Genomic DNA, 69,266 nt, shown 5'->3' on the forward strand with positions numbered 1-69,266 from the left:
TGGACGTGTGATGTTTACAAATGATAACAATTGACAAAAATCTGTCAAATAATATACGAAAACAGGTCAGCAACCTGTTGCAGATTCACAAAAGGAAAAATGAAGTCATAAAATAGGGGTCGACAGAATAGTTGTGGATGTGTGTTTTAGCAATAGGAATGTTTTGTCATATCTCCCACACACAGGAGTAGATCAGCCTTCATCAGGAGTTTACCCATTCAAGGCCAAACATTGTGAACAGATTGGGACAAATGCTATTATGCTCAGTGACACTGTACATAAATATATTTCTCATATCCATGAGTGAAAATGTCTAATATCAATAATATACTTTGTGGTTAGGTTTAATTTAATCAATTTAGGAAGTCATCTTGCTACAAAAACTGAAAGTTTTATATAAAGTATTTATTCAAAATGCATTCAGAACACACAAAAATATTATTTTAGAAAGTGTTATTAACTATATTACTTAAGCTACACGATATGTTCAATCTAATTAATAACTAATAATTTAATAATTTGTATCAAAATCTTGTGGGCACGAGATGTTGACAAATGTAACAGGATCCTTTCAAAAGCAGTGCTATCTTTTGCAATATTAGGCAAGAGAAGAACATGGTTTAACCTTGTGCAATCCTTTGGTTCATTGTGACCCTTCACTCACCGTCCTGTTGCAACCACTTTACCTAATATTAAAATAAAGTGAAGCATTTTCTTTTAACCGTCGCGCTGTCTCAGACCCCGCACAGCGCGAAGGTTAAAAGATAATGATTCACTTTGTTTTTGTATTGGGTAAAGTTGCCCGAAGGGAGCACAAGGGCTAAGACACAGAAATCACACCCTGACCACAGCCTGGCTTTCCAGAGTGTTGGACCTGGAGGTGTACCTGGAAGTGTCTGTTCTGGTTACTGTCGACTCCTCGCCAATGACTTGGAATAAGCCGCGCAGGGAGCGGTTCATGCTCTGCTTGAAGCCCCTGCCCAGGCACACGTACAGCAGTGGGTTCAGGCAGCTGTTGAGATACGCCAAGCACAGTGCCACGGAATGTAGCACGTGCACGTTGGCGCTGTGCGGTGACGTTCGGGGCGTGGCCAGTATCACAAAGTCCATCAGGTGCAGTGGGAGCCAACAGAGGAAGAAGCTGAGCACCACGGCGGCGATGACCTTCAGTGTGCGCCGGCTGCGTGCGCTCGTGGCTCTCGACGAGCCTGAACGCGCCCTGCTGTACACCACCCAGTGGCACCCTACGATGACCAGGAACGGCAGGAGGAACGCCGTCAGGAAGCGGAAGGACATGACGACCCAGCCGCTGGTCAAGCCATACACCTCCACGCACAGGGCCTTCGACTTGCTTAATTCCCTCAGTTTCACATAAACAAGTTGGGGGGTGGTGGCTAGTAGAGCCAGCAACCAGACTGCCGCACACACCCAGATAGCCTGGCGAGGCCTCCTCCAATTCTGACACCACACTGGCCGGGATACCATCAGCCAGCGGTCGACACTGATAAGCACCAGGAGTAGCACACTACAGTACAAGACCAGGTAGATGAAGCTCTTGAGCAGGGTGCAGGCTGTGGCACCATAAGGCCAGTTCTGGTCCAGGGCGATGGGCACCATAAGCAGGGGTAGAGACAGGCAGCAAAGCAGGTCAGCTAGGGCCAGGTTGAGGAACCAGAGAGAAGTGACGGTGCGCGGCATTTTGAAGCCCGTCACCCACACCACCAAGGCATTGCCAGGGACACCCAGAAGGCAGACCAGACCAAAGAAGACGAGCAATGCCACATGGCGCACTTCGAGAGCAGAGTTCAAGATTTCGGGGACGGGTATTTTATCGGAGAAGTTGAGTTGTTTGCGTTCCTCATCCGTGAAAAAAGAATCAAAGTCAATTCCTTCAAACATGTCTAGATCTAAACTCATGGCTGAAAAGGTATGGATAGAAGATAAATATTATTATTATCATTATGGTCTTTTTTTATAATATATGAACGTTTAGCACACACATGCTAGTTAATGAATCAATCAAAGCATTCAACAACATTTCATGTGCAATGCGCTTTGTCAAAGTTCTTTACAGTCATTGAGATTGCAGGTCATCAAACAGCACTTGTATCAAGCAGACTTCAGAATCATACAAACCCACAAGCATAGGGAGTCAAAATCCACAATCATAGAGAGGCACAATTCATTTCTTCTTAAATGTTCTTGCATCTACTAGTTATGAAATGTGTCCAATTACTGAATCAAATTTCTTAATTTAAACTGTCAAGAATAGATCCCATTCATAATAGACTAAAAGACGTGGTCTATTATTGTACTGTGTATTTTCGATGTTTACCTTACCTTTAATTCACTCTTGACTGATGTTGATGCGACAGTTCAGAAGGCTACAGGGGAACTGTTCCAAAAGTAGTTTTCTTCTCTTATACATTTAGCAAGATCACATCACACAACACTTCCTCAGAACGTGACTCATGTCCAGAAGACCAATTAGGTTTTGTATTTTTTTTCCATTCTAAGAAGAAGTTTACACTCCGTATTTTGTGTACAAACTTCCCAAGTTTAATACTCTTTGATTATTGTTGGATTGGAACAAAAACAATGCTTTGTATTTGCCACTCATATGCACAAGTAAATTACAGGGCAAACCTGTTGGTAGCATTTGTTTCTAAACATCATAGTAACATTATAAATAGCTAACCTGTGGATGAAATATCCCTTTAAATTAATAGTTATTCCAGCTAATCTTTGTAAAGTTGAGGTCTGTGCTGTATTTCCGACAGTAGATGCAGTGTAGGAATGATAATAATTGACATAAATCAGTCAACAGAATCAATAGAATGTAAGCAAGATCAGAGCAACAGTTTCAGATTGAGTTGTTGTGCTTGTAAAAGTGAGTAAATGCAAACGTCACTCAGAGCTTTAACATTATTTCACAATTACACAATGTGTGCATGTGTGAATATGAGAATTTCCTTTTTTTCCAAGCACTTACACCAGTGCTATTAAATATGTACAAATACTTGACAGATATTTCTATGTATGCTAAAGTAAGACATATCAATTATCCTTTGCATAGAATACTAACACCACTCTTCAACTCCACATGGCTACAATCTGGTTTATGTGTTACACAAACATCTGTTAGTCCATTACGTCCAGGGATCTGTTGCCCATTGATCTCTTGTATCCTGGTGCAAAGTTTCCACAAGATAACAGCAGGGGTTCGATACTAGGAGGGGCCTAGTGGCCTAATGCAGGTGCACTGTCAGGTGGTAGAGTAGGGGTGTCGTCTGTATATGCATCGGATTGAAGATCTGTCAGAAATATGAAAGGATATGTCACAAATTTAGCACAATCGATCACTAAAGTGAAGTCAATTTTCTTGTAATGCAAGTGAACTTTAGATTAACTGTGAAAGAGTACGAACACACAAGCAGATTCACGCACACATAGCACCTACCTATGAGGGACATGTTTTGCTGGTTGTTGAAAATAATGGAGGTCTCCTCTTCCTCCTCTTCCTCCCCCCAGTCAGCAATGTTGGCCGGGGGGATGCACTGCTCCAGGAACAGGTCCTCGTCCTCCTCAAAGTCCATTTCTACCGGAGGCCAGCGTAGCTCGCCGCTCTCCACCTCGCTGACGTCGACAGGATCCACCACGATGGAGGGCAGGCGCTCCTTCTCGTGGTCGTAGTGCAGGCAGTGGAGAGAGCCCTCAGGCCCCAGGACCACCTCCACTGGGTCCGGGAAGATCTGGGGGAAAGGAGACGAGAGGCCTGTGTGGGTGGGTTAGAGGTGAGGGGTGTGGGAGAGGTGCATGTCGGTGCGTCAAGGATGAGGGGTGTGAGAGGTGCATGTTTAGAGGTGTGTGTGGGGGTGTTAGAGGTGAGGGGTGTGTGAGAGGTGTGTGAGAGGTGTGTGAGAGGTGTGTGAGAGGCGAGGGGTGCGTTGGGATGGGGTTGGGTGAGAGGAAGTGAGATATCATGGTGATAGGATAGACTGATAGACATCTTACCTGAAAAGGTATCCTGTCCACTTTATTCTGCAATGAAGTGTCCTCCATATTCGAATCCTGGCCAATCATTTCCCTGAAAAGCGAGAGATGTATTCAGCATAAACATAAAGGATAATGTAATTAACACATTACATAAGGAGATAAGCTCATTCCAATTTAGCACATTTAAATGGCTGTGCTTTAATCTTTTTAATGTATTTATTAAATATAATTTGATGATACACAGACACACACAGAGATTCTAAGGACCCACCATGTATGAAGAAGAACTAATCATTTCAAGTATGTATAGTGACTTTCCTTATCCCTGCCTTTGAACTTCTAATTTGAGGGTTCAAATTTCTCACAACTCTCTGAATCTGTGCCACGCTGACCAGCAGGGGTGGGGAGGACAGCCAGTCTAGACGAACACACAGCTGTCAGGGACAGATGTTCACATCCTCTATACCTCCCTTCCCACCTCTCCTCCTGCTGCCTCCCTCATCCCTCTCAGCTACATCCACCACTCTGGTGTACACACCTGTTCCAGGAAGAACCCTCAACCCTTGTCTGTCTGCTTGGAGTGTCCACACACACACAAACACATATGCAGACTCACTCCGGGGTGAGCTCCCGGATTAGAATGGCAGTCAGAGAGGGTTTGATCATTTCAAACTGGATTAAATCCTTTGCCATCCTCATATTTCATTATGTGATTGACTTGCAGTGGGGGCTATGGCATTTATAATCCAAAAAAAGGGTTATGCCTTGAGATGATAAGCCACCCTGCTTATCCAAACAGTTACTTTTCCAAAGTGACATCTGCCGCACATTGCGAGACTCCGACTTCTCGTCATTCCAAGTTAAGATTGAGTGCTGGATGCTACCCAAAACCTTTTGGAATATGATCACGTGCTATTGTGAAACTTCCTCTCTGCATTCGTGCTTGACTTAGTCGTTTCCTTTAATTTAATCAGTTTAGGTTAACCAGAAAGGCTGAAAACGGATTTAAAAAGGGACTAAAGGTCAAAACGGAATCCTCTCTTAACCCTCTGCTAGGCTCCTTGCGTCTGGGGAATACAAGACACTCCTCATAAATGTCATATGCAGCTCTTGTAAACAGGTTATGTTGTGACAATCCTTTAATAGTTAAGGTAACAGACAGTGAAAGAGATATCTCATCTCTTATTATATGACTGTTTGTCAATTCTTGGTTATCATACAAGAAAGGGGCTTGGTTGTTTTATGAAAAGGGTTATGTGCCATTGGTGATGTTGTTTTGACCCAATTCATATTACGTTGACACAAATACAGCCCATGGTTTAAGCTGTTTGCGTGTCACCTGTGACCAAAAAAGTTTGAGCTCCTGTGATGTCGGTTCACTGGCTTAGCCCACATGTAATCCCTCTCAACCTCCTGCACGTTCCACACAACCTGGAAGCACCATTAAAGGGCTAACACAGTGACAGGCTGCAGTGAGTTCATGCTGACATCGGGAGGATTGGTGACATGAAACTGGGCCACGTGACAAGGTGTTAGTTGCCAGAGTTAACAGGGCATAGACCTTATCTGACAACAATTTCCTAAACTGTTCCAGTTGAGACACTTAGGGCTTTCACCATCCACAACCCCATACCCACACATATCCTGCTTTTACATCAGTCACGTTACCTCTCCATACTCTTAAATCAATCCACACATTTACTTTTCTAAACATGCATTGTTTACATGATGCTAAAAGGGTCTTACCTGTCTGTGGTTAAGCTGATGTCATTGTTTACATGATGCTAAAAGGGTCTTACCTGTCTGTGGTTAAGCTGATGTCATCATCCTGGCAGAACTCCACGCAGGCCAAAGAGGGCAGTGCCACTGTGGGTGGAGGAGGCAGCGCGGGTGCAGCTGGAGGGATGCAGCTACCACAGCACTCACCCTCCGCCTCCACCTCAGAGGGGCAGTTGGTCTCCAGGACGACGCCTTGGGGTGAGGGGGGGGTGGGGGGTACGTAGTCCAGAGTCTGGGGTTCCGGGTCTCCTGGGAAGTCAGAAGAGAACTCTGGTACTTGTGGTCAGTGAGAATCTCCCGTCTTCCTGTGGGTCTTAACCAAGAAGCTGGCTAAAAAACATGGAACGTGTGTCCACTGACCAGTCTCAAGCTTCTCCAGCTGTCTACTGGACTACCATCTACGCTTTCTTTCTCCCTCTCTGTTTCTCTCCCTCCCTCTCCCTCTCTCTCTCTCCCTCTCTCTCTCTCCCCCCCCCCCCCCCCCTCTCTCCCTCTCAGTGGAGATTTGGAGTGGAGCAGGATAGGATTAGCGTCCCTTTCGATTACGGAGACCAGCTGGGTGACGTCAGTAGTGCTTGACTGTCGCTCCGCCAAGTGGGCACACAGATTGGCATCACGGGAATATGAAGCACCAAACGTGGTGTGTGGTCAGTGGTTTGGTGTGGCCCAAAATTGGTTTCAAGAGCTGTCGGCGCTGCTGATATGGCTGCTTATATAAGTAACAACATGGAACTACATTTTTCCTCCATGGGATGAGATTTTGCCTCCATTTCATTTGAACACGTTTTATTGGCATGAATGTCTAATTCATTCCCTGTGCTTTACTGACATGAATGTTCAAGTTATACAGTGTTTCAAAGCTTTCCTTCTCTCTCTCTCTCTCTCTCTCTCTCTCTCTCTCTCTCTCTCTCTCTCTCTCTCTCTCTCTCTCTCTCTCTCTCTTCCTCTCTCTCCCTCTCTATCCCTCTCTCTCTCTCTCTCTCCTTTATGCGGATTTGGACAATGCTGGGAATTAGCCCGGGGATCAAGGGCTCAGGGATGGGCTGGGCTGGGCTGGGGATATAAATAGCTGCAACAGACCGGCCCTGTCCACACAGTCAGCATCAGTCACAACGCTGTATTCCCCACACTGGGCCATTAACGTAGATTTCACTGGGGAAGGAATGTAACATCTCACGTTTAAACATTTTGCAATTGTTCAGGTTCACTTTTTCAATGACCTACATGGTTCGTGGGGACGCAATGCCTGCTGAGTCGACTATGCACACCAGTGAGTGATGAGCTAGCCCTGGACATTTCTAAATGATCACAACTCTTGCCAAATTGCTGTGATGTTGAAACTACAGAACCACTACTTCTGCATTGTTACGTCCAAAAAACATTCTTGTGTTGATTGTGTAACATGATGACTACCCTGGTTTTGTATGAGACTGAAAACCAGTGTATAGATAAAGGCACGTGTGAACTCGATATAACCATAGCTATGCCACCCTGAGACACAATTCATAACTTAAACTTGAACATGAATGTCTTTAGTATGCATGAACAAACCAATATATCAGACGTCTTCTGCTTTCTCCAGATCACTGAAACTATGTATTAGTTGCCTTTGCAAAGTATCTAAACCTGAAAAACCAGCTATGCCTGTCTTTCTCTGTCTTTCTCTCCTCACATAAGAATATCAGGACTATTCACAGCATGCACACTCATCTGCATGAGCTCCACAGGTAAAAGACCTGACGTGATCTCCTACTTCTTTTTCAACGATCAATTTCACCTGATTTGTCATCACTTCCAGTAAAGGGAGGCTCAGTGTGTACTGGTTTGGTCTATTCCAGAGGTCTGCCAAGTGCTAGCTGTGGTTTCAGAAGTCATGGATTGTGAGCCTGGTCGGGGAGACAGCGGAAGCGTCTGCAAGCCAAGTAATAACCCCCACACCAGTATTGACTTTATTGTTTACATTGAAATGGACGTAGTCACACGTTTTACCACTCAAAAATACAAACTTCAATAGTTATCCATGGTAGTGCAGTCCATGCAAGGCTGTGGTCTTTTTTGCTTTCACTGCATTTCTGTTCCAAAAAAAGTATACAATTTTCCCATGGAACACTAACTCTTCATGTCTTTGAAAAAGTTATTATATTGTTATGTATGTGGTTTGCTTATCAGAATTATATTTATTACAAAACTGGAGTATTGTTGCACAGACATAGCCTGGCTGCCAGCCCAACTTCTCCCCGCCCACAAAAGAATTTGGTCGGGAAGTTGGGTCTGGAGGGTCTCGTATTGTAGCCTGGCTGCCAGCCCAACTTCTCCCCGCCCAAAAAGAAAGGGAAGTTGGGTCTGGAGGGTCTCGTATTGGGGACCAACTACAGAAAACCAGAATCTGGGCGAACCAATGAAATTGTCAGGGCGGGCTTTATACGATGATGGACAGATGATCAACAGTAACGTAATCACCTACGACACAAAAGAGCGCTTAAGTTGAATTCGTTTTGAACAAACATGGCTACCGCTGGAGATCTGGGATGTTATGATTCTGCCATCGAGTCTGTTTTAGAAGACATCGACAGCGCATTACTTTTGAAAGAGGAACAGAGAGACGCAATCAAGGCATTTGTCGATGGAAAATATGTTTTTGCCGTCCTTCCTACGGGATTCGCTAAAAGTTTCATTTATCAGCTGGCCCCGATGGTTGCGAAGAAGATGGGACACAATGAAACCCAGTGGCCATTGTGGTTTCTCCTTTTCTTTTGTGGAGTTGTAATCCTCAACGGAGAACTTGTTCGTATCTGCATTGCCCTTTATTGTTTCGCTCTAAAAGGTTGACCGTGTGAACAAGAACTCCCCCTACCCTTAAATGAATTCTACAACACCGGCAAAAATCGTTTGTATTCATTCTTCAAGCATACTTCAAGTCTGCTTGCAGTTTAGTCAGTAAAGATTAAGCTGCCTCTCAGTTTAGTTCTGTTGACCATAGATATATATTTATCTATGCTGTTGACAACAACTATGCGGCGCTTAACATACGTCACATACTCTGTTGCTCTGATTGGTTGTAGATCTATCCAATTGAGCGAAGAGGCATTTGTTTTCCAGGCTGTTTGAAACACGCCTCGTAGTCAAAGCCCAACGGAGAGTTCTCAGACTCATATTCTGACTAGAATTATGAGTATGACAACGTCAGGCTACTCGTATTGGGAACAACTACATAAAACCAGGATCTGGACGGACCAATGAAATTGCCAGGGCGGGCTTTATACGGTGATGGACAGATCATCAACGGTAACGTAATCAACAACGTCACGAAAGAGCCCTTGGGTTGAATTCGTTTTCAACAAACAACATATTACGTTGCTCTGATTGGTTGTAGGTCTATCCAATTGAGCGAAGAGGCATTTGTTTTACGAGTTCGGTTGAAACAAGCCCGTAGTCACAGCCCAACGGAGAGTTCAGACTCATATTTTGACTAGAATTATGAGTATGACAACGTCAGGCTAGCACAGACACTAAGCTGGACAGAACGTGCATACTGAATGGAACAGTCCTGTCAGAACACAACATCTGCTGTCAGCTATGTGTAATGTTTACCACCTGAATAACGCCAATCTTTCAATTATTTTTTACATCAGAACCTACTCCAACCAAACCTAAACCTGAAGAGGACATTACTGATATAACCAGTCAAAGTACTTTCAAGCTTCATCTTTAACCAAAGTCTATAAAATACGAATTGACATTACACAAAAATGTAAAGAAATGGGACCCAATTATATTAATTTTTATTGTTGACATTTCTTTCTGTAAATGTTTCCACTACAGACACAGTCGTTGCGTTTACAGCCAAACTACAAGTCCACCACAGCTATCCAAAGCACGAGGGGGTCCTGAGGTTTACTGATGTACTAATCAACAAAGGAGGAGGTTACAGTCCTGACACTGGCATCTTCACCTGCCCTCAGCCTGGCTTCTACCACTTCACTGCTCACATGTCTACTTACGGCAAGGCTCAGTGTGGCATCTTTAAAAATGAAAAGAGTGTTGTGTCTATGTACCACAGCACCCTCCCCAACAAGCTCAGCCAGATGGCTAGTATCAGCAGTGTGATCCAGCTCCTTCCAGGAGACAAGGTTTGGGTCAACCTGTGGGTACCCTGTAGGAATGACATACAGTGCCCTCCAAAAGTATTGGAACAGTGAGGCGAATTCCTTTATTTTTGCTGTAGACTGAAAACATTTGGGCTTGACATCAAATAATGAACGTGAGACCAGAGATCAACGTTTCAGCTTTTATTTCCAGGTATTTACATCAGGATCTGATGCACAACTAAGAAAATATCACATTTTGTTTGAATCCACCCATTTGTCATGTGATCAAAAGTATTGGAACAGATATACTTAAAACATATTTAAGTGAATAAGACTTAATATTTAGTTGCAAATCCTTTGCTTTCAATAACTGCAGCAAGTCTGTGACCCATTGACGTCACCAAACTTTTGCATTCTTCCTTTTTGATGCTTTCCCAGGCTTTCACTGCAGCCTCTTTCAGTTGTTGTTTGTTTTGTGGGGTTCCTCCCTTCAGTCTCCTCTTAAGCAGGTAAAATGCATGCTCTATAGGGTTTAAGTCTGGAGATTGACTTGGCCAGTCTAATACCTTCCATTTCTTGCCCCTGATGAACTCCTTTGTTGTTTTGGCAGTGTGTTTTGGGTCGTTATCTTGCTGCATGATGAAGGCTCTGCCAATCAGTTTGGTTGCATCTTTCCTTAAATTGGCAGACAAAATGTTTCTGTAGACTTCCGAGTTCATTTTGCTGCTGCCATCATGTGTTACATCCTCAATGAAGATTAATGAGCCCGTCCTAGAAGAAGCCATGCAAGCCCAAGCCATGACATTACCTCCACCGTGTTTCACAGATGAGCTTGTGTGTTTGGGATCATGAGCAGTTCCTTTCTTTCTCCAAACTTTAGCCTTTCCATCACTTTGGTAAAAGTTAATCTTTGTCTCATCAGTCCATAAAACTTTGTCCCAGAATTTTTGAGGTTCATCTCTGTACTTTTTGGCAAATTCCAGCCTGGCCTTCCTATTCTTCTTGCTGATGAGTGGTTTGCATCTTCTGGTGTAGCCCTTGTACTTTTGTTCATGAAGTCTTCTGCGAACAGTAGATAGTGATACCTTCACTCCTGCCATCTGGAGGTTGTTGCTGATCTCACTAACAGTTGTTTTAGGGTCTTTCTTTACAGCTCTCACAATGTTTCTGTCATCAACTGCTGATGTTTTCCTTGGTCTACCTGTTCGACGTCTGTTACTTAGTACACCAGTAGTTTTCTTCTTCTTCAGGACATTCCAAATGGTTGTACTGGCTATGGCCAATGTTTCTGCAATGGCTCTGATTGATTTTCCATCTTCTCTAAGACTCACAATTGCTTGTTTTTCACCCAAAGACAACGCTCTGGTTTTCATGTTGTTTTCACCTCTGAATACAGTCTGCATAGACAAAACCTATCTTACCCAATCTGAACCTGAGTGTAGACATTCAGTGGTATTTATTGATTGAATAATGTATGTAATAGGACACACCTGGGCAACAAAACACACCTGTCAGTCACATGTTCCAATACTTTTGCTCACGTGACAAATGGGTGGGTTCGAACAAAAAGGTGATATTTTCTAATTTGTGCATCAGATCCTGATGTAAATACCTGGAAATAAAAGCTGAAACGTTGATCTCTGGTTTCACATTCATCGTTTGATGTCAAGCCCAAATGTTTTCAGTCTACAGCAAAAATAAAGGAATTGGCCTCACTGTTCCAATACTTTTGGAGGGCACTGTATTTGCAAGTGTTGACAATGACACTGTTTTTGTTGGATTCCGTTTAGGTTAGTCCACCTTTGTTCGTTGTGCAGTGTCTGATCAGATATTATACCATCCACACACTGTGTACATCACCATGTGGTTACTGTCAATAAATTGTTCTGAATTTCTCGCATTTGATGTCTTTTTGTATGGCAATAGCAAGACTAGTACGGTGTGTGAATTTGCTGGGTCTTGAAAAGGGTGCTTTTCAGTCCTCCACAACTAGAGGCGCAGTGCTGCAAACTTGTCTCTCGTTGCTTTGTTGCGCATGCGTACATTGTATGTTTTTTTACCGGGATTTTGCAAGGAGTGACAACGACATCAGAAGCCAACTTGAAGTAACTAGTTGATGTGTGATCAGCCCTTTCGTCTATTTCTGTATATTTCACATGGATATAGAGGGTGGCACACACGAACCAGGATTCGTTGGAATCCGGTTTTGTCAGGAATGGTAAGAACACATGGCCAGGAAGTGATTGAATGATCATGTGTGGTGCTCTCTGATGGGCTAGCAAATATAGGGAGTTTTATTGTCTTGTCTGAGCTAGCTTGTTAGCCTGACTCTGGAATGATTAAGTCTTAATGTAAGCCATGTGTTGACTAGCTCGTCTGACTTCAACCCTTCTTCTCAATTAAAGCCTGGTTTGCGTGGCTTACTTGCTAGACTGTGGGCTGCATCACATCTAGATTGCCACGGCACATGTATCTACTGTTAGCTAACCACCATCTAACAATGGCTTCAACCAAATATTGTGGCATCTTTTTCAGTAACAACATGTTGTATCCCAAAGAAGACAAGGAAAATCGTATCCTACTGTACGCAGTAAGTCACCACCGTCACGTCATCCCTTAAAAGTAGTTATGTTATAAATGTACACTACATATCAGTATCAATGTATCCCATATTGTGTTTTTGTTTGTTCTGTAGCCTAGCTTGCTTCATTAACTGATTCCGTGTTTGTACATCTCAATGGTCAGTGCAGAAATTGTGACTACCAACAAGAGGCAGACAACAGCTGTATCTATGTCAACAAGATCACACACGAAGTTGAGTAAGTACATTAACCCCATATGGTTAATTCTGCTTAAGGTCACCAGATCCCCAAAAGCAAATGTGGGAAAAAGAGTCTGCTTATGTGGGACACGTTACCAATGATGATGGGTAGGTTATATTCTGCCCCTTAGCTCATGCCATCTATGCTTTGCCCTCTGGTTGATTCAGTAACACACAATAGACTACGCCAGTTCAAGGACTAAGCAAATATATTTGATTTAAATGAAACTTTCAAGAAAAGCAATTAGATAGTTAACGTTCATATGAAGGAGCTTTCCAATGCATTGAAAATATTTATACACATTTGTCTATCCTTCAATTAGTTTTTGTTGTTGCTGCATTTCTGCATAGCTGCAATGTTCCCCGTTGGTTGTAGCGTAAGCAGCAAAGACCACATGTGACAGGTCCACCTGCACTTGACTGTGCACAGTTTGATTGACATCAAACACAGCCCAGTGATGACAGCCTAAGATGCTTTCTTCACAGCCATTGGACGAAAGCCTGGTTTTAGAATAGCGTCTGTCCTGCAGTGGTTTGACAATCAAAATGCGGGACGTCGTCTCAATATGTGGGACGCAGGATAAGGGATCAAAATGCTGTGCAGTTCCCGCATAAAGCGGGACGCCTGGTCACCCTAATTCTGGTCTATATTAGGCATGTGGATGACTGTCCTGGTTAGGTAGCTGATCTCTCTCTCTCCTGCTCTCTCTCTCTTTCTCTCTGTAGTGAGCTGACACAAATCATTGCAGATGTATCCCAGGATCCAACACTACCACGGACAGAAGATCACCCATGTCCAAAGTAAGTATTTTTCATAATACACACACACTTGATCCTTTGGTTTGAATACATTGCCAGCAACAGTTAAGAAAAGAAAAAAAAAAGCGCTCATGCAAAGAATACAACTACAACCTTACTGATGTCCTTCACTCTGTTGTCATCAGGTGCGGCCACAAGGAGGCAGTGTTCTTCCAGTCCCACAGTATGAAGGCTGAGGTATATTGTTAAGGATTCTTTAAGTTACTGTAGTTTAAACTGGCTACTGAAATGATAGTGATTGACGAATTGTTTATGAGTGTAATGGATGATCCTTTACCCTACAGGATGCCATGAGGCTGTACTACGTATGCACTGCCCCTCACTGTGGACATCGCTGGACAGAGTGAGGAAGAGGTTGACGACTGCCTCCGCAGGTCCTGTTGTCTGTCAAGTCAGCTTCACCTTCTTACAAGGGTTTTGAAATGTCACTGTTTAAAACCAGATACTGGGAAACTGTGAGGGTCAAGCTTTTTTACTTTGCCCATGGAGTCTGTTCAAACTATGAAAAACGTGTGGTTTGTACGTAAATTAAAGTTAAGGGGAAAGTAAGAAGAAAGACATTATGGAGAAATGGCTACAGTAGGAACTGTATGGATATTGTGTTTATATTGAAGTAGTCTTAGTACTTTTTACTGATATGTACCACCTATTTTTGTTTTTGAAATTTAAAATATTAAAAGAACAAATGTGTTCTCCACAAAAAGCAAAACATTGTTGGTCTGCACTCATTGCCTTGAAACAATCCTGTGAGATCCAGAAGTTTGGTATTTTTCGCCTAGTTATGATGGTTTATTTTTCACATAAATCAAAAACACAATCTGCTACGATATAATTTATATTTACTTGGTTACATTTATAAAAAGATGTGGAATATGAGGAACAAAAAATGGACAAGTTCCTGTTTGTATTTCCAGAGTAGTTTATACTGTGAAATCGACCAGCACAACTGCATCCTGGTCCTCATACTTGCGGGCTGTGCCACGATTGTATCAAGGTTTAGGTTAACAAGGCAAGTCTGTTTTCTCTGGTATTTCCTCATTTCAGGCCTATACCACAGCTACTGGCTAGTAGTAGATTTACAGAGTAGGCTATACTAGTACAGCGCATTGTGCAATGTCTTAATTTAAGGTGACAGACTTTGGTTTGATTTAAAAACAGTTCCGACCAAAGTAGGCGCGGAAGAGGGAATATCCACGATTTCCAACTCCACGAGGTGCTGCTACACCAACCGGAGTTATTAGTCACCTGTCTGTGTGACACGGAAACAAGGCGTGACTCTCAGTAACCTGTCATGGATTTACAAATAAATGGTCTGACTAACCTGAAGTGACGGCTGATGAAACTATAGTGACCGAAGCGGTGGAAGGCAACTTCGGTCGTAATTGAAACATGGGTAGGATTTGGTTTCTAAAGTATAACGAAGATATCGTTAAAGAATGCTGCGTGTTCAGTTTGTGAATGACTACGCGAAGGCGTAGCTTAGATAAACGTCTCTCTTATCACAGACAAAAGATAGCCACATCTAAATAATACCATTGCCTAGTCTATTTATCAAGGGCAGGTTTAAAATGTTTTTATTAGTTTCCGTATACTTCTTTTGGATTTTCAGAATAACATTATAATTAAACTTAGACGTAAACGTTTATTTTACAGTCATGGTTGTGAAGCAAGTGTAGCAAATAACCGAGGTGAAGTTAGTTTCATATTCGACATTCGACATTCGTCTCACATTCGGAAGACGCTACTTTGCAGCGCCGAGTTAGGGACCGGGTGAAAATTACCCATACAATTTTGAAAAATGATGACATTTATAATATTTGTATGACTATAAAACCTCAAACAAACAGCAGAGCATTCCAACAATGTCTGGCCTACTTCCAAACCCTTTACTTTTTTAATAAAACATTTAAAAAAATGATAGAAAATCGCTAATCTCTGAAAATAGCATGAAATCATTGATAATCTCAATAACTTTTTCAAACTTGGGTCAAAAAATCTCGAATATACACCAGATTATTCTAATAGTGTCTGGCCTACTTCCACACCCTTTACTTTTTCAATAAAACATTTAAAAAAATGATAGAAAATCGCTAATCTCTGAAAATAGCATGAAATCCTTGCTAATCTCAATATATTTTCCAAATTTGGGTCAAAAAATCTCAAATACACACCAGATTATTCTAATAGTGTCTGGCCTACTTCCACACCCTTTACTTTTTCAATAATGTTTTAAAAAAAATGATAGAAAATTGCTAATCTCTGAAAATAGCATGAAATTGTTGATAATCTCAATATCTTTTCCAGACTTGGGTCAAAAAATCTCTAATATACACCAGATTATTATAATAGTGTCTGTCCTACTTCCACACCCTTTACTTTTTCAATAAAACATTTTAAAAAATGATAGAAAATAAATCGCTAATCTCTGAAAATAGCATGAAATCTTCACTAATCTCAATCAATAACTTTTATGGAACCCCATATATATTATGATTACAGCCTTTGCTTATTTTCATTGCCTGTTTCTTTTTTATCTTAAGCGTGCATTTAAACACAGTGGCACAAGTTGTGGCAATGAGTTTTGCCAAACAAAGAACCAGATCTCTGACAATAAATGACAACACAACACCAGGCTTAGGTCTCAATCATGTCTCTCTCAGCTCTGAAAGCCGGAGGACCATCTTTTATAGGGCACAAGAATGTAAACATAGATTGTGACAGTCAGACAGTATTGACGTTACGACAGACTCAGAGAAAGAGATTCACTGCTCCGAACACCATGACAACTCTCAGACTAGAGAGTTCATATGGAGCTCTAATTGTAGTCATGACAAGGAACGTTTAGCCAGAACTTTCTCCTGACCCCGAACATCTATTAATCCTGACACATAGACACAATCTACTCTTATTAATAGCAAGTTTACATGAGAACTTACTAACTAGTATCCAATGACTAGTTCTATTGATAAGTGAATAATGTAAGCACATAGGAAATCCCAATTTCTTCATAACTCTTCTTTCATTGGCTCCCTTGCATAGACCTTGCGCGCGTGTGTGTGAGTGTTTGCGTCATCAACCCTAGTTGACCATATACAGTGCCCTCCAAAAGTATTGGAACAGTGAGGCCAATTCCTTTATTTTTGCTGTAGACTGAAAACATTTGGGCTTGACATCAAACGATGAATGTGAAACCAGAGATCAACGTTTCAGCTTTTATTTCCAGGTATTTACATCAGGATCTGATGCACAAATTAGAAAATATCACCTTTTTGTTCGAACCCACCCATTTGTCCCGTGAGCAAAAGTATTGGAACATATGACTGACAGGTGTGTTTTGTTGCCCAGGTGTGTCCTATTACATACATTATTCAATCAATAAATACCACTGAATGTCTACACTCAGGTTCAGATTGGGTAAGATAGGTTTTGTCTATGCAGACTGTATTCAGAGGTGAAAACAACATGAAAACCGGAGCGCTGTCTTTGGGTGAAAAACAAGCAATTGTGAGTCTTAGAGAAGATGGAAAATCAATCAGAGCCATTGCAGAAACATTGGCCATAGCCAGTACAACCATTTGGAATGTCCTGAAGAAGAAGAAAACTACTGGTGTACTAAGTAACAGACGTCGAACAGGTAGACCAAGGAAAACATCAGCAGTTGATGACAGAAACATTGTGAGAGCTGTAAAGAAAGACCCTAAAACAACTGTTAGTGAGATCAGCAACAACCTCCAGATGGCAGGAGTGAAGGTATCACTATCTACTGTTCGCAGAAGACTTCATGAACAAAAGTACAAGGGCTACACCAGAAGATGCAAACCACTCATTAGCAAGAAGAATAGGAAGGCCAGGCTGGAATTTGCCAAAAAGTACAGAGATGAACCTCAAAAATTCTGGGACAAAGTTTTATGGACTGATGAGACAAAGATTAACTTTTACCAAAGTGATGGAAAGGCTAAAGTTTGGAGAAAGAAAGGAACTGCTCATGATCCCAAACACACAAGCTCATCTGTGAAACACGGTGGAGGTAATGTCATGGCTTGGGCTTGCATGGCTTCTTCTAGGACGGGCTCATTAATCTTCATTGAGGATGTAACACATGATGGCAGCAGCAAAATGAACTCGGAAGTCTACAGAAACATTTTGTCTGCCAATTTAAGGAAAGATGCAACCAAACTGATTGGCAGAGCCTTCATCATGCAGCAAGATAACGACCCAAAACACACTGCCAAAACAACAAAGGAGTTCATCAGGGGCAAGAAATGGAAGGTATTAGACTGGCCAAGTCAATCTCCAGACTTAAACCCTATAGAGCATGCATTTTACCTGCTTAAGAGGAGACTGAAGGGAGGAACCCCACAAAACAAACAACAACTGAAAGAGGCTGCAGTGAAAGCCTGGGAAAGCATCAAAAAGGAAGAATGCAAAAGTTTGGTGACGTCAATGGGTCACAGACTTGCTGCAGTTATTGAAAGCAAAGGATTTGCAACTAAATATTAAGTCTTATTCACTTAAATATGTTTCTATATCTGTTCCAATACTTTTGCTCACATGACAAATGGGTGGATTCAAACAAAATGTGATATTTTCTTAGTTGTGCATCAGATCCTGATGTAAATACCTGGAAATAAAAGCTGAAACGTTGATCTCTGGTCTCACGTTCATTATTTGATGTCAAGCCCAAATGTTTTCAGTCTACAGCAAAAATAAAGGAATTCGCCTCACTGTTCCAATACTTTTGGAGGGCACTGTAGGTGTCAAGCAAATGGTCACCAGAGTTTGCGTCTCCATCTATTCCAGGTTTGGGAGTAGGCCTCTCTTTCCACACAAGGAATGCTGAACACAGTATCATTTTATACAGACTAAAAAAAGATACATCTTCAATTTTTCTGACAGGCAGACACTCAAAGTGATGGGGTGTGTCAAGGGGTTACATCAGAGTAATCTTACACATACCTCTCTCTCTAATTCGCGCTCTCTGTCTGTCTGTCTGTCTGTCTCTCTCTCTCTCTCTCTCTTGTGCCACTGTGTTTAAATGCACGCTTAAGATAAAAAAGAAACAGGCAATGAAAATAAGCAAAGGCTGTAATCATAATATATATGGGGTTCCATAAAAGTTATTGATTGAGATTAGTGAAGATTTCATGCTATTTTCAGAGATTAGCGATTTATTTTCTATCATTTTTTAAAATGTTTTATTGAAAAAGTAAAGGGTGTGGAAGTAGGACAGACACTATTATAATAATCTGGCGTATATTAGAGATTTTTTGACCCAAGTCTGGAAAAGATATTGAGATTATCAACGATTTCATGCTATTTTCAGAGATTAGCAATTTTCTATCATTTTTTTTAAAACATTATTGAAAAAGTAAAGGGTGTGGAAGTAGGCCAGACACTATTAGAATAATCTGGTGTGTATTTGAGATTTTTTGACCCAAATTTGGAAAATATATTGAGATTAGCAAGGATTTCATGCTATTTTCAGCGATTAGCGATTTTCTATCATTTTTTTAAATGTTTTATTGAAAACGTAAAGGGTGTGGAAGCAGGCCAGACACTATTAGAATAATCTGGTGTGTATTTGAGATTTTTTGACCCAAGTTTGGAAAAGATATTGAGATTATCAATGATTTCATGCTATTTTCAGAGATTAGCGATTTTCTATCATTTTTTTAAATGTTTTATTGAAAAAGTAAAGGGTGTGGAAGTAGGCCAGACACTATTAGAATAATCTGGTGTGTATTTGAGATTTTTTGACCCAAGTTTGGAAAAGATATTGAGATTAGCAAGGATTTCATGCTATTTTCAGAGATTAGCAATTTTCTATCATTTTTTTAAATGTTTTATTAAAAAAGTAAAGGGTGTGGAAGTAGGCCAGACACTATTAGAATAATCTGGTGTATATTCGAGATTTGTTGACCCAAGTTTGGAAAAGGTATTGAGATTAGCAAGGATTTCATGCTATTTTCAGAGATTAGCGATTTTCTATCATTTTTTTAAATGTTTTATTGAAAAAGTAAAGGGTGTGGAAGTAGGCCAGACACTATTAGAATAATATGGTGTGTATTTGAGATTTTTTGACCCAAGTTTGGAAAAAATATTGAGATTAGCAAGGATTTCATGCTATTTTCAGAGATTAGCGATTTTCTATCATTTTTTTAAATATTTTATTGAAAAAGTAAAGGGTGTGGAAGTAGGCCAGACACTATTAGAATAATATGGTGTATATTCGAGATTTTTTGACCCAAGTTTGAAAAAGTTATTGAGATTATCAATGATGTCATGCTATTTTCAGAGATTAGCGATTTTCTATCATTCTTTTAAATGTTTTATTGAAAAAGTAAAGGGTGTGGAAGTAGGCCAGACACTATTAGAATAATATGGTGTGTATTTGAGATTTTTTGACCCAAGTTTGGAAAAGATATTGAGATTAGCAAGGATTTCATGCTATTTTCAGAGATTAGCGATTTTCTATCATTTTTTTTAATGTTTTATTGAAAAAGTAAAGGGTGTGGAAGTAGGCCAGACACTATTAGAATAATATGGTGTATATTCGAGATTTTTTGACCCAAGTTTGAAAAAGTTATTGAGATTATCAATGATTTCATGCTATTTTCAGAGATTAGCGATTTTCTATCATTCTTTTAAATGTTTTATTGAAAAAGTAAAGGGTGTGGAAGTAGGCCAGACACTATTAGAATAATCTGGTGTGTATTTGAGATTTTTTGACCCAAGTTTGGAAAAGATATTGAGATTAGCAAGGATTTCATGCTATTTTCAGAGATTAGCGATTTTCTATCATTTTTTTAAATGTTTTATTGAAAAGGTAAAGGGTGTGGAAGTAGGCCAGACACTATTAGAATAATCTGGTGTGTATTTGAGATTTTTTGACCCAAGTTTGGAAAAGATATTGAGATTATCAATGATTTCATGCTATTTTCAGAGATTAGCGATTTTCTATCATTTTTTTAAATGTTTTATTGAAAAAGTAAAGGGTGTGGAAGTAGGCCAGACACTATTAGAATAATCTGGTGTATATTCGAGATTTTTTTAAACAAGTTTGAAAAAGTTATTGAGATTATCAATGATTTCATGCTATTTTCAGAGATTAGCGATTTTCTATCATTTTTTAAAATGTTTTATTGAAAAGGTAAAGGGTGTGGAAGTAGGCCAGACACTATTAGAATAATCTGGTGTGTATTTGAGATTTTTTGACCCAAGTTTGGAAAAGATATTGAGATTATCAATGATTTCATGCTATTTTCAGAGATTAGCGATTTTCTATCATTTTTTAAAATGTTTTATTGAAAAAGTAAAGGGTGTGGAAGTAGGCCAGACACTATTAGAATAATCTGGTGTGTATTTGAGATTTTTTGACCCAAGTTTGGAAAAGATATTGAGATTAGCAAGGATTTCATGCTATTTTCAGAGATTAGCGATTTTCTATCATTTTTTTAAATGTTTTATTGAAAAAGTAAAGGGTGTGGAAGTAGGCCAGACACTATTAGAATAATCTGGTGTGTATTTGAGATTTGTTGACCCAAGTTTGGAAAAGATATTGAGATTAGCAAGGATTTCATGCTATTTTCCGAGATTAGCGATTTTCTATCATTTTTTTAAATGTTTTATTGAAAAGGTAAAGGGTGTGGAAGTAGGCCAGACACTATTAGAATAATCTGGTGTATATTCGAGATTTTTTGACCCAAGTTTGGAAAAGGTATTGAGATTAGCAAGGATTTCATGCTATTTTCAGAGATTAGCGATTTTCTATCATTTTTTAAAATGTTTTATTGAAAAAGTAAAGGGTGTGGAAGTAGGCCAGACACTATTAGAATAATATGGTGTGTATTTGAGATTTTTTGACCCAAGTTTGGAAAAGATATTGAGATTAGCAAGGATTTCATGCTATTTTCAGAGATTAGCGATTTTCTATCATTTTTTTTTATGTTTTATTGAAAAAGTAAAGGGTGTGGAAGTAGGCCAGACACTATTAGAATAATATGGTGTATATTCGAGATTTTTTGACCCAAGTTTGAAAAAGTTATTGAGATTATCAATGATTTCATGCTATTTTCAGAGATTAGCGATTTTCTATCATTCTTTTAAATGTTTTATTGAAAAAGTAAAGGGTGTGGAAGTAGGCCAGACACTATTAGAATAATCTGGTGTGTATTTGAGATTTTTTGACCCAAGTTTGGAAAAGATATTGAGATTAGCAAGGATTTCATGCTATTTTCAGAGATTAGCGATTTTCTATCATTTTTTTAAATGTTTTATTGAAAACGTAAAGGGTGTGGAAGCAGGCCAGACACTATTAGAATAATCTGGTGTGTATTTGAGATTTTTTGACCCAAGTTTGGAAAAGATATTGAGATTATCAATGATTTCATGCTATTTTCAGAGATTAGCGATTTTCTATCATTTTTTTAAATGTTTTATTGAAAAAGTAAAGGGTGTGGAAGTAGGCCAGACACTATTAGAATAATCTGGTGTGTATTTGAGATTTTTTGACCCAAGTTTGGAAAAGATATTGAGATTAGCAAGGATTTCATGCTATTTTCAGAGATTAGCAATTTTCTATCATTTTTTTAAATGTTTTATTAAAAAAGTAAAGGGTGTGGAAGTAGGCCAGACACTATTAGAATAATCTGGTGTATATTCGAGATTTGTTGACCCAAGTTTGGAAAAGGTATTGAGATTAGCAAGGATTTCATGCTATTTTCAGAGATTAGCGATTTTCTATCATTTTTTTAAATGTTTTATTGAAAAAGTAAAGGGTGTGGAAGTAGGCCAGACACTATTAGAATAATATGGTGTGTATTTGAGATTTTTTGACCCAAGTTTGGAAAAAATATTGAGATTAGCAAGGATTTCATGCTATTTTCAGAGATTAGCGATTTTCTATCATTTTTTTAAATATTTTATTGAAAAAGTAAAGGGTGTGGAAGTAGGCCAGACACTATTAGAATAATATGGTGTATATTCGAGATTTTTTGACCCAAGTTTGAAAAAGTTATTGAGATTATCAATGATGTCATGCTATTTTCAGAGATTAGCGATTTTCTATCATTCTTTTAAATGTTTTATTGAAAAAGTAAAGGGTGTGGAAGTAGGCCAGACACTATTAGAATAATATGGTGTGTATTTGAGATTTTTTGACCCAAGTTTGGAAAAGATATTGAGATTAGCAAGGATTTCATGCTATTTTCAGAGATTAGCGATTTTCTATCATTTTTTTTAATGTTTTATTGAAAAAGTAAAGGGTGTGGAAGTAGACCAGACACTATTAGAATAATATGGTGTATATTCGAGATTTTTTGACCCAAGTTTGAAAAAGTTATTGAGATTATCAATGATTTCATGCTATTTTCAGAGATTAGCGATTTTCTATCATTCTTTTAAATGTTTTATTGAAAAAGTAAAGGGTGTGGAAGTAGGCCAGACACTATTAGAATAATCTGGTGTGTATTTGAGATTTTTTGACCCAAGTTTGGAAAAGATATTGAGATTAGCAAGGATTTCATGCTATTTTCAGAGATTAGCGATTTTCTATCATTTTTTTAAATGTTTTATTGAAAAGGTAAAGGGTGTGGAAGTAGGCCAGACACTATTAGAATAATCTGGTGTGTATTTGAGATTTTTTGACCCAAGTTTGGAAAAGATATTGAGATTATCAATGATTTCATGCTATTTTCAGAGATTAGCGATTTTCTATCATTTTTTTAAATGTTTTATTGAAAAAGTAAAGGGTGTGGAAGTAGGCCAGACACTATTAGAATAATCTGGTGTGTATTTGAGATTTTTTGACCCAAGTTTGGAAAAGATATTGAGATTAGCAAGGATTTCATGCTATTTTCAGAGATTAGCGATTTTCTATCATTTTTTTAAATGTTTTATTGAAAAGGTAAAGGGTGTGGAAGTAGGCCAGACACTATTAGAATAATATGGTGTATATTCGAGATTTTTTGACCCAAGTTTGAAAAGGTTATTGAGATTATCAATGATTTCATGCTATTTTCAGAGATTAGCGATTTTCTATCATTTTTTAAATGTTTTATTGAAAAAGTAAAGGGTGTGGAAGTAGGCCAGACACTATTAGAATAATCTGGTGTATATTCGAGATTTTTTTAAACAAGTTTGAAAAAGTTATTGAGATTATCAATGATTTCATGCTATTTTCAGAGATTAGCGATTTTCTATCATTTTTTAAAATGTTTTATTGAAAAGGTAAAGGGTGTGGAAGTAGGCCAGACACTATTAGAATAATCTGGTGTGTATTTGAGATTTTTTGACCCAAGTTTGGAAAAGATATTGAGATTATCAATGATTTCATGCTATTTTCAGAGATTAGCGATTTTCTATCATTTTTTAAAATGTTTTATTGAAAAAGTAAAGGGTGTGGAAGTAGGCCAGACACTACTAGAATAATCTGGTGTGTATTTGAGATTTTTTGACCCAAGTTTGGAAAAGATATTGAGATTAGCAAGGATTTCATGCTATTTTCAGAGATTAGCGATTTTCTATCATTTTTTTAAATGTTTTATTGAAAAAGTAAAGGGTGTGGAAGTAGGCCAGACACTATTAGAATAATCTGGTGTGTATTTGAGATTTGTTGACCCAAGTTTGGAAAAGATATTGAGATTAGCAAGGATTTCATGCTATTTTCCGAGATTAGCGATTTTCTATCATTTTTTTAAATGTTTTATTGAAAAAGTAAAGGGTGTGGAAGTAGGCCAGACACTATTAGAATAATCTGGTGTATATTCGAGATTTTTTGACCCAAGTTTGGAAAAGGTATTGAGATTAGCAAGGATTTCATGCTATTTTCAGAGATTAGCGATTTTCTATCATTTTTTAAAATGTTTTATTGAAAAAGTAAAGGGTGTGGAAGTAGGCCAGACACTATTAGAATAATATGGTGTGTATTTGAGATTTTTTGACCCAAGTTTGGAAAAGATATTGAGATTAGCAAGGATTTCATGCTATTTTCAGAGATTAGCGATTTTCTATCATTTTTTTTTATGTTTTATTGAAAAAGTAAAGGGTGTGGAAGTAGGCCAGACACTATTAGAATAATATGGTGTATATTCGAGATTTTTTGACCCAAGTTTGAAAAAGTTATTGAGATTATCAATGATTTCATGCTATTTTCAGAGATTAGCGATTTTCTATCATTCTTTTAAATGTTTTATTGAAAAAGTAAAGGGTGTGGAAGTAGGCCAGACACTATTAGAATAATCTGGTGTGTATTTGAGATTTTTTGACCCAAGTTTGGAAAAGATATTGAGATTAGCAAGGATTTCATGCTATTTTCAGAGATTAGCGATTTTCTATCATTTTTTTAAATGTTTTATTGAAAAGGTAAAGGGTGTGGAAGTAGGCCAGACACTATTAGAATAATATGGTGTATATTCGAGATTTTTTGACCCAAGTTTGAAAAGGTTATTGAGATTATCAATGATTTCATGCTATTTTCAGAGATTAGCGATTTTCTATCATTTTTTAAATGTTTTATTGAAAAAGTAAAGGGTGTGGAAGTAGGCCAGACACTATTAGAATAATCTGGTGTATATTCGAGATTTTTTTAAACAAGTTTGAAAAAGTTATTGAGATTATCAATGATTTCATGCTATTTTCAGAGATTAGCGATTTTCTATCATTTTTTAAAATGTTTTATTGAAAAGGTAAAGGGTGTGGAAGTAGGCCAGACACTATTAGAATAATCTGGTGTGTATTTGAGATTTTTTGACCCAAGTTTGGAAAAGATATTGAGATTATCAATGATTTCATGCTATTTTCAGAGATTAGCGATTTTCTATCATTTTTTAAAATGTTTTATTGAAAAAGTAAAGGGTGTGGAAGTAGGCCAGACACTATTAGAATAATCTGGTGTGTATTTGAGATTTTTTGACCCAAGTTTGGAAAAGATATTGAGATTAGCAAGGATTTCATGCTATTTTCAGAGATTAGCGATTTTCTATCATTTTTTTAAATGTTTTATTGAAAAAGTAAAGGGTGTGGAAGTAGGCCAGACACTATTAGAATAATCTGGTGTGTATTTGAGATTTTTTGACCCAAGTTTGGAAAAGATATTGAGATTAGCAAGGATTTCATGCTATTTTCCGAGATTAGCGATTTTCTATCGATTTTTTAAATGTTTTATTGAAAAAGTAAAGGGTGTGGAAGTAGGCCAGACACTATTAGAATAATCTGGTGTATATTCGAGATTTTTTGACCCAAGTTTGGAAAAGGTATTGAGATTAGCAAGGATTTCATGCTATTTTCAGAGATTAGCGATTTTCTATCATTTTTTAAAATGTTTTATTGAAAAAGTAAAGGGTGTGGAAGTAGGCCAGACACTATTAGAATAATATGGTGTGTATTTGAGATTTTTTGACCCAAGTTTGGAAAAGATATTGAGATTAGCAAGGATTTCATGCTATTTTCAGAGATTAGCGATTTTCTATCATTTTTTTTAATGTTTTATTGAAAAAGTAAAGGGTGTGGAAGTAGGCCAGACACTATTAGAATAATATGGTGTATATTCGAGATTTTTTGACCCAAGTTTGAAAAAGTTATTGAGATTATCAATGATTTCATGCTATTTTCAGAGATTAGCGATTTTCTATCATTCTTTTAAATGTTTTATTGAAAAAGTAAAGGGTGTGGAAGTAGGCCAGACACTATTATAATAATCTGGTGTGTATTTGAGATTTTTTGACCCAAGTTTGGAAAAGATATTGAGATTAGCAAGGATTTCATGCTATTTTCAGAGATTAGCGATTTTCTATCATTTTTTTAAATGTTTTATTGAAAAGGTAAAGGGTGTGGAAGTAGGCCAGACACTATTAGAATAATATGGTGTATATTCGAGATTTTTTGACCCAAGTTTGAAAAGGTTATTGAGATTATCAATGATTTCATGCTATTTTCAGAGATTAGCGATTTTCTATCATTTTTTAAATGTTTTATTGAAAAAGTAAAGGGTGTGGAAGTAGGCCAGACACTATTAGAATAATCTGGTGTATATTCGAGATTTTTTTAAACAAGTTTGAAAAAGTTATTGAGATTATCAATGATTTCATGCTATTTTCAGAGATTAGCGATTTTCTATCATTTTTTAAAATGTTTTATTGAAAAGGTAAAGGGTGTGGAAGTAGGCCAGACACTATTAGAATAATCTGGTGTGTATTTGAGATTTTTTGACCCAAGTTTGGAAAAGATATTGAGATTATCAATGATTTCATGCTATTTTCAGAGATTAGCGATTTTCTATCATTTTTTAAAATGTTTTATTGAAAAAGTAAAGGGTGTGGAAGTAGGCCAGACACTATTAGAATAATCTGGTGTGTATTTGAGATTTTTTGACCCAAGTTTGGAAAAGATATTGAGATTAGCAAGGATTTCATGCTATTTTCAGAGATTAGCGATTTTCTATCATTTTTTTAAATGTTTTATTGAAAAAGTAAAGGGTGTGGAAGTAGGCCAGACACTATTAGAATAATCTGGTGTGTATTTGAGATTTTTTGACCCAAGTTTGGAAAAGATATTGAGATTAGCAAGGATTTCATGCTATTTTCAGAGATTAGCGATTTTCTATCATTTTTTTAAATGTTTTATTGAAAAAGTAAAGGGTGTGGAAGTAGGCCAGACACTATTAGAATAATATGGTGTATATTCGAGATTTTTTGACCCAAGTTTGAAAAAGTTATTGAGATTATCAATGATTTCATGCTATTTTCAGAGATTAGCGATTTTCTATCATTCTTTTAAATGTTTTATTGAAAAAGTAAAGGGTGTGGAAGTAGGCCAGACACTATTAGAATAATATGGTGTATATTCGAGATTTTTTGACCCAAGTTTGAAAAAGTTATTGAGATTATCAATGATTTCATGCTATTTTCAGAGATTAGCGATTTTCTATCATTTTTTTAATGTTTTATTGAAAAAGTAAAGGGTGTGGAAGTAGGCCAGACACTATTAGAATAATCTGGTGTATATTCGAGATTTTTTTAAACAAGTTTGAAAAGGTTATTGAGATTATCAATGATTTCATGCTATTTTCAGAGATTAGCGATTTTCTATCATTTTTTAAAATGTTTTATTGAAAAAGTAAAGGGTGTGGAAGTAGGCCAGACACTATTAGAATAATCTGGTGTGTATTTGAGATTTTTTGACCCAAGTTTGGAAAAGATATTGAGATTATCAATGATTTCATGCTATTTTCAGAGATTAGCGATTTTCTATCATTTTTTTAAATGTTTTATTGAAAAAGTAAAGGGTGTGGAAGTAGGCCAGACACTATTAGAATAATCTGGTGTGTATTTGAGATTTTTTGACCCAAATTTGGAAAAGATATTGAGATTAGCAAGGATTTCATGCTATTTTCAGAGATTAGCGATTTTCTATCATTTTTTTAAATGTTTTATTGAAAAGGTAAAGGGTGTGGAAGTAGGCCAGACACTATTAGAATAATATGGCGTATATTCGAGATTTTTTGACCCAAGTTTGAAAAGGTTATTGAGATTATCAATGATTTCATGCTATTTTCAGAGATTAGCGATTTTCTATCATTTTTTAAATGTTGTATTGAAAAAGTAAAGGGTTTGGAAGTAGGCCAGACACTATTAGAATAATCTGGTGTATATTCGAGATTTTTTTAAACAAGTTTGAAAAAGTTATTGAGATTATCAATGATTTCATGCTATTTTCAGAGATTAGCGATTTTCTATCATTTTTTAAAATGTTTTATTGAAAAGGTAAAGGGTGTGGAAGTAGGCCAGACACTATTAGAATAATCTGGTGTATATTCGAGATTTTTTGACCCAAGTTTGGAAAAGGTATTGAGATTAGCAAGGATTTCATGCTATTTTCAGAGATTAGCGATTTTCTATCATTTTTTAAAATGTTTTATTGAAAAAGTAAAGGGTGTGGAAGTAGGCCAGACACTATTAGAATAATATGGTGTGTATTTGAGATTTTTTGACCCAAGTTTGGAAAAGATATTGAGATTAGCAAGGATTTCATGCTATTTTCAGAGATTAGCGATTTTCTATCATTTTTTTTAATGTTTTATTGAAAAAGTAAAGGGTGTGGAAGTAGGCCAGACACTATTAGAATAATATGGTGTATATTCGAGATTTTTTGACCCAAGTTTGAAAAAGTTATTGAGATTATCAATGATTTCATGCTATTTTCAGAGATTAGCGATTTTCTATCATTTTTTTAAATGTTTTATTGAAAAGGTAAAGGGAGTGGAAGTAGGCCAGACACTATTAGAATAATCTGGTGTATATTCGAGATTTTTTTAAACAAGTTTGAAAAAGTTATTGAGATTATCAATGATTTCATGCTATTTTCAGAGATTAGCGATTTTCTATCATTTTTTTAAATATTTTATTGAAAAAGTAAAGGGTTTGGAAGTAGGCCAGACATTGTTGGAATGCTCTGCTGTTTGTTTGAGATTTTATAGTCATACAAATATTATAAATGTCATCATTTTTCAAAATTGTATGGGTAATTTTTACCCGGTCCCTAACTCGGCGCTGCAAAGTAGCGTCTTCCGAATGTGAGATGAATGTCGAATGTCGAATATGAAACTAACTTCACCTCGCTTAGCAAATAAACAATGCAGAGTTGTAATTCCCATCAACTTTGCCCGTTTTCAAATTACAGACTACTTTGACGTTGATGAAAGTAGAAAATAATGACATTTACATATAATACTAATTACATAACTAATAACCTTTCAGTATGAAGACAACCATAAGTTATTGCCTATAGCCCACATGCGGTTAACAATGGGCACTTCATGACACTCGTCTCCTGATCTAATTCAATGACCATGATCTTGTGATGTCTTGTCACTCGGTACAAGAACTATAGTCTACCAACTCTTTGAAAGCCTATTTTATTGTTGTTTTGTCTTTTGAAGATATTTTTCACTGAGTTCATTTTCTGTGTTTCGCTCGAAGATGTTTACACACAAGGTCTTGTTTTAGCCAAAATTATAAATAGGTTCAGATAGCAGTTTCCGTCTATTGTCGAATTACAGTTCCTGGAGAACTACGGTCAACAATTGCCTGATATAAATTTTCACATCAGGCTATACATTTTTTATTTATAGCTGTGTAATAATTAAAAGTACTGACTCCTCTTTTGTTTTGCTGTGTCCAAACAATTATGTAAATTAATTTAAATATATATACTATTATTTTTTACAAATACCATCATGTCAGTGTAAAATAATATTTTTGCTACACATTTGCTCTATACACTTTTTTATAAACAAGAACTTAAGAATTATACATTTTCATATATTGTCTGTTTCAGTCACAGTGGTTCCGCGCTTGCAGTGGGGAGCGGTGGCCCCTCGGTGCCGTAAAAATTTGAAGGGTCCAGCCCAGAGAGCTGTGATACACCACACTGCGCTGAGCTACTGTGAGAGTCCCTGTGAATGTGTGGCAGAGCTCACCCGCATCCAGACAATGCACATGCAAGACAGAGACTTTGATGACATTGGATACAAGTATGCAAATCCTGTCCTTCCGTGTAACCTAAGGTTAAGGCATGACTAAATGTAGAATTAATAATATAATTTAGTTAGAACTGATACACAAAAATGTATTGCTTCAAATACAAAAATGATATGCTCTGTTTTAAACACAATTGGACTATGAGATATTTACTGATATTGGTATTGATTTATTTCAGCTTTCTTGTCGGTGGAGATGGTACTGTGTATGAGGGTCGTGGTTGGGGTATAGTCGGAGCACATGCCAAGGAAAACAACCATGATTCTGTTGGCATTGCATTGTTGGGCAACTTCAACAGTAAGAAAAATACAAATTATAGTAAGATAGGACATACATAATGTAAGGAGAATGTTTTATCCATGAATTGTGCTGTATAGTGGTTCGAATACATGTTTTTCTATATTTTAGTTGATAGCCCCAGTCCTGCTGCCTTGTCTTCTGTCAGACAGCTTCTGCTGCACGGGATTTCACAGGGATATCTGGACACTAGATATATCCTACTTGGACACAGTGACTTGAGAGACACTGAATGCCCAGGCAAACGACTTTATGCTTCTCTACATCAATGCAAGCCTACCGATTTTTGATTTTGGAAGTGATTTATGTTCCACTAGGTGAAGCAACAGTTTTTTGGCCATAACCCTTGGATTAAGCTTGGCACATTATGATTTCTCACTGGAATAGAAAATGAACTATACTGATATATAATTCATTCATACATTTATTAAATTTAATTTTTTTGTATTTAAGTAACAATCATGAGCTGTTTTATGAAGTTGAAAACAACATGACCGAAATATTAACTTATGACTGAAAGTACTAGTTTAACATTTGTATGGTGTTCGGATCTCTTGAACCCTGTTCAATTCACACACACATGTTCACATATTTTTTCAACCATAGCTCATTTTCTGTAAAGACATCTCCAATTGAAGTGTAATTAAAGTTAAGAAAAAAGGTGCCTTTCATTATGTTGCAGCCACCCTAGTGTGTGAAACCAAAACGTTGAATGGGGGCACATGTGCAATGTTATACAACATTATTTTGATGCAGGCCTACAGCTCTGGAAATAATTGAGAGACCACTGCACCTTTTTCTTTCATTTTCAACAGACCTCGGCCTCTTAAATTGTACCCTTCCGTTTCTCACTCAAAATTGTCCTTCTCAACTTTTTTGAAATTTAAGGAAAAGGTGCGGTGGGTTCGTAATTTTTTCCAGAGCTGTAGCCTATAGATAAATTGAAAAACATTTCCCAAATTCCACACCAGCGGCGTCCAAATTGGGGATTGGCATACATACATTTTTATGGTTGCATTGTTTTAAATCCCAAATAATGGGTCATCAAACCTGCGATCACTGGAATAGTAACAAAACACAAACACTATAAGCTTATGATACCTATGGCAGTGTGCGCAACATTCCCGACATGTGCTCACTTGCATCGCATGTGGATTGTGGAGGGACCCCATATCAAATTAAGAAAAGAGTGAAAGCGTTGAACAGTAACAGTTGCTTTATCCTGTAACACATTTTACCTGTCAACTGTTGGGCAGGATTGCCCTCGAGGTATAGACATAACAAGCTGGGAGCTGTCCCCATAACCATTCCTTGATTCTTTAAAGGTTTTCGAGTTGTTTGTTTGCTTAGAGCCTACTTTACGAGTTTACCCTTGGATTAGTTACACACCTTCACTTAATTCGTCTTTTGAGAGACTGATTGCCAAGTTATTGTGAAAACAGATAGAAAGGGAAGGAGGCGGTCCCAGGGCGAAACTCAGGTGAAAGGCTTGAGTTTCACGCTCTTCGGAAGTATTATAATTGAACCTGGAAGTTCATCGATCAGTCAACGAGATTGGCAGAGCACAAAAGTGATACTAAGCTTTGGTTGGCCATGCGCATCTGTTTGAGTAGGTTAGAAGACGTGTGCACGGGTGGTGCTCAAGTGTATTTTTCGAACATTTTTTAACACTTTTTCGGACACTTTCACCGTGCTTTATTTCTAGAATTCAAGACATTGCTCATTTCAGGCATTGCAAAGGGCTGATGATGAACATGGAGGATTTAAAAGCCCCCGTCAGATTTTTTCACAAATCTTCATTCAGCATCAGTAGCCTGCTATTCCAACGTGAGGGGGTGATGAGCGAGGTCGGCGCCGCACTGGAAGAGAACCTCTCCCGGAACAATAAGCCCCTGTCCCGAAAGCAGTGTTTTGGAGAGCCATCTAAAAATAAAGATACCGGCGGTCAAGATGAAAAATGTAGCTTCCATGAGGACAAACGCAGTGACACCAAAGTAAAACATTTGTCAAGAAAAAACGGAGAGCAAGTTGCGGGAGAAAGGAAGATAAATGGAGGGGTAGAAGGGAAATCTACACCCGAGAAACCTCCGTTTAGCTATAACGCACTTATCATGATGGCCATCCGCCAAAGCCCGGAGAGAAGGCTTACACTCAACGGAATTTATGAGTTCATTATGGGGAACTTTCCTTACTATCAAGACAACAGACAAGGCTGGCAAAATTCAATCCGACACAACCTGAGCCTAAATAAGTGTTTCGTGAAAGTACCACGCCACTATGATGACCCAGGCAAAGGCAACTACTGGATGCTTGACCCCTCAAGTGACGATGTGTTCATTGGTGGCACTACTGGCAAACTCCGGCGGCGTGCAGCAGTGAGCTCCAGAACGAAGCTTGCTATTAAAAGAGGTGCCCGTTTAACATCCACCTCCGCAGCCGGTCTTACATTTGCAGGGTCATTTTACTGGCCTGTGCCATCTTTTTTAGCTCTACAACCACCCGCTCACCCACACCCGGGCGGAGGGCCATACGTAGGGCATCATCATTCCAATTATGCCACTTCGGTTCTCTCACAACGGTCACATCACATGACTTCCAGTTCTGGAGCCGACCGTCTGTTCCAAACAAACCAGGAGACGTCTTATTTTGGAGTGAGTTGTGCACAATCCCATCGCCACCAGATGAGCGCAGCGGCAGCTACAACGTTTACATCCTCGTCGCTACCTTGCGCTTTGTCTCTCCCTAATCCTTGCTCCCTCAACATGCTCTCTGGACAAGCCAGTTACTTTTACGCGCACCAGGTGCCTCGTTCAGCGACCTTCGGTATGTGCCAAGAAGATCCCTCCGTCTCCAAGACATCTCAAGTTGGACACTTGTCATCAAAGAATCCACCGTCGGAATATTTAGGAAGTCTTTATGCAGAGTTCCCTAATTATTTTCCTTCAAGTAGCCCCACGAGCTCCATTTCGTGGGATGCAGGGAAATGATTAATTTAACTTGAAAACATAGATAAAGAGTATGCGTAATTGTCTGTTTTAGTCCATTGCTTGTACATTTGTCATGGCCTATCTTATCAATTTGTCATAGACAATAAAATCAACTTGAACTGCATAGATAATAGTTTAGAATTGTGACTTTAATGCTTGGGCATAAAACGAATCAAAAAGAAAATATTTGTACATTGCAGCTTGCAGTGAAAGAATAGCTTTTAATGTAGGCTGTGCTATTGAAATTACCCACTATATTTATTTTGCGCATACCGAAATGTAGCCTAGCTATATTTTGGTTTAAAACGCATAGCCTACTGTGCCGTGTTAGTGTAAAAAAAATCATTCGAGTTATGATTTTAAGGATTTACAAAAGCGAATTCCGCAGGACCGACGCCAAATGTGACAACCCTTAAATCAATTCTCGTTTTAAACTAAACTAAAAAAAAAAGAAAACAAATATGACATAAATAGGTCCGAACTTGGTGTTCGATATTTTAATAATTGTATGCTTTGTCTTATAGCCTATATCTTTGCACAAACTGCATGCACTTTCTTTGAGACCTGTCTTTACATATCCCATGTTTTCTTTATCTTCCCTCAAAGTATTGTGGCTTTGTGTGTTGTGCGTAATTGTGTCGTTTCGCTGTTTTATTAACTCATTAAAAGTTCTTTATTAACAAATCCCTCAGTGGTCTGAAACACAAATTAATGTCTGATTACGGTTTTCAATAGCACGTAAATGTTGCACCGATAAACTGTTTAAAATGTTTATAAAACTGGAACACATAGGCGCTTACCCATATTTGATTACAAGTGGGATGACGTCTAATCTCTCAATACAATAGTAGTTGAGTTTTTGAAACTGACTTCTTAGCCCATTTGCTATTGTGGAGCAGTTTTTAATTCAATGATTAGACTTTTTTGCATTATGGTTTATTAGAATTTAGCTTTAGGCCTTTATTCGCTTACCATAGAGCTCTTATGGTCTGCATTACAATTAGCCAAACTTTGTGGTTATACCACAGTAAAGGCCTATTTCAGCTACCAATTAAGAGGATACCCAGCTAACATAGTTACGTTGCCCTTACGTTGCCGCAACGTCAATCGTTGACCAAACATACGTTGCCGCAACGTCTTTGGCGACGTTGCGGGACCGTGCATCTGTGGGGCGCCAGTAGGTTGCCGCAACGTCATCTTGTGACGTTGCCAGTCCGTAACCGCAACGTCGTGGCAACGTTATTTTCCGACGTTGCCAGTCCGTAACCGCGACCTCCTAGCAACGTAATTTTGTGACGTTGCTAGTACGTAACTGCGACGTTAAGGATTTACTTAAATATTAAGTAACATATTTCATATGCAGACCTCATTTTCCCAGAAGGCTACTTGTTTTGGTATAATAGATAGCCAACGTTCTAAAAATCATAAACGAGGCAGCATTTCAGAATCAGAAAGTGTTTTAATCGCCATGAAAGTTTGCACAGACAAGGAATTTACTTTGGCAGGAAGGTATATACATTCACCATATAGGAATCCTAAATATGTGGTCTACCTATACTAAAGGGGAGTCAGATGGCTGATCGGTTGGGGAATCAGGCTATTAAATCAGAAGGTTGCCAAATGATGTGTCCTTGGGCAAGGCACTTCACCTTACTTTCCTCCAGGGAATATCCCTGTACTTACTGTAAATAAGAGCGTCTGCTAAAATGACAATGCACAAAGTATGCATGTAACATTTACAATAAAAACTAAAATGGCCAAAATATATACAGTGCCCTCCAAAAGTATTGGAACAGTGAGGCGAATTCCTTTATTTTTGCTGTAGACTGAAAACATTTGGGCTTGACATCAAATAATGAACGTGAGACCAGAGATCAACGTTTCAGCTTTTATTTCCAGGTATTTACATCAGGATCTGATGCACAACTAAGAAAATATCACATTTTGTTTGAATCCACCCATTTGTCATGTGAGCAAAAGTATTGGAACAGATATACTTAAAACATATTTAAGTGAATAAGACTTAATATTTAGTTGCAAATCCTTTGCTTTCAATAACTGCAGCAAGTCTGTGACCCATTGACGTCACCAAACTTTTGCATTCTTCCTTTTTGATGCTTTCCCAGGCTTTCACTGCAGCCTCTTTCAGTTGTTGTTTGTTTTGTGGGGTTCCTCCCTTCAGTCTCCTCTTAAGCAGGTAAAATGCATGCTCTATAGGGTTTAAGTCTGGAGATTGACTTGGCCAGTCTAATACCTTCCATTTCTTGCCCCTGATGAACTCCTTTGTTGTTTTGGCAGTGTGTTTTGGGTCGTTATCTTGCTGCATGATGAAGGCTCTGCCAATCAGTTTGGTTGCATCTTTCCTTAAATTGGCAGACAAAATGTTTCTGTAGACTTCCGAGTTCATTTTGCTGCTGCCATCATGTGTTACATCCTCAATGAAGATTAATGAGCCCGTCCTAGAAGAAGCCATGCAAGCCCAAGCCATGACATTACCTCCACCGTGTTTCACAGATGAGCTTGTGTGTTTGGGATCATGAGCAGTTCCTTTCTTTCTCCAAACTTTAGCCTTTCCATCACTTTGGTAAAAGTTAATCTTTGTCTCATCAGTCCATAAAACTTTGTCCCAGAATTTTTGAGGTTCATCTCTGTACTTTTTGGCAAATTCCAGCCTGGCCTTCCTATTCTTCTTGCTAATGAGTGGTTTGCATCTTCTGGTGTAGCCCTTGTACTTTTGTTCATGAAGTCTTCTGCGAACAGTAGATAGTGATACCTTCACTCCTGCCATCTGGAGGTTGTTGCTGATCTCACTAACAGTTGTTTTAGGGTCTTTCTTTACAGCTCTCACAATGTTTCTGTCATCAACTGCTGATGTTTTCCTTGGTCTACCTGTTCGACGTCTGTTACTTAGTACACCAGTAGTTTTCTTCTTCTTCAGGACATTCCAAATGGTTGTACTGGCTATGGCCAATGTTTCTGCAATGGCTCTGATTGATTTTCCATCTTCTCTAAGACTCACAATTGCTTGTTTTTCACCCAAAGACAGCGCTCTGGTTTTCATGTTGTTTTCACCTCTGAATACAGTCTGCATAGACAAAACCTATCTTACCCAATCTGAACCTGAGTGTAGACATTCAGTGGTATTTATTGATTGAATAATGTATGTAATAGGACACACCTGGGCAACAAAACACACCTGTCAGTCATATGTTCCAATACTTTTGCTCACGGGACAAATGGGTGGGTTCGAACAAAAAGGTGATATTTTCTAATTTGTGCATCAGATCCTGATGTAAATACCTGGAAATAAAAGCTGAAACGTTGATCTCTGGTTTCACATTCATCGTTTGATGTCAAGCCCAAATGTTTTCAGTCTACAGCAAAAATAAAGGAATTGGCCTCACTGTTCCAATACTTTTGGAGGGCACTGTACATAAGTGATAAAAAGTGCCACTGCAAAACAAACACTGCAAAACAAACACTGCAAAGAAAAAAACACTGCAAAACAAACACTGCAAAACAAAAGTGCCAAACAAACAAAGTGCAAAAAATGAATTAAAATCTTCTTCCAGTCCCCGCTATGAGTCCTGTCTGTTGGCCCTGACAAGGAAGCACAAAATAAGTTAGTGTTCGATTAACATAAACGTGTGAAAAGGGGCTATACAAGTCTTAAAAAATCACATCTAAAATAATATACATCATCAATTAAAATATTATGTGATTCTAGATTTGTGTCATAGCCATGTGAAAGATTGGATATGGAAGTTGCAAACATGATTCATTCACCTGGCTGGTTTTGAATGGGCTGCCGGGATGTGTTTGAGTGTTTCCTCTATGCGGAGCTCCACAGCTTTCTCTCCCAGTCCCGTCTTCTACTCTACATCACAGCGTCTGGAATTAGAAGTTAGCACCAATGTGAACGTTGAATGCGTGTAAGCCATAGTTTGTGGGATCTCCAAACACTTACCGCTCTCTTTCGCAACTCCAGCACCTTAAGGCGCTCCTCAAGGTCTTGAAGTTCAGCCTGTGTTTGGGCCACCTGTAGGTCCATCACTGGCACCTCTTCAGTGTGTCTGCCCTGTGGTCGCCTGAACAGGAGAGCCTCTCGCTGGTTCTCTTCCAATGTCTCCATCTTCCGGAGCATAACCTGTAATGTGTCTGTAATTAAAGACAAGTAAAACAAGTTTACAAGAGTTTGCATGATTGGCATACACTGTGGTTCTTCTAGATTAGCTGTAACATTGATGTACATAACAAATGTTACCTTGATTGGTCTTTGCCCAAGATGGTACAGCTGAATGGGGTATACAAAGCATTAGTAAGACAACATTTGTTGTTTTGACAAATATGTTTCCCCCCACGATCAGAACAACTTAAGTATGCCTTACAATTAGGTATGCCTTACAATGGCAATGGTATGAGTATTTTTTTGAGTGTCTTATATTTGCACTTGCCTGGCTGCCAGCTGTTTTCCGGGGCGCCCTATGGGTTCTCCTCCACCAGACCAGAGTTGACACCTAGAGGTATGGCATCTGGTGATGCAAACGTTTTAAGTCATACTTTTGCTTCAAAGCATAGCCTTTAGGGTTGCCATGGCTCATACAATTATTGTCACTGTTATAAACGGTCATTCATTACTTTACCATAATTTCCAAGGGACACAGTACTTGTGATGGTGGTCGGATCACCTGTACAGAAATGAAAGTGGAATGTAGTTTACGTACATAGTAGCCTATTAGTATTGATATTGAAGAAGCATCGTATATGTGATATGTTCGAAAGCAGGGCCCCACAGCGTAGCGTCGCACATGTGTGATTCTGAACATTCCAACCAACTATTTTCCGATGGGCAGAAACTATATGATAAACACTACACAGTATGGCTTCAAAATGTACAATTAGTAGGCTAACAAGTAACACTAGCAAGTAGTAGCATTGGTACGAGTATTATCTTAGGTTGCTAGGTAACGGAAGCTAATTAAAGCTACATAGCTTCCGTTTTGGAAAAATAACTCACGTACTCTGGTGAAAGTGTCTGAAATATTTAGAACTCACGCATCTAAAGGTTAAAACGAATAAACTTATCCCAAAACAAATGTCATGTACAAATTGGAAGAATTAGTGACATGATACTTTTACAGACGCCATTGCTGTGCATGCCATGACCGACTGTGAACGTGATCAGCCACGCGCTAGCGTCTTTGAAAATTCAGGGCTAGCTACTGTAGCTAAATAAACTATTTTGGGACAAGGTTTTCTAACAGTTCTGAACGTTTATTTTCACTGATTCTTTTGAGGGTGATTTTTCAGACGCTAAACTTTGATAACATGTATGCATTTTCAGTATGCATTATATATAAGCATATTTCAAGCAGGCTAGCCCATATTATGTTTTTACTTTTGTGATCAAAACTAACAGCTGGCCTCAAATCAAAGTAGTAGCCTACACACATTATTTAATGTCCTTAACGGTATTTCACTGTGTTTGATGCTGCACGTGTCATATTAAAGATCATCAAAAGTTCAAATCTGAAACTGCGAAGGTGTCAGTGTTACAGAGAGTTTGCAGGCCAATACGCCTAGACCACGATGTAAGTCAAGAGAGATAGACATCGCAGCAGGGTGATCTCATTGACCTGGTTCTACTGTTACACTGGCACATGACATCAAAGCCTGATGAACCTTCCCTCAACTTTCATGGACTCATAGGATATATAAGTTAATAAAACAGACGTGTGAGGACACAGATATGGACAGTTTTCTGGAAGTGTGCCTCCGCCATGACAAAAGAGGCTTTATGAAGACTAACCACTACTCCAAGCCCGTCTCGAACACGGTAGGCTGCGGATATGCCAAATTGCTTTTGAGACGGATCATGTGACTACAGCGACTGTGTTGGAAAACTAATGGAGATACAAAGATAATAACAATATTTTCATGACTCTGTGAATCCTTCTGATATAACCACAGAGTGGGATGGAACGACAGTTGGGGATCATCGAAGATACAGGGCATTATGTCGGGGCAACTGTAACACGATCCTAACTTTTGTAATAAATAACATATATTTTTTTGACAGTTACGGCTAAAAACCCACACCTATAAATCACCTTGCTAGGTCTCTACCACAGGCTAAAGAAAATGATTAATGGATGTAAAAGTCATCACACGTGTCTTTCATATGCACCCATGGGTGCACCCTGCAGCCAGGCCACACACACTCCCTCTTCTTCTTCTCCCCATACACACCACCCTATCGGCATACTTAAAGCCATGACTGAGAAGCTCACTTTACCTTTTAACACTGAAGTTTCAAGGGGCCCAATGGGGGAATTAATCTGAGGTTTATGACAGTCTCCCGTATTAACTAGGAGTGAGTGAAGAGGGGCAAGTGCAAGGCGTTTGGCTGAGGTATAAGCTATATGTTTCATAATGATAGTCAAGCTTTGTAAACCAATCCTTAACTTGGCCTCCCAAATCAGCACAAGGTGGGTGTGATTATCCCCTAGCAAGTGCCCCCACAGGTAGAGTCGCCACCCTGTGAAATAAGGTGAGTTTGTGGTGCACCACTTGGGCGCCTGCATGTCTCTCTCTAGTAAGCCAATCTCTCAATGTCTCAGCACTATGCATGTATTTCCATCTCTCTCAAACACTTTCCCTGTTTCTGTCACTGGAGACATACAAAAGAGCTACCTGTTCAATTCCCTGACAACTGCCCTTACATGGCTTGTGTTTATAATGGTTTGTCATTTAATTCACTCTCAGAAATGGTTTGAGGTAGATCTGGTTCCATTCATGTAAATTAAAGGCTACATGTGGCCTTACCTTTACTTCCCTTCAACATGGGCAAGGCTGAAGAGGTCAAGTCAGTGGCTTCACTTGTAGGATAGAGAACATGATAGAAATGTATATTAAAATATATATTTTTTGCGATCAAATGTTTTTATTCATTAAAATGGATTTGATGTTTAAATGATAGTAGTTGAACCGGTAATACCCAAACCAGAGCCAAGGGGAAAAATAATTATTCTCTGACTCAAACTTGTTGGTAACCCGGAAATAATTACGACCATTTCAAAGAGCGCTCCACTGGTAACCCGGAAGTGGTAGTGGAGACTCAGAAGAGAACCACATGAACGTCGGCGCAACGATATAGAAGACGTAGAAACAAAAGTTGCCGGTTGAAATTTGACGATTACTCTGTTAAAAATATAAATACTGCAAACATGTGAGTATAAAAAATACGTTACATGCTGTATAGACTCAATAAATATTTCTTAAGACTTGATGAAAAATGAATGGAGAATGTCGACGGCTAAAAAGCTAGCCACAACATCTAGCATGCAAACAATCTCGATGACTTTACTAGCTTTTCACTGTAATTCGGCTACTAACTTGTTATTTTACATGGTTTGTATTTTACTGCTAGATACTCCTTCTATTATATACCAGTAACATGAACCCAATCATGAAAATGGGTATAGTGCTTCAGCTACCAGGCTATTTGCTAGCTTCTTTATCTAAGCTACTGCTAAACTCATCAATAGTAGCTAACAAGTTCAAGAGTGCATTCCATATGCGATGTTGATTAGAGATATGTAGGCTAGTGGTGGTATTTTAAGTAATCCATTCATTCAATCGCGTCTAGCTTTCTTGATGTAACTGACTGTTCTCATGTCCCCTTACAGGAGTCTATTAAATAAACCCAAGTCAGAGATGACCCCCGAAGAGCTCCAGAAGAGGGAGGAGGAGGAGTTCAACACAGGACCCTTGTCTGTGCTCACCCAGTCAGTCAAGAACAACACACAGGTCCTCATTAACTGCCGTAACAACAAGAAGTTACTTGGCCGTGTCAAAGCCTTTGACAGGTAAAGTTTTAACTGCTAACAATGATCTATCCGTTGTACGGTAATTTATAGATCTCTTGAAAATGTACTATATCTAAGACCACATTCCAATGTAGCTGTCTTCATAATTTTCCTTCAAATTGTGCTTTTTTGCTGTTCTGTGACTAACATCAGTGCATTTTGATTCTTATCAATGCAGGCACTGCAACATGGTCCTGGAGAATGTAAAGGAGATGTGGACAGAAGTTCCCAAGAGTGGCAAGGGCAAGAAGAAGTCCAAGCCAGTGAACAAGGACCGCTACATCTCCAAGATGTTCCTGAGAGGAGATTCTGTCATTGTGGTCCTGAGGAACCCCCTCATTACAGGGAAATAAACTGCTGTCTAGTTGCCTGCCTTTGATAGAGATGCTAGCAAAGGGCTGTCCTTGTGGAAATTCTGTGTTGGATCATTGTGTGTGTGCCTGTTGTGCACCACAGGTTGGTAGTGGGGGAAGACAATAACGGCAGACTTTGAATTGCTGATCAATGTGTAAGGCATGTACATTTTGTTTTGGGACATTTTGTCTTGTTTTTTTCATTTTGCTAATTAAAGTGGTGGAGAGGAATTGAAAAGACTTGCTGTCAAGATTTGTACTTTCCCATTCTGTATTTTACTAGATTATCTACAATGAATGTTTACTTTTTGCTGAATGCAGTAGATTTGACTATAAACAGCAGCCGTATTGGTTAAGAGGGCCACATATAATACATGATTTTAATTTGTATAATTCAAATTGATTGTTTGAATGAAAGTCTACTCGAGTGAGGGGTGCCAAGATCTCTCTAACTTCAGATTCTTTGTCTCTTCACCCACCCTCGCCATCACCTCTCTCCCCTCGTCTGTTTCCCCTGGCAGAAGCTTGGGTGTCAGTGTTGATTTCAGTCGTCAGCGCTCAATCTGCGACAAACTGCTGTTTAAAGAGGCCCTGCATTATTGATGAGACCAGATGTGCTGACTGACACTTCACACCCTGTTCTCTCCGTTTCAGTCTGTCCCTCGCCACCGTTCATCCCTGACCACTTTGTTAGTTGTCTGTAGCTTCTCTCCACTTCTGAGGGAGTTGGCACTTCACTCATGGCAACTGTATGGCATACACTGTCAGCATCGAGCTTCAGAGATGAGTTACTTTATTGGGCAAGTTTATGTGCAGGAACACTTAAGACTGCTTTGTAGGTCTCTTAAAATGACTGGTTTATCACCAGAAATGTGGAGGTTTGTGAGGTTACCTTGTTGCCTTTGGGGCATCAAGTTGGGGTCAGTTTGACATGATCACATTATGTCTCTATAATTGCTGCCCCCCATAACAGTTGCTGTTCTGGAAATGGACAGGATTGATGAGTTTTGGAAATAATGTAATGTAAAAATGAATATTTTGGATTTTCAGTTTTATTTCAGGATATTCATGATATGTATGTGTTGGATTCCAATTTGACATATTTGCTATGATTGATTCCTTACTGCGGTGTGTTTTTTTGTGTGTGCATCTCCTCTATACAAGTCTATTTCAGACCCACTTGTCATGACTCATACCAAATTTCCTGTCACTGCGCTTTTACCATGCTCTTTCTTCACCTTCCTTGCCATTCAAGCTTGAGGCTCCTTCGAGTATCAGGTATGTCTGATGGAACCATGATGGGCAAGTAATATCCTCTTCATGCCCTTCTATTCCCCTCCATTACACTGCCTTGAGGGGCCCAGCACCTGTGGTGACGTTCTCCCTTCAGCCTGTGTTTGGGTCGAGGTTGAGACTTTGATTTAAAGCTTTCAGGTGAAGCCTCCAGGGATGTTATGGTCTGTAAACTGTATTTGCAAGGATGATGGGCCTTGTAGAATGTTTGTGGCTAATTGTGTGCATTTAGTGAATCATTCCTGGTAGCAGGGCCGGAGTGGGACCCATTTTCAGCCCGTGTGTGTAATGGCCAAAACAAGCCCATCCCCACCAGGGGCCGAGCCATACATTGTAAACATTTGTGGCTTAGCCCGAACTTAAAAACCTAGTCAAGGTTTTGATGTGAGCTGAAGTCGGAACTTCACATGAATGCTGAAAACTGCACTTTATAATGCACGTTCTGATCATGCGCTTATTTAAAGTAAAACCTAGAATAGTATTTACTTATCAGTCACACAGTAACTTAACACACATCGTTTTATTCGGTACGTGAAAAACAAAACAAACAGAAAGCAGGCGATCTGCCGGCCCAATTTATGAGGGAATTCTCCCAATGGCCACTCCGGGCATGCCTGGTCAAATGTTTGTGTAAATTATATGAGGATCTCCAAACAGTCATTGCTGAATGGTAGGGCAGGGCCATTGTGGAAAGAAGAAATTGAAATGATCTTCTTTCACGTTTCCTCACTATAAGAGAGACTTAAAAAGTCCAGTTCCCTCCAGATTTTGGAGTGAGTAATCCACAACAGGAAGGGGGATGTTTTATTCAGTAGGCGGGCGGGCAAAAGTAGCGATAAGAGGGGAAGTGTGATTATGATAGCGATCGGCCATGCGTCGATACTCTCCCATCCGCGCAACGCGACACCACCGCCAGGCGCGGCTCGCACTCGCCATCGATCGGGCCCGGTAATACGAAGCGCCGCAGTTTGTTTCCAAGCAGATCTATGGTCGTGGTGTCAACGCCGTGAGGCAGGTGGAGAGTGGCAGAAGGTATCAACTCAGTATAAACACACACACACACCGCGCACGCGCTAGGTCACTCAAGAGAGCTGATTGTGAATGACAAAGTAGCCTGGTTATTTAACATGTGTGACTATACTGTCAAAATAAATTAAGTAGGCCTAGTTGTTATAATTGTCTGTCTTCGAAACGGTTTGATAGCCTTGCCTCAAACTGTAGTGTTGAGGGCAACATGTGAACGTGCAATGAAAAGGTAGAACATATTGGTCCAAGTGAATCTTGTTAGTCCAGTTAGACTATTGTTATTTTACATGTTAATAATCAGATTAGTTTAAAAAGAGAAATATTGGCTACAACTCTCTGTGTCTACAGCGTTTATCGTATTAGTTTCCCCCCTAAACATGATAGGCTACCACAATTTGCCAGATAAGACAACGGATTGGGACCACGATGTACAGACCATGATAAGAAGGATCGACTGCCATCTAACGGCAATGAATAAAGGTGCATGTTATTTAGTCACACTGTAGAGGGCGCTCTTACAATGCAAGTGGTGCAATGGGCATTCTGTATTGGCTATGCCCAGATCCACGTAGACTCTCTTTCTTTCTCTATCTCTCTCTCTCTCTCTCTCTCTCTCTCTCTCTCTCTCTCTTCTCTCTCTCTCTCTCTCTCTCTCTCTCTCTCTCTCTCTCTCTCTCTCTCTCTCTCTCTCTCTCTCTCTCTCTCTCTCTCTCTCTCTCTCTCTCTCTCTCTCTCTCTCTCTCTCTCTCTCTCCTCTCTCTCTCTCTCTCTCTCTCTCTCTCTCTCGCTGCGCTATACCCTTTACTACTTGCATACATTATTTTCATGAATCTAACATTACAGGCCAAATGCAAAACGAAATAGTGTACCTATTTTTGTTGCTTAAAATACAGATTATAACTTTGACACTCAGCTCAGTCTTTCCATATCCTCCTTTTGAAAAGGTCAAACATCTTGTCCAGGTCAACTGTGAGCATTACAGTTTTCTTCTGCTTGGCAACCAGCCCAGATCATACTCTGCTTACATTACCTTCCTGCCAGGTGTGTAGGCCTACACACCTTCTTTTGTCTTCATGCAATTGCATTTAATATCGTATTTAAAGTAGGATAATTATGTCATTGTTGTTTAGACAGTTTGCTGAATTTGACAATCTTGTCCATGCTGTAAACAATTCCTGGAAGACTATAATACCAATTGTTTGTGTGCAAAACATCTCAATGTGGTTGTGTCATACAGTAAGCCTCATCCCCTTTAAGACTAATACTTAACCGGTCCCCATTTACAGACGGATTGTCATGACCAAGTTGACTTTACCTTTCTGTAACATAGAGTGCTAGGTTTACATAATGCAGTCTCTGCAATGGACACAAACACACACAAATGTAAGGGTCACCCCAAGCATGATTTCTGCCACAGTAAATTCTGTGTTTGTTTAAACGTACATGGCAATAAAAACAGATTCTGATTCCATTGTTAGATCCTACTGTCCAGACACTCAAATATTTCCTTAACCTTTTCCTCAGTCTTACTTGAACACTACCCTTTTATGGAGCAAGAGAACTGACAGAAGGCTCTAGAAAAGTGACACAAGGAAGGAGAAATACTCAAACGGCTGCTGGAGAATTTGCTTGTGACTGATCCACTTTCTAAAAAAAAACACCAACATATACACCACAGTCCCAACCCACACAAACCATTTTTCTCTCCTGTCCTCCACAAAATGACACGCTTGATGGAGAAAAATCTGATTATATAATTAACATGAAGCTTACATAATGGCTCGGAATTTTATCATTTTTAAAGCATTGCTGTATGGTGCTGTTTTAGAGGCCAACCAAATGTAACACAAACGCCCATATGATATGACATACTATCAAGTTACTCAGCAGGTTGTGGAATAGTCATCTGGGTGTGCGTGTTTGTGTGTGTGTTTGTGCTGATCAGTGCTCAGATGTTTACACATGCAATGCAGACATAATGCATTCATTCCTCCTCTGCTCCAATGGGGAATGCAGTGTATTATTAGGCTATGTCACCTGTGTTACCTTCAATTTGGTTATGGAGATAGATACCAGGTTTTTCATGATGTCAAGTTGGCTAATAATCCAGAACACATTCGTATAGCATCCTGTGAGCCTTTTATCAGTAAAAGACAAATAAATGAAGTAATGCGTTTCTGTCCATCTATAATGCCTTTCACACACTTTGTGGTAGTCCTATGTATTTCAGTGGTTGAATGCACATCGGTGTGTTAGGCATATACAGTTCAGCCACTAGGGAAAGGATTTTTTTTTTTTTCATCAAGCGAGGGGAGGGGTAAACTTGGAATGAAAGCCTACTTCGGAGCTGGCGGCGGGTTGGGCCAGACACCAATGAATTACACCGACCTGCGACCGGGAGTAAAGTCTGGCAAAAAAAAAAAATCTCAGCTCTGTCGATCAAGAAACGTAAAGTAGTTTAGTCTTTGACAAAAAATATTTGTAAAAAAAAACACGTAGTTTTTGTTTGATCGGAGAAGGTTTAATCTCTTCGCGCGGACAGGCTATTTAGAAACGATGAGTCTTGGATACTGATTGGAGTTGACAAGCCCGCTCCTACTGTATCCACTCTTTCACCCCCACCCCCCCTCTTCAAAACCAGGAAATCGTCGAGGTGCTTGTCTTTATCCTGCTTGTGGCACTCACCTTTTTGCTTGTAGATGTGAATCTCGTCAAAAACTGTCGATTTGTATTTCTTTTTTTGCTTTTTAACCCCGGGCCGTAGATCTGAAGTCAACGAAACTGCATCGGAGAGGATCTCCGCTCTCGCCTAACAATGAGGTGGGTAAGCGGGTCGAATCTGATCGTTCTTGTAGCCTACGCTATGTGTGGTTTTTGGACAACCGTACAGTGCAGTCGAGGGACGGTTTTGCTTTTGTAGTCCACAATTTATAGCATAACATGGCTTAAGTTTTTCGTATGGGAGTTTATACCTCGGTTTTGACTCAACTCAAGCTGTTGCATGATATGGCTCATCTCAATACCATGCAATAATTAAAGTAACCGTATTTTAGTTACAATTGATTTGTTTCACGGGCTTTCATTTTGATCTGATCACTTTTTTTAGCTTGACGAAAATCCCTTCAAGTAGGAGCTAGGCGAACCAGAGCGGTTGGAGTTCCCAGCTCTGTCCGATATCAGTCCATAAGAAACTTCTGCCTGTTGAAACCGCTGAAACATGCCAAATTGTATTGAAACCTACCTGAAACCTTTCTTGCCATGTACCAAGTAATTTGAAAAATGACTTACGTGAGTAGGAATATGAACTTTTGCCAGCGGCTTAAGGCCTAGTCGCCTTTCTGTCTGACATAGGCCTACATTTATTGGAAAATCATGTTTTTTTTATGGTAGATATGTTAGACAACGTTGCGTGTCAGTGATATTGTAGGCCTACGCAGGGTCGCTCATTGTGCACTATTATTAAAATGCAGCTGTCTGTCTGACGTTCAGCACGACGAAGCCACTCTTTTTGGGATCCAAAAAGTGTTTGTTACCCGTGGGAGTTGACCAGGGTTGTACCCGGAACCAAATTGCCCCATGCATAAAACACTCAAGTCCAGAAATTCCACATCCTGTCACAGCCTGTGCAGTTGGCAATTACTACTTTGAAGCTACAGCTCCTTGGTTAGGTCATTTCTGGGTCTTGCTTTTTTATTCAAACTGTTGGGCCCATGAATGAAAACCATACATTGTTTTCAACCAGACCGTTCATTGAGGATGCAGTTTGATGTTATGCCTGTTATGATCTCCGTTAGTTGTACAACTGTACTGTACTGTTGTCTCTACAAAACAAACATGGAGAGCTGCTGGTGAGCTCTTCTCCTGTAACAATACACCTGTTGATGTTGTTGTTTTGAACAAGAGTAGTCTTTTTGGTTTAACTAATGTCCCTCAGGAATGTAAAGAGAAAGAGGGGGATTGTGATAGAAGTGTCAGTAATCCCATTGACTAGTATCTGGATAGTGCTTTGACTTTGTCAAAGCCAGCACTGACCTATAGCCTGCTGACTGAACGGTCTGCTATCCTAAAGCGGTCACTTCATTTACCTTGCTTGCATAATAGGTGAGGAAAGGAATGTGGTCACATATTCAGGTTCATTGTACTCCAGCGTCTCTACCGGTATGTGAGTGACACAACTTTTGATTTGGTCAAGTGTTCAACACTTTCCAGTACTCCAGTACCGACTCCCAAGCTGACACAGCAACAGTAGAAATGCCCCCCTCATTCAGTCATCACAAACACATAGACGGCTCTATTTTCGAACGAACTGGGTGAAATATGCAAATAAGCCACAATCCAACTTTCAATCTTTGGCGTCGCTTCCCTCCAGACTGTATAACCTGTGACACAGGAAGTAGTCTTTATCCGTATGCAATATAAATCATCTGGTGCGTCCCAGTGGGCTATATACTCTTTAGGATGGTAGACACTATATACATACTATGTATTGGGGTAGGGATGGGTATTGGGACACATTGATGGTTGTTATCAAACCAACATCTGCTCTGAATTGTTTGTCATATCTGAGAAAGGCACAAACACCGTGTCAGTTGGCGCTGAAGTCAAACATGTGCTCTAGGTATGTGTGTTATGATGCGGGAGAATCAGTGTGTCGTCTCGCAATGCAGTGTGAGTTTAGACTTCCAGAAATGGATTTTGGCTTTTCCCTTTCCACAGTACTGTCAGTTGAGGTTGAATTTACCTGTCTGCCTCGGCTGGACAGTTGGTTCATGCTGTAACAGTAGAGACAATACAAAGTGGCTACAGAAACGAATGGATTGAAATTCTACTTGCACTTCCCCCGAACCCCCCCCCCCCCCCCCCCCCCCCCCCCCTTCATCATTGGTGACCCTGTGACCCCAGGCCAATGGCTGATGTTTGTATATTCTTCCAACTTTTTAGCGCCTCCCTACTTGGCAAGTCAAGTAATTAGTATATTGGCTAAACATTAGCAACACAGGATTAGCACTTAAATGTCCTATTGTTGTTTGATCTTTTTATCTTTTCACGCAGGGCCTCCGCCCACAAGCAATGCCCTCTACTTTTACATTTGATAACAATAAAACTCTGACCTAATTGTGCCTATGGAAAATCTTATCTGTAATGAATTAAGCAGTCGCTCTTTATTCCCAGCACCCGAAGCAGAAAGAGAAAGACAGTGAGGCTGTGCATGTTGATTAATTAATGATAAAAAATTCACCTCAAAAGAGCTTTTTCCACAGCTTGGCAATGTAGCCAGGTAGCTCTTCAAAAAGTTGATCTTTTCAAGGTATCTTGCTAATATAGAACTTTGAGCTTGCCTTGTGACATGTGTTTATGTCTAACACTTGATTAACCCTTACATTTGAGCCCAATTGGTTCTACCTCGTCTCACGCATATAAATAGGCCTTTATGTGTGCCTGCCTCAGGATTAGACGCATTGCTACAGGAGTGGCTCAACATACAAAACAACAAATACAAATACTTCTATTGTCTCAGTAGTGACAAATCCAGTTTCCTCAGTTCTTTCTGGTTCTTTTTCTTCTTTTGTCTTGCGTTGAGGCTGCGATGTTCCCTCCGCTTGTTCAGGGCCGAAGCTCGCATATGGCCTGATCTGGGACTGTAGCCTGGGGTTGGGTTGGGTTGGGGGGTAAAATCCATCTCAATTGTGGATTCATCCCCCGCAAACCGAACAAAAACCCCACCTCAAAGTTCACATTTTGTCTTCAGCATCACCCCCGTATTGAGTGTTCCGCATTCACATTTTTAGACCTGACTCCTGTGTGTGTGTGTGTGTGTGTGTATGGCTGTTTTTAAAATCCCTTGATACTTGTGATCTACTGTACGGTGGTTCACTAACGGGTCACCTAGCTTCTTCGTAGGATAATCCTTATGGCCGTGTACAAAGTCCACTGTCGGTTGTGTTTCTTTACAGATGGTTAAAGCAGGATCTGCACTCAGGAAACCTGTGTGGAAGCCAAGTGTGAGTGGCAATGACTGGACAGTCCTGAGCCCTGACATCATCGTTCTGCCAAAGCTTGTTGTGGGTAGCCATGCTGTAATGATGTAATGCATGGTCAGCAATGGCCGCTTGCTAATGGCCGTGCAGGAGGGTTCAGGATGGTGCCACTCCATAATGGAGCATAATGGACGCGTGTGTGTGAAACGGTTTTATATTGTCAGGCATCACAAACGCACTCTCTCGTGTCAACTGAGCCTCACTTAGGGCACTGGATGAGCAGGACTGCAATGAGAGAAGGCTCTCCTCCAAAAAAGCTCTGTTTGATTGTGGTAGACTTAATTCATACATTTTTGATAGAGATTTAGTTTTCAAGGGTCAAATTAGGGTTTTGGGTTAGGGGAAATGATACTACATTTGAGCAATTTTTTTGTTCTCCCTCTGACTCTTCGTACACTGGCCTGGGTTAACTATGTTTAAATCATCATCAGCAAACTTGTCACTTCTCCATCTAAGGTTGTGTAATTTGCTGTGTGACACATCAATAACACACTCCATGTTAAGAAGACCACTGATCCTCATTCCATCGCTGCTCCCTCCAGAAACACAATTTACACAGGCATGAATACTTTACGGTGACCACCGTGTTGGCCCAACACTTGAATCTGTGCTAAAAACGGAAAAAATACTAGCTACAGCTAACATTCAGCCATGCCAAAATTCAAATGAAGGATTGTGGTTCGTGGTTCCACTTTGCTTATTGTGTGTGTATGTGTGGAGATATTGAGGTTCTGTCTATTGTTACCTGGTCCCTAACGTTAAAATTATTACAGGGAACGAAAACAAACCGATCTTAGATGAAGAACCGGGATTATAGCACAGTTAGTGTGGTATATATGATATGGATTGGATATTTACACAGTTTCCATCACGGTCCGACTTTTAAGTCAGTGCAACCAAACGTGACCACACGGTATCCTCATCTCAGGACAACCAAGAGAGGCGTTTCTCTGTGCCGTCCAATACTAGGGGGGGGGGGGGCTTCTTCCCCAGGATGATGCTCATCAGCTATAGTCGAGAGAAGGGGCGCTTCGGCCTGTAAAAGGAAATTAAACACAGCAAGGAGGGGAGAGTGTAAGAAAGAGAGAGACGGCTGATTGTGTTGTTCCAAATAAGGGCATAGACCAGGCCGGTCACGCCCCTGCCTTTGAGAGCCGTGACGGCTAGAATTATACCTCCTCAACCCCTCCCCCTTTCCTCGACCCTCTCAAGTGGCTAGATCCTGGAGGAGGAGGAGGCCTGCCCACTGACAACCCAAGAAATGTGTGTGTGTGTGTCCCATCATTTTTTTTTTGGGGGGGGGGGGGGGGGGTCGGATGCCAGAAGAACACAGGCACTGATGAGTCAGCACACAAAGAATGCTGAGTGGTTTTATATCTCGAGTCTGACGGGGAGAGCAAGACCTCCAAAAAGTCTGTGTCTGAACCAAACTAAATGCAGATGGCGGACAAAGCTAAAGCCGAATCGGAGCCTCAGGCGGCAGGGACGAGGAGACGGCGGTAAACGGTCCAGAAAGCCCACTTAGACGGTACTGTGTGGCTGATTCTGAGAGCCCGGGGGAGAAAAAAAAACGATGGTCGGCAGCATGTGTGTTAGCAGCAGGCTAGAACCTGTGGAGCTTCAGGCATGAGAGAGAGAAAGAGAGAGGGGGGGGGGGGGGGGGAGAGAGAGGGCAAGAGACAGAAAGAAAGAAGGAAGGTGAAAATGTTGTTCAGGTTAAGACACAGCTCCTGATCAGATGGCTGAGCGGTTAGGGAGTCGGACTATTAAACAGAAGGTTGTTGGTTCGATTCCCGGCCGTGTCAAATGACGTTGTGTCCTTGGGCAAGGCACTTCACACTACTTACTTACTTACTGTAAGTCGCTCTGGATAAGAGCATCTGCTTAACGACTAAAATGACAAAAACTAGCGCTTTTTTCAAAACCATAGTCTAGAATCAGTCGAACGGAACCCAGACTCCAAAACACACACAGAATTCGAGTTTCCTCCAACCCCATCTCACTACAGTGACATCTGCCTGTGAAGTTTCTTGGCCCCCAGATATTGCTATACGGGCGTCACAGTCCACCGTTGTTGCTCTACTACTTGTTCAGAGAAGACCTGTCGGTGTCTGTCGGATGGCCTAGGGCTGTGTCACGGTGTGACGCCACTCCATGGCTGGAGGCTGTGTGGGCGGCTCGCTGGGCTGAACCTTTTGTACTGGTCCCTTCAGCAGGTCTGGATGATGAGCGAGACTTGCAGTAGATTCATACCCCAACTAAAACGTCTGGTCTGTTTGACGTGTTGTCTCAAGTGGCCTTTGCTGCTTGTGACTGTGTGTGCGTGTATTAGGAGGAAGAAAGGGGAAAGAGTGTTTCTCTGTTCATGATTTTCTAGGTTACAGTCTCACAGTCAATGTTTCATATGTGTTTGTAGGTCTGCATGGGTAAGTCCACATGGTGGACATGCACCAGAGAGAGAGAGAGAGAGAGAGAGAGAGAGAGAGAGAGAGAGAGCAGGTTGTATGGTGCTTCATGAAGACTGTAGACCAGGTTATTTTTACTCTTCCTTTAAGAATGTGTGATGCCCCAATCTGCATCATCATGTACCTCGCCGAAATGGGGCCTCTATTTTTATCAGGCATGAAAGAGGGACTAGGTGTTGGTCAGAGTATTGCCTGACATTTTTATAGAGTAAATTTTTTTCCCTCCATTCCTGTACTTCAGGTTTTCAACAGAGTTTAAGAATGGCCCGAGATGGAGGAACGTTCAATATTTGAACTCTCCATTTCATGCTTTTTCTAAAAGCAAGTACCCTTTCACAGTTCTGAATCAAGCCCTAGCCCGTCATTATACACGCACTGTGTGTTTCAACATGACTCATACCATTCATATGCTCTGAAACGTGTAAGATCTTCAAGACCATATTCAAACCCAAATCATCCCATTTTCTGAAGGAAAAACACAAAAGTCTGAAAATGGAAAAAGAAAGCAACTATAACATGGAAAAATCCTGGCTGAGCGTTGTATAAAGACGGTGATTGACAGAACAGGGAGCCTGGATGTAGGGAAATGAGAAGCTACGTGGTGAAAGCGCATGGTGGTAGTCTCAGGTAAACAGAGAGAAAGAGAGAAAAAATGGAGGGAGGGGGCAGGGAGACAGAGGCACTGGGCCTGCCCGTACTTGACAGTACTTTTGGTAAAGCTGTAAACACAGCCTTATACAGACATGGAGCGTGTGCCCCAGCCTTGCGCTGCAGTTTCCTGTTAACCCCTCAGTGACCGACTGCTAGACTATTGGTTCTTCAGAATAGGAATGTTTGTTTTTGACTAGGAGCCAGCGAGGAACCTGCAACAGTCGGAATCGATTTTTGAAAGAGGAACTCATTGTACCACTGGTCTGACCTATATGCCTATTGTTTTTCCTCTGCTCATTTTCAGGGTGTTTCCTGTTATTAGTAGGTTTATCTAAGGCAGGGGTGTCAAACTCATTTCGCATCGTGGGCCACATACGGCCTAGGGAGATGTCAAGTGGGCCGGACCATTAAAATTATACCATACTCTGCTATAAATAACCAAAATATCATGTCTTTCTTCTGTGTTATCTAGTTTAATTGATATAAAGACCATATCGTATAAAGTCCGTCCAACCGCTTTAACAAGTAATGATCTCTTCGGTGGTGTAGTTGGTTAAAGCGTTGTACGATTACATATTGTTAATGCGAATCTGGGATCCCAAGTTCGCGCCCCAGTCCAGTGGATCCCGTACGATATTCTTTAACTTTTACTGTGAGAAAATGACATAATTCTAAAGGCCTACGGATGTATCACAACATTTTAATGTGTGAGCACTAATATCAGATCAAAATGAACACATGTAGCCTTAATTAAATATTGAATAACGTAGGGTAGTCTACCGTCGGAGACAACCACTACGCCTCATTCAGCCAGTTTAAACGGCTGCTAGATGACGCTGTTCATTTTCAAAGCGCCGATAGTTCGGCTCTTTGGGCCGGCACAATCCGGAAGAAACCATCAAAGCTTCACAAGGCATCGTTCGCCCATCCCTAGTAGAGACCAAGGTATTAATTGATACCGTCTGCTGTTTTCAGTCTGTCTCAGTGATGCGGCTTGTCTTCTACTCTGATGGAAAGAGTGCAAAGAATTGCAGCGAATTAAAAATATTAATTCCATGTCTTTTATGCATTTTTTCCACTTTCAAATTATCCTGCGGGCCTGATCGAACCTCCTTGGGGGCCGGTTCCGGCCCGCGGGCCGTATGTTTGACACCCCTGATCTAAGGTGTGTGTCTTTATCTTGATCAACACTTTTGATAGTAGTGCTAGTTCTCAGGAACAGACTGACTTGTTTCACCATGCAAGCCAAGCTACGCAACACTTGAAATATGTGATTAAGGTTTATTTGTAATGCTTAGACTCTGAAAAGAAAAAATATTTAACCTGTGACCCAAGTTTGAGCTCTCTCTCAAAACCTCTTAAGTCAAGTGGTCAGCTATTTAACACTTGGCTTAACTCCACTTTTTTACACTCCCTGGATCACAACAAAGGATTGTTTAGCCTCAGCAGGATTTGAATTCATTTTTTGCATTTCTAATCTGAAGAAGATTAGAAGATGTGTGTGAATTCTGTGCATACTAGTGTGTTGACAAGTGGAGAGAACACTAGAAACTTGTTGTGCCTACTTTTGTTATGTTTTTTTGTGTGTGTGTGTGCTTGTGCGTCCTGCTTTCATACGAGTCTCATATGAGTCTCAGTATCTGTAGGCGTATCAATAATTCACTCCTCACTCTCGGCCTGGGTCCTGAGCCCTTGCTTTATCTCCTATAAATTATTCAGCAGTTTCCCAGTCCCATTCTCTGTCCTTTCCTAGTTCCCAGCATCCCTCACCGCTCCCCTGTTAGGGAGGGGGGGGGGGGGGGGTCCGAAACACACCAGGGGTAGCGTGTTTGAAAACGAGATGAATTTAGGGAAGTTTCAGGTGACAACCCCAGTTTCACTCCTTTTCCACCCGTTCTGACCTCTCTCTCTCTCTCTCTCTCTCTCAAACCTCTCTTTTATCCTCCTTCTCTTGTTACAGTCCCACTTCATGTCACTTTCTTTTTTTTGTCTGCTAGTGTTTCTATTCTCATATCATTCTTATCTCATTATTGAACTTGGCTGATAAGCATTTCAACTTGTGTTTTGCGTGGACGTGTGCCTTTGTCTGCATTCTCCTGCCAGGTTTATTCTGCCCTTATAAGGCAGCGGTAGGAGCAGGAAGTGGGCTGTGGTTGTGTGAGATGTGTCACAGGAAGTTGGGAGATCACAGATTAGTGTCTCTGTCTCTTACTCTCTCTCCTCCTTCCTCTGTCTGTGTTTGCTAGGCACAGAAGCAGGGTGGCCCTCAGCACCTGCCAGTCTCACTTTGGCTGCTATCTTACCTGACTGACTGTCTTTCTCATCTCACTGACACAAACCAGTCTGCACCACATAACTACAGTCAGTGCTTCAGGCGAATGTAGTCTGAAAGTATGTTATGGGAGTTGTAGTTCAGGGAACATTTTGAACCTTTTGTAGGCATTTCCTAAGAGTGCACCCAACTTTAGTATGATTTGGTAAAGCCCCCAAACTTTTCTCTAATGATCAGTTGTGTGAGGGGGATGTGAATGAACGTGTGTGTGTTTGGGAATGGGAATGTTTGGTGCACACGCCTACGCCCGTAAGCAAGAGATGGAGCACAGGTGGAAGGTTCCGCAACCTTCTCTCAGAGGCGGAACATGGCTCAACTTCCTGTTTTTGTCTGCCTCCATTGTTGTTCTCCCCCTCATCTTGTTTGGAATCAAACCAATCTCTCCTCTCCTGCAGAAGTGAACCATTCACTGCGTTCCTGCCACATCTGAATGTCTGTCCCTCATTATCCGCATGTTTCCCTTCCTCCCTTCGTTTCTTTGCCTCTGAGCCTCCTATTGATCTAATTCTTTATCTCCCCCTATCCCTCCTTCCCCTCTCTAAATAGCCTCCGACTCTCTTTCCTCACTCCCTTCTCTACACCCACATTCTCACTCAGCAATCTGGTGGACACATATGGGCATGTTTGGGAGAGACTCAAGCCAAGAGGTCAAGCTCATTTGAGACTTTATACTCCAGCATTATCAACGAGCCTTTGATATGACTGTGAAGGCTTGGGTCTCACGAGTTCACCTAGCTGTCGGTCACTTCCCTCCAGTGACGGTCAGTTGACCAGGGGGTTCAGTGCAGTAGGTGCCCTGAGAGGGAAAGGGTGACGGCGGCTGACATGAGCCACTGAATCCTGGACTAGTCTGGACGGACGAGCTCCTCTCTCTCCCTGGCATGCTGTGTTTATGGTAGGGTGTGACGTAGCTCATTTTTGCGATTCTTTCTGCGCCTCTGAACTCCTGGCCTCGTTCTCCTTCCTCTGAGCCCTTCTTTTTTTTATTTTCTTTTCTTTTTTTTTCTTTCCCTCCAAGCTGATTTATACGTTTAGTTCTTTTTCCATCTCTCCCCGTTTCCCTGACTGAGTATTTCATCACGTCCCCCAAACAATTCCCGTTTTTATCTTCCGTTTTAAACTTCGTCGGCACGATCGACCCCCCCCCCCCCCGCTACGTTGCCAAAAGTGGATCGTGAAAAAACGAATCCGAATAAAAGATAAACGGTCATGAAATCAAACGGCACGCTGACTCTCTCCCTGTCTCTCCCTCCGCCAGTGAGTCGAGTATCTGCCAGGCTCGGGCCACGGTGATGATCTACGACGATGGCAACAAGAAGTGGCTCCCGGCGGGCGCGGGGCCCCAGGCCTTCAGCAGGGTCCAGATCTACCACAACCCCGTCAACAACGCCTTCAGAGTGGTGGGACGCAAAATGCAGACAGACCAGCAGGTAGCACGCCGACAGTGTGTATGTGGTTGTGTAATTGTGTGTGCATGGGTTCACAGCCGTGGTTGTCTGTATACGTGTCTCTCTCTCTATATATCTATATGTATGTATGTGTCTGTGTTTCTATTTGTGTGTGTGCGCGCATGTATTTTCGACCTTGCGAGTCATCTATTTGCGCATTCGTTCGTCCGTGTTCCAAACAGATCCTCATTAGCAGGCGTTTCAGGCCTTTAGCCTCACACATCTGGGACTGAAGGGCCTGCTGGCGGTGATCAACCATGACTCAGGGGCTCTTTGCACCTGTGGCTGTCTGGAGCCGCAGACGTCTACGAGCCCATGCTCCTCGTGACGCAACCACCAGCGGTTCCTCCACACCACCTGTCCACTGTGTTGCACCTGTCTGGGTCTTCAGACAAACCCCAACCTTTCCCCACCTCCTCATTCTGATTGGTGCCAGGGAATAAGACTTTTCTCTCTCTGTCTCGCTCTTGGCTTTCTCAACTCTCCTTCGGCCGCCCACCCAAGTGTCCCCCCCCCCCCCCCCCCCCAGAGGCAACTCTTTAAGTGGATGGTGTTTCCTGTTAGATAGTTGCCTTGCTCAACCATTTCCTGTGACAGCATTCACCCATTTCTCTCTCTATCTCTGTGAGTCCTGATACCCATTCTACCATACATTCATACATGTTATATAGTATGTATGTACATACACTAAATAGTATGGTACTGTAGTAAGGATATTGGTAGGCCTACGCATCTTTTGTCTCTTTCTGAGAACATGCACCTCCCCCCATCTGTCTATTACTGTGACGGACACTGTCTGTGTCCTAACGGCAGACAGAGGATTGAGGTTAGGACAGGTTCCAGGCCCTCAGTTGAACTGGCAGGCCTCTCTTTTTTTAGCGCGTGGACGCCTGCTCTGGACGCCTGCTGGCCCGCCAGCTCACTCCTGTGCCCTGTGGAATTCAGGAGTTGTAAAACAAACAGAGAAGCAACGCCTCAGCACATTCAAGCCACTCAGACTCGGATATCTTTCTCTCTCTTTCCTCCCACCCCCCCCCCCCCCCCCCCCCCCCCCCCTGACCCACAAAACTAGCGCCAACTGGTGGCCTGAAGTACACGTGTACAGTAAAGCAGTACTTAAGTACTATATTAAATGCCAAATGGACTTAATGTGAGTCAGTATCACAGTGGTCCATTATGACCTTGCCTTAAATGTTTTGGCATTACATTTGTTTCGATGAGGGGAAAATAGGGATACATGTTCGTACGCTTCACTTAAACTTATCAGGAGGCAGACTGAACGAACCCTGCTATGTTGTGTCTCTGACTGCTGGCTGACTGTCGGTGGCCAGCCAGGAAAAGCTGTGCTGACCCCCCCCCCCCCCCTCCCCCCCCCCCTCCCCCCATGTTTTCAAACAGGTGGTGATCAACTGTCCAATCGTCAAGGGGCTGAAGTACAACCAGGCCACGCCCAACTTCCACCAGTGGCGGGACGCGCGGCAGGTGTGGGGCCTCAACTTCGGCAGCAAGGAGGACGCCACCCTGTTCGCCAACGGCATGCTGCATGCGCTGGAGGTCCTCAACTCCTTGGCAGATGCAGGTAGTGACGTCATCCATTGTTCTCAATGTGGACAGCCCCGCAAGCTCCTTTCGTTGGCGGTAGTATTTTTTAAATCATTTCCTGTAGGAGAACTGCTCAGATACTCTTTTGCACAAGTCCAATACGCTCACGTTAACGTGCGCGTGCCCCTCTGTACACTCGTCCACGCACACGCCCCTTGGGGAAGGATTATCTGTTTGTACGAACAGCATGTTCAGCTGTTAAATGTGTTGTGGCGATGAACGTGCCGTCATAAAATGCTGGCGCTACTCTTGGAGCATGTAGTGTAGCATGTACACGTGGGAACATTGAGTGTGACATGCATTTTCTTTTGTCCAAAGAGGCTGTCTCTGCTCTCCCTGCAGGTTATGCTACCCTCCCCCGCCCAGTGTCAAATGGACCGTCCCCAGAGGAGCTGGAACAGCAGCGGAGGTACCAAGTGCCATATGGGGGTGGGGGGGAGTGGGGAGGGGAGGTGTTTTAAATGGTAGAGTACACAATTTATCCATTATCACTGTATAAAAAAAATGGTAGATGAAGTGTTAAAGGTGTGAAGAAAAATTAATTGAAAACAAAAGCTGCAAGCGGTTTATTCCGGTTAAAGAAAATTGTTGATTCTGTTAAAAGGCCTCCCATAAATCATATATGGCCACCGAGTCTCCATTCAATCTGTGGAGTAGCCCCCTTCTAGAGAATTCCAATAAAGCATGCTCATCCAGGCCAAAGACGCGCTAACTCGTAAAAAGGAGATCCTCCCCGTGGCATGCTGCTCAGCGCAGTCACACTCTGAGGATTTGATGGCATTAGCCTCACGCTTAGCCCTCAGCCGGTCTCCTCAGGTTAGAGGTCGAAGAGCTGAACAAGGCCAGCGCCTCCTGACATCTTAAATCCTTTCCCTCCCTGTGACCCACCCCCCCACCCTTCCTTGCCATCTCCCCCCCCCCCCCCCCCCCCCCCACAGCCCCCTCCCCACAAACGTGGCTCTGTAGACCCCACTCGCCTGCCTAGGCTCAAGCTTTGCTAACTAATCTTATTTACGCTAATGGGGCCAGCATGCAACACAACCAAGCCGGTGGTGGAGGTTGTCCGTCAAAGGCTGCGCACCAGCGCTCTCTTGCGCGGCTTGTGGAGTAGGACAAGTCCTCACCGTCCCTTGGCACTCTGCCCAAGTCAACCAACAGTACTTTAGGAGTGTGTGTGTGTGGGATTCAGCAAATGTGAGAGTGGAACAGATTCTCTGGGTAGAGTGACAGATGTGTTGGGGGAGGGGGACTTTGTGTGTGTGTGTGTGTGTGTATGATGCAGGGAACTGCAGTGACAGTGGCCTGTCTTGGCCAGATGTGGTCTTGGATATCCAGGACAGGGTTAGTAAGGAGCTGTGAAATGCCCTTTTGCTGCAGCTAGCCATTGGCCAGCGAGAAGAATTGAATTGTAAAGTGTGTGCTTGCTTTTAACACCATGCTCCATCTGTGACAATTAAACGGCCCCGTCTAGCTTAGTCTGTAACAGTTGTCGCTGGTGAGGAGTGAAAAGTAATCTGCATGGTTTAGATTGAGGGGAGGGGGCGGGGGGTGGCAGTTTTAATAAAAATGGTCCCAAGAGGCGTCTTTTTGTAAGCGTGTAAAAACAGACTTTAATTCACACTTTCACAAAACAACATTTCAATAGTCACTTTCTTGCCCTCACTCTAAGTCTGTTTTGAAGTATGATTGTTTCTGTGAGTTATTAATCCGCGGGTTGTGTGTGTGTGTGTGTGTGTGCGTCCTTACAGGCTGGAACAGCAGAGGCTGGAACAGCAGGAAAGAGAGCGCCTAGATCGAGAGAGACAGGAGTGGGAGAAACAAGAGCGAGAGAGACAGGAGAGACAAGCAGCCGCAGGTCAGGGGACATCAGACGGACCAAACGCAGCTTCTTCTTCTTCTGTCAACATTACACACACCACTCGCACAGCAATACACCGCACGATTGTATCGATGTCACACCGTTTGCCACTGAAAACGGAAAATGTCTCTACGTGCTCATTTGCACGACGCCAACATGCCAAGCCTCTTCATAGGGCATTCCAGGTGGCTGTGTGATTGTGGCGGGTCTTGACAGTGTGCTTCTGTCCCTCCTCTTGTTTCCCAGTCAACATCGCCCCCGCCCCTCCCATGGCCCCCATGGCTCCAGCCGCCCCCCCGGCCCCTCCAGCCCCCCCCGCGCCTCCTGCCCCACCTGCTCCCCCGGCGCCTCCTCCACCACCTTGCCCCCCCGCCATGGGAAGTGGCCCCCCCCCGGCCCCGGCGCCCCCTCCCTCGGGTGCACCCCCGCCCGCCCCGCCCCTGCCTACCGGGGGGGGCGGAGAGGGCCTAGGGGGGGCCGGGGGCCTGGCAGCCGCCCTGGCAGGAGCAAAGCTCCGCAAAGTGAACAAGGTGAGGAGGGAGATGGAACACAGGGCCTCGTCAAATCAGATGGGATTTGTCCAGCCCTATCTACAAGCCATGTCACAGAGGGCTTCACAGACGCCCGTAGAACTGCCCCTCAACCAAATGTCAAACGAAATAACCTAAAGCTCATCCGGGCTGTGTTTTCTTCAAAGTCAAATTTGAAGAAACATTAGTCCGTTGAATGTATATCTGCCTGTGGAGGAAGCCCTGCCCTGGAACCACTAGTGACCTCGCTGCATTGTCTCTTTCGCCCTCCAGCAGGAGGATGGTGCGCCTGTGGCCGCCCCCATCGCCAGGGCTGACGCCAGTCGCAACAGCACCTCCTCCATCGGGGGAGGGGGCGGGGGCGGGGGCGGGGGAGGCTTGATGGGAGAGATGAGTGCCATCCTGGCACGGAGGTGGGTGACACGAGGAAGTGTCCGGAAAAACCTAGCTCAGAGTAAAACTGCAAGGTTCTCATGAATGGGAGTAGTTTATGTCTCCAATAGCTTAAAGGTGTGAATACACATGGGCTGGCTGGCTGGATGGATAGACAGATAGACCATGAGGCTAGAATTAGAAGGTTATGATGACTCTAGTCATAAGGGATTGATGGGGACAGGAAATGTACTTGCCTTCTGAGAGGAAAGCATTTCTTCCTTGGTGTGACACTTTGTCTTTTTCAGGAGGAAGGCAACCGACCAGGTTGGGAAACCACCTGCCAAGACAGATCCCAAACCCGAGGAAAACGTAAATAGCATTTTGCTCGCAATATATTACTCACCAACACCCATAATACTCTTTAGGCTTATTTAGAAACGGTGTGTGCCAAATGGGCGACAGACTGTTACCAGAACAATGACCAGAAGGTCATCGTGAACCTTTACATAACAGGCCTTCCTGTACAATCGTTTTCTTGTTCCATTTATTTGATTTTTTTCATGCCATGTTGTCATACGACGTGACATTTCTTGTGTCACTAGTGTTGTTCCTATAGGTGTTGTCATGTGGTTAAAGCTCTTTTTTTTCTTTTTTTTTCCCCTTCTCCTCCCAAAGGATGACTCAGAATCTCAAGGCCAAAGTGGTGAGAACGGTTTGCGCATTTGCGAGTGTTCCTTAGCATTTGTTTACGTGTAGCAGAAAACGGTATATCCACAGACCTATTGCTCCCAATTTTGTGTTTCAAGTTTTCTTCTTTCTTCTCTTTAGAAACGGTCAGAAGACCTTGGGAAAAGGCGTGCACAATGCCAAGGTAAGCTTCCTACTGTCGGTGTCCGATTAGCAAGATTGAAGGCTAAGGCAATGGGACATGTTTCGTTCTTGCGTCTAACGCGGCGCAGAGCCCTCCAAAAAGCGCAGCCTGTGTGAGCTGTGCGTTCTAAGAGCACAGTGTGTGTCTTACAAACAGGAGCAATTCCATCAGCAAGAGCATGGACCCCAGCTCCCCCTTTCCCATGAGTCCCAGGTACAAGGCCCCGCCCCCTGACACGAGAAACGAACCAATGCTGTCCCGTTCTCGTGTCCACAGTCTCTCCTCTCTCTCCCTGAGGAGAGTCATTCTCGCTCTCTCCGGTGAACAGTGCAGCTCTGGGAAATGCTGCCCTCTACTGGTGCATGTTGTATGAAGGCAGGTGTTTGAAGGGTGCATTGTGTAACAGAACCTTTTGCATCCGCTTGCTTTTCCGCTTGCATCACATCGATCCCTCACTCACGGGACTTCCTGATTGTGTATTTTGTTTACACAACAACGTATGCCTTTCCTCATGTTTGTTTGTGTGCGTCATCTCTGGTCGCTTGGCAACAGTCAAAGGACTTTCGAAAAGAAGGGTTGAAAAGGCCTCAGGTTGTTTGTTTACCCTCAGAACGATGGATGTGTATGTTGGTGTTTATTGTTTGAGCTTGAACCCTTGGTTATGGTGATGGGTTGAACTGTTGTCGTGGTGGTGGGGGTGGACTTGCCTGGCTTTGGCAAAATGGATACCTGTTCCAATGGATACGTGGAAGGATTTTAATCTCTCTCTTTCTCTCTCTCATATAATCAGGGTTAAACCTGTGGGTGGTAGTAACGACACAGGAGGCAGCGAGGAGCCCGATATGGAGAGAATTAAGCAGGTAAATCTTTTCCCGACACACCTCTTCTGAGGAACCTATAAGTAGCATCACTGTAGCAACGTTTCGTTTTTTTCTATTGCCGACAAAGAATTCCAATCATAAACCTTTTTTTTAAATGAAATGTGCGCCCTTTTCCCAGGAAATTTTGGAGGAGGTTCGAAAAGAGTTGCAAAAAGTCAAGGAGGAGATCATCGGAGGTAACCGAGTCTGTCGAGGAAGCAAAACATCATGGCCCAGACACGATACAGCGTCACATAATGAGAGTCGTTTTGTTTCTTCTCTCTCCTGCAGCTTTTATTCAGGAGCTGCAGAAGAGGGGAACATAGTTGTGCTGGACGACCATCAGGAGGAACGGAGGGTTGGGACGGAGGAGGTTATGGCCCTGTGTGGACCTCTTTTCCGTCGCTCCTTCAACTTTAGCCCAGGGATTTCTCTTTCTGTCCTTTACACGCATTCTCTCCATCCCTCGCTTGCTGCCCCTTTCTCTGTTTCTGTCGCTCTCTCTCTTACACACACACATTCACTCAATAATAACCCGACCTGTTCATATCAAGCCTCATGACTTTGAAACGTAAAACTCTTGGATGTCATTAAACCGCCCCTTCCTCTGTGTCTCACACTCATCACTCCTAGTCCTTGTGTTTACCAAGAGCCTCTGCAGAGCACAGAAATAAAAACGGCAAACTTGCAGCTCTCGCTGTCATCAGATGTAACCCCTTCGAGTGTATTGTCCCCATCTCCAGCCTGATCCTTCCTCGCCTCCTCAGACATACCAGTTGTTCATACTGAGCTCTTCAGTGTTCAGGGAAGATCATATTGTTTGCTCTAGTTACTGTAATATCAGAGTGCTGGCATGTGCGGCTTTCTCCTAATCGTCTCCTGTCCTGCCCTGCCCGAGACGCACTCAAACTCCAAAACTGCTTTTGCAGACAAACGTTCAGAGAGAGAGAGAGAGAGAGAGAGAGAGAGAGAGAGAGAGAGAGAGAGAGAGAGAGAGAGAAAAGAGAGTTGGCCCTCAAATGATGAACGGCTTCTCGGTTCAGATTGTGAAGATGTTTGGAGGTAGGATATGATGCAGGGACCCATGCTGGAGAGCTGCTGGCCGTGGCACACGCCGCCCCCTGCAGTTTATGGGCTGAATTGCTAGAATGAATGCTGCCCATCTGTCTCAGTAAGAGGTGGGGGGAGGGTGTGGATCCTGTTCCCACCAACACACACTTCTCTACCTGTGGCCACAAAAGATGCACAGCCCAACCTTCCATGCAGCGGGAGAAGTCCATGGAGGGGATTTGCAAAGGGAACATTGTGATTGAGCAGAATGCAGTGAATGAGAAGTATTTTCTTGCACTTGGTTCAAAGATGGTGTGTGTGTCTCTGTGTGCCACTCAGTATCAGCTCTCACTCTCAGCCTCTAGCTCACTGGGAGTTAAGTCCAAGGCCAGTGCATTGGTCCTAAACTGTGCTTCTAGTCTTTCCTTTCATTTTAGGTATTTTCTAATTACATTGACATAATGACAAACATGGCCATGACAAGGTCAATAAATTGGCCATGACCAACTGCCTTGAGAATAAATACATAGGTATATATATATAAGGAAATTATATATATATTTGTTTCGAGGGAAAATGTTAGTGAAAATGAAATGCTGTTTCTATTTTAATTGGGATGACTGGTGAATGGGGATTTTTTTGATGATTATTTTCTTTTTATGAGATGTTATTTTGGGTTAACTGTTCTTTTGTTTCTTTTTTTCTAATAGAGTATAGGCTTTTTACACTGAAATATAAAGAAAACAGCGTAGAGACACTGGATTAGATATGCCTTTATAGTCAAATACAGCTGCTTCTTGAAATGCAAATGAGTCTCGTCTTTTTACTGGTCTTTCAGATGTTAATCGTTCACTACCATTCTTATGATGGTCATGATAATATAATAGTAATAAACATGCATGTAGCTTTGAAAATACATTGTAATAAAATAAGCGTTCTCAGAAAATATCAAGTACTGCTGTTGATGTTTTTTACTGCTATATTTAAATGGAGAATACTGAAAATAGCTAGTCTGATGGTGGTGAAATTGTAAGCGTTATAGTAGGCCCTACTAGGTCATAAGCCGACGAAAAAAAAAAGTATTTAGAAACGGATAGAATGTATATGTATGCAAATCGAGAGCCATGGAAGATCCCAAACCATTCCAAGCCATGACTGGAAAGTTAATGAATTAAACATGGGGGCACAAAATAACATAAAAACACCAGCGACCGTCTCATTTAAACAAACGTGTGAGTAATCCGGAACTGACGTACAAAGCGAATGATGTGGCAAAAATGTAAATATTATATTCGAGATAAATCTTGTATTAAACGTCATCTTAAAAACGGGTGACAAAGTGGGTGACATCAACAGAAACAGCAGAGTATTGGTTCATTTTTGGTCAAGGGCAAATATAAAATAGCAGGTGGCACGATCATTGTGTGTCCTTCTAGAGAGGTCCCCAGGCCCAGCTGCTTCCGGTTTGAAATTATTCTCAGCAGTTTCCTCCGCCATTGCGGGTTTGGACTGGAGATCAGTCAGTGCCGAAACCACTGCTATCGATTGATGCAGTGGAGAAAATACACATTCGGCTGGCACTCTCTGCATATTTAATATACGATTTTCGAACCACGTAAAAAAAAAAAAGACTTCCGATATCATAGTGAAGGTGCAGAAATCATCACTGTCTAACTCCGACCTACAACGAAACAGTGAGGAGGTCGTAGCTGGCACGGTGCTAACTTGCTAGCTGTCAAGCTAGAATTTCAGGACTGCGAAGAGGCAGAGGAATATCATAATGGCTCAAATACTACCTATTCGCTTCCAGGAGCACTTGCAGGTACATGATTTATTCCACTATTTGTAGCTAAGAAAGAATCTTAGCTATACAGCTAGACTAACATGATACCCATCCCGATTGCTAGCGGTTTTGCAGCTTACTAGTGTCTGACGTGTTAGCATGGCTAGTAACACACCCGCCGCAGCGAAGCGAATGACCTCCCCTATTTACTATAGTATTATGATGGGTAGCTATTGATATGCATTGAAATAACAGTACACGTGTAAACGTAGACATCTAATTAGCTTCTGTAGTTAGCCAAACCATCCGTTTGATATTCGGAGGATGAGAACGAAGGACAGATTAGTGAGCCATTTCTCACGCCGCTCACAGACTAGTTTAGTGATGAAGACAAAAAGTCTAGCTTGCTAGGTATACCGGTGTATCCAACCAATTGTACTTTGAGTTGATCCTAACACATGTGCCCTTCCCGTTAGCAAGTATTATCAAAATACATGCTTAAAATGATATTCTCTATTCTATTAACAACATCTTATCCTTAATGAGTCAGAAGAAGTTCCCATCGTGTGAAGTCCATACCATACCCAATTCATGCTCAAGCAAATATTCAATCAAATCTTGTTCTCTTCTCATAGCTCCAGAACTTGGGGATCAACCCGGCCAACATTGGCTTCAGCACCCTGACCATGGAGTCTGACAAGTTCATTTGCATTAGAGAGAAGGTGGGTGAACAGGCACAAGTGGTCATCATCGACATGGCGGACCCCAACACACCCATCCGCAGGCCCATCTCTGCAGACAGTGCCATCATGAATCCAGCCAGCAAAGTCATTGCCCTCAAAGGTAAGTTAAGACACGTCTGGAACCTGAACCTGATGTCTTTTAACATTGTTTTTAAGTGCATCGAAATTTTGGTTTACAAACTTGACCTTGTGTGATTTTGGCCAGCCATCCCTGTTTGTTGCTGTTCCAACATAAAGGCTATTGTGAAAATTGTTTGTCAATGCCAGCAAGTTGTAGGGCTGTCAAAGTCTGCTTCACTTTTTATATTTACATGTAGAGGCTTAGCCATTTCCGTATGTTTTGTAAAAATTGGTCCTGGTACAGTACTGTCAATTTTTTCCATAGTCGCCTTACATAATTACTGTTAAGGAGAGACCTTGAGTTAAATTGTCTTACTATCATGAATGCTTTGTCTGTTTTTGCTTGTTTTTGCTCTTTTTTCGTTTCTTACGGCTTTCTTATATGTTTGCAGACGGTGAGTTGAACTTTATCTATCATGAGTTGTGGAAGTGTAATGCTGTATGCACTGTGTTGAAATGGCTGCACATTATTGGTATAATTATTGAAGATAAGGTGTATAATGGAATTACAGGGGGAAGAGACGAACTGTAAAATGAGCGTTAAAGCAAATAAATGCACAGTGTAGGGTAAACCTGCATCAGTCCTAACTCGGTGCAGTTTTTACGTTAATCGATTAGCCTGTACTATTTAGACATCACATTCAGACCCTTTTACCAAATAAATTGGCCTCAGATTACCCTTTGGTGCGTTCCTTGGCCACCCAACATATTTGTCAGCTTTTCTGAGTCTAGCACTCATTACCTCACAGGATTACAGTAGCTTACACAATTTAAGCTTATGCACTAGGCATCTGCCCTTATCTATCGTATTTGCAAAACAGCGTTGAATTTGCTTTAATGATAGGACAGTCAAGTCGTTTCTGTAGGTGGTACAGTGTATTCTGAGACCCCTCCCTCCCCTGTTTGTGTATGTGTTGTACAGTATGTCAAATTGCCTGAGCATAGTAGCTCAACTGATGTCAACAGTTTGTTTATCAAATGCACACAACAGGAGAACCTCCCCCAGCCCATATAGGTGCAACCCGTAATTTTGATAGGCATCCCTGTTTCTTTATGTCGATGCCCTCCCGACGAGGTTATGCTTTGAGAAACTGTCGCCATTCGTAAAAACGATTGCAAAAGCTGGTCCAAGTATTTGCCCGGGCAGTTGTCAACAACGAGAAATTCCTCTATCACCTCTGAATGAGTAAGCCTGAAATGGTGTCATGGAATGGTTCTGAGTGCATCCCCTCTCCAGTTCCTCATCATCATCGGTTGGTGTTTTCTTATTTTGCTAATCTGCATTCAGACCCTAAGTCCCTTGACCCTGGATTAAGCTATTATCTTGTTGTTATCATACACCCAAACTCTCACTAAGTGGCAGGCTGGCAGCTGCAAGTTTAAGACCGCTGAATCTAAATAACAATGACATTAGCATAGGCAAGGTACTTCCAGTTCCAGTACATTCAGATTCATCATGCCTCAGATGGTTCCTATTTGGTCTGAAAAAAAAAGAACTAACAAGTTACAAGTAAGATGGACTGTTTTGTTTCTGTCATGAATGGGCTGAATCATGGTAAATACAAGAGCAGTCAGGGATTAGGCTAGTTCATGGTTTCGGTCAACCAAATAAAGCCTTGGTTACTGCACTCAGGCACTCCTTTTTAGGGGCTGCTAGTCCAGGTCCTCACCCAGTCACTCAGGACTGCTCCCTAGCCCCTCAGGACTGCTTGCTAGCCCCTCAGGACTGCTCGCTAGCCCCTCAGGACTGCTCGCTAGCCCCTGTCTCCGGACACCTGTTTTTACAGAGAGAAACTGAATGCAGATGTTGCCACGTTACTTGGTTGTCTGTTGTGGGTCTTGCTTTCTGCCTGGCAAATGTTGTCTTGTATGTTGGTCATTTGGTGGTATTCACACTGAGCCTCGACTACCAACATTTCTCAAAACAAGTGGAATTTGGTATGATCAGACTTTCATTGACCCCCGAAGCCTGGTTGTTTGTGTGTTGTCGTGTAGTAGCGCACGCTTAGTCAGGAGGGAGACAGCGCTAGAATCGATTCTCAACCACTGAATCTTGTGTGATTTTTTTCAGCCGCAAAAACTCTCCAGATTTTTAACATCGAGATGAAGAGCAAGATGAAGGCCCACACCATGACGGACGACGTGACCTTCTGGAAGTGGATCTCCCTGAACACCGTGGCCCTGGTGACCGACAATGCCGTCTACCATTGGAGCATGGAGGGCGACTCACAGCCAGTCAAAGTCTTCGACCGACACTCCAGCTTGGCAGGCTGTCAAATCATCAACTACCGCACTGACGCCAAGCAGAAATGGCTACTCCTCATTGGCATCTCAGCACAGGTACCTTAGTGGACAGATGGGCATCATTTGGGCTCATGAAGCGATGTTGTCCGTCGTGTTGCACATTTTCGAAAGCACATTTAGGATTTGTCTCGTGTACGAGTTGGTGTGTGAATTCTCACCCTACTGCCGCGCTACAGAAGTATTTTCTGAGATGTCGAGGGGACAATTTTCCAGATTATGAATACGTGTATTACCAACGACTAAACTTTGAATTTACGGCCAACTGTATCACAGCGGGGGGGCACCCCAGGTGGCTCACGTGGTAGAACTCATACAAATTTGGGCTGAGGCCCTGCTGCAAGGGTCCTGGATCCATTCCGCCCTGGGCCATTTCC

The 69,266-nt window shown here is 41.4% G+C and overlaps 8 protein-coding genes across 15 annotated transcripts in view; 6 read left to right on the forward strand and 2 right to left on the reverse strand.

Annotated features, from left to right (window-relative positions):
- Window positions 1-331: 331 nt before the first annotated feature.
- Window positions 332-2,405, reverse strand: c5ar1 (complement C5a receptor 1). The gene is made up of 2 exons (XM_047036317.1): window positions 2,341-2,405; window positions 332-1,919 (listed from the first exon to the last, which is right to left on the reverse strand). The coding sequence occupies exon 2, from the start codon at window positions 1,915-1,917 to the stop codon at window positions 835-837; it is 1,083 nt and encodes a 360-aa protein (XP_046892273.1). The 5' UTR covers window positions 1,918-1,919; window positions 2,341-2,405; the 3' UTR covers window positions 332-834.
- Window positions 2,406-2,575: 170 nt separating this feature from the next.
- lbhl (LBH regulator of WNT signaling pathway, like) lies at window positions 2,576-6,913 on the reverse strand. Its single transcript, XM_047036035.1, has 5 exons — window positions 6,856-6,913; window positions 5,796-6,051; window positions 4,015-4,087; window positions 3,461-3,752; window positions 2,576-3,314 (listed from the first exon to the last, which is right to left on the reverse strand). Exons 1-5 carry the CDS (start codon window positions 6,911-6,913, stop codon window positions 3,241-3,243), a joined length of 753 nt encoding a protein of 250 aa, XP_046891991.1. The 3' UTR covers window positions 2,576-3,240.
- Window positions 6,870-14,206, forward strand: polr2i (RNA polymerase II subunit I). Of its 6 annotated transcripts, none has more exons than XM_047036323.1 (6): window positions 7,525-7,697; window positions 12,399-12,453; window positions 12,609-12,682; window positions 13,411-13,485; window positions 13,629-13,680; window positions 13,788-14,206. In XM_047036323.1, the coding sequence occupies exons 2-6, from the start codon at window positions 12,406-12,408 to the stop codon at window positions 13,848-13,850; spliced, it is 312 nt and encodes a 103-aa protein (XP_046892279.1). In that variant the 5' UTR covers window positions 7,525-7,697; window positions 12,399-12,405; the 3' UTR covers window positions 13,851-14,206. The 6 variants fall into 6 exon arrangements, with proteins under 6 accessions (XP_046892274.1, XP_046892276.1, XP_046892279.1 ...); XM_047036322.1 differs by lacking the exon at window positions 7,525-7,697 and adding an exon at window positions 11,554-12,081; XM_047036318.1 differs by lacking the exons at window positions 12,399-12,453; window positions 12,609-12,682; window positions 13,411-13,485; window positions 13,629-13,680; window positions 13,788-14,206 and adding exons at window positions 6,870-7,045; window positions 7,453-7,502; window positions 9,408-9,464; window positions 9,598-10,007 and having other exon boundaries at window positions 7,614-7,697.
- A 228-nt stretch (window positions 14,207-14,434) lies between these two features.
- Window positions 14,435-30,794, forward strand: pglyrp5 (peptidoglycan recognition protein 5). Its single transcript, XM_047036539.1, has 4 exons — window positions 14,435-14,896; window positions 29,836-30,031; window positions 30,217-30,335; window positions 30,447-30,794. The coding sequence occupies exons 1-4, from the start codon at window positions 14,893-14,895 to the stop codon at window positions 30,623-30,625; spliced, it is 498 nt and encodes a 165-aa protein (XP_046892495.1). The 5' UTR covers window positions 14,435-14,892; the 3' UTR covers window positions 30,626-30,794.
- Window positions 30,795-30,900: 106 nt separating this feature from the next.
- On the forward strand, window positions 30,901-34,463 carry foxg1c (forkhead box G1c). Its single transcript, XM_047036538.1, has one exon. It carries the CDS (start codon window positions 32,081-32,083, stop codon window positions 33,320-33,322), a length of 1,242 nt encoding a protein of 413 aa, XP_046892494.1. The 5' UTR covers window positions 30,901-32,080; the 3' UTR covers window positions 33,323-34,463.
- A 5,939-nt stretch (window positions 34,464-40,402) lies between these two features.
- snrpd2 (small nuclear ribonucleoprotein D2 polypeptide) lies at window positions 40,403-41,783 on the forward strand. The gene is made up of 3 exons (XM_047035738.1): window positions 40,403-40,550; window positions 41,011-41,190; window positions 41,369-41,783. Coding segments are annotated over exons 1-3 (357 nt in total). The 5' UTR covers window positions 40,403-40,548; the 3' UTR covers window positions 41,544-41,783.
- Window positions 41,784-46,188: 4,405 nt separating this feature from the next.
- vaspb (vasodilator stimulated phosphoprotein b) lies at window positions 46,189-64,751 on the forward strand. 3 transcript variants are annotated; one of them, XM_047035502.1, is made up of 15 exons: window positions 46,189-46,515; window positions 46,627-46,682; window positions 56,607-56,778; window positions 58,195-58,375; window positions 58,717-58,807; window positions 60,147-60,253; window positions 60,503-60,786; window positions 61,060-61,199; window positions 61,467-61,530; window positions 61,837-61,864; window positions 61,990-62,032; window positions 62,189-62,245; window positions 62,823-62,892; window positions 63,032-63,089; window positions 63,184-64,751. In XM_047035502.1, exons 2-15 carry the CDS (start codon window positions 46,678-46,680, stop codon window positions 63,216-63,218), a joined length of 1,335 nt encoding a protein of 444 aa, XP_046891458.1. In that variant the 5' UTR covers window positions 46,189-46,515; window positions 46,627-46,677; the 3' UTR covers window positions 63,219-64,751. The 3 variants fall into 3 exon arrangements, with proteins under 3 accessions (XP_046891458.1, XP_046891460.1, XP_046891459.1); XM_047035503.1 differs by having other exon boundaries at window positions 46,191-46,682; window positions 58,741-58,807; XM_047035504.1 differs by lacking the exon at window positions 62,189-62,245 and having other exon boundaries at window positions 46,189-46,682.
- Window positions 64,752-65,098: 347 nt separating this feature from the next.
- LOC124477600 (clathrin heavy chain 1-like) overlaps window positions 65,099-69,266 on the forward strand; it is a 22,497-nt gene continuing 18,329 nt past the window's right edge. Inside the window, 4 exon segments of the mRNA XM_047035501.1 lie at window positions 65,099-65,764; window positions 66,361-66,568; window positions 66,981-66,983; window positions 68,660-68,928. Of these exon segments, the coding sequence (XP_046891457.1) occupies window positions 65,723-65,764; window positions 66,361-66,568; window positions 66,981-66,983; window positions 68,660-68,928 (522 nt within the window). The 5' untranslated portion in view covers window positions 65,099-65,722.

This window comes from Hypomesus transpacificus, chromosome 15, assembly GCF_021917145.1.
Source record: "Hypomesus transpacificus isolate Combined female chromosome 15, fHypTra1, whole genome shotgun sequence".
Classification (NCBI taxonomy): Eukaryota; Metazoa; Chordata; class Actinopteri; order Osmeriformes; family Osmeridae; genus Hypomesus; species Hypomesus transpacificus.

What these genes read in the sequence shown, in the direction of transcription:
- lbhl (XM_047036035.1), bottom strand. Translation starts at nt 6,913, where the DNA reads ATGGCCCAGTGTGGGGAATACAGCGTTGTGACTGATGCTGACTGTGTG. An exon ending in TGGACAGGATACCTTTTCAG is followed by an intron (nt 3,753 to 4,014) that starts GTAAGATGTCTA and finishes CCTTTCCCCCAG; the next exon opens with ATCTTCCCGGACCCAGTGGA. An exon ending in GCAAAACATGTCCCTCATAG is followed by an intron (nt 3,315 to 3,460) that starts GTAGGTGCTATG and finishes TATTTCTGACAG; the next exon opens with ATCTTCAATCCGATGCATAT.
- pglyrp5 (XM_047036539.1), top strand. An exon ending in TTTGATGACATTGGATACAA is followed by an intron (nt 30,032 to 30,216) that starts GTATGCAAATCC and finishes GATTTATTTCAG; the next exon opens with CTTTCTTGTCGGTGGAGATG. An exon ending in ATTGTTGGGCAACTTCAACA is followed by an intron (nt 30,336 to 30,446) that starts GTAAGAAAAATA and finishes TCTATATTTTAG; the next exon opens with TTGATAGCCCCAGTCCTGCT.
- c5ar1 (XM_047036317.1), bottom strand. Translation starts at nt 1,917, where the DNA reads ATGAGTTTAGATCTAGACATGTTTGAAGGAATTGACTTTGATTCTTTT.
- polr2i (XM_047036318.1), top strand. An exon ending in CGGAAGCGTCTGCAAGCCAA is followed by an intron (nt 7,698 to 9,407) that starts GTAATAACCCCC and finishes TTTTTACATCAG; the next exon opens with AACCTACTCCAACCAAACCT. An exon ending in TACTGATATAACCAGTCAAA is followed by an intron (nt 9,465 to 9,597) that starts GTACTTTCAAGC and finishes TTTCCACTACAG; the next exon opens with ACACAGTCGTTGCGTTTACA.
- snrpd2 (XM_047035738.1), top strand. An exon ending in CGTGTCAAAGCCTTTGACAG is followed by an intron (nt 41,191 to 41,368) that starts GTAAAGTTTTAA and finishes TTATCAATGCAG; the next exon opens with GCACTGCAACATGGTCCTGG.
- foxg1c (XM_047036538.1), top strand. Translation starts at nt 32,081, where the DNA reads ATGATGAACATGGAGGATTTAAAAGCCCCCGTCAGATTTTTTCACAAA.
- vaspb (XM_047035502.1), top strand. An exon ending in CAACTCCTTGGCAGATGCAG is followed by an intron (nt 58,376 to 58,716) that starts GTAGTGACGTCA and finishes TTTTGTCCAAAG; the next exon opens with AGGCTGTCTCTGCTCTCCCT. An exon ending in GGAGAGACAAGCAGCCGCAG is followed by an intron (nt 60,254 to 60,502) that starts GTCAGGGGACAT and finishes CTTGTTTCCCAG; the next exon opens with TCAACATCGCCCCCGCCCCT.